The following is a 60,948-nucleotide window of genomic DNA, read 5'->3' as shown; positions in this document are numbered from 1 at the left end:
AAGGGGAGGAAGACCATTCACAGGAAGATGAGAAGAGCATATGTTTGGTAAACAAATGTTTGCTGGGCCATGTAAATAATCTTTCTGATAAAAAGTTATCTCTGCTAATAGCTCTGATCTTGGTATAGGCCCCATTGGATATGAAATGGTATCTCATATTTTAATTTTATGTTTCCCTGAACATTGTTTTAAAAATGCCACTTAGCTGTTTGGGTATTTATTTTGGTGAACTTTCTTTTTATAATTTTTGCTGGTTTTTTTCCTAATTTGATGTTTGTAAGTTCTTTGTACAGTCTGGCTGTTAGTTACTTGTTGTTTATAGGTCTTGCCAAAGTTTTATCCTGCTTTGTGGCTTGTCTTTTTTACTTTTTGAGAGTGTCTTTTGATTTATAGACATTTATTGTTTAATTGGGGCTGTTCTAGATGTTCCATTGCTTTATATGTTTATTTTTACAACAGCTCCACACTGTCTTGAATAATAAAACTTTGTAATATAGTTTGGTATCTGATAAGAGGACCTTTCTCCTCCTTATTTTTCTTAAAAATGATCCTTGCCATTTGTTTTTTTTTTGGTTTTTTAGGGCCTCACTATGGCAAATGGAGGTTCCCAGGCTAGGGGTCAAATTGGAGCTGTAGCCGCTGGCCTTCGCTGCAACCACAGCAACGTCAGATGCAAGCCGTGTCTGTGACCTACACCACAGCTCATGGCAATGCTGGATCCTTAACCCATGAAGCTGGGCCAGGGATCAAACCTGTATCCTCATGGATGCTAGTCAGATTTGTTTCTGCTGAGCCATGATGGGAACTCTAATCCTAGCCATTTTTGATTCTTTGCTCCTTTATATAAATTTTAAAATTAGTATCAGGTTTCATAAAAGCCTTGTGGAGATTTTAAACAAAATCAACTTTAATGTGGTATAATTTACATATGAAATATACCATTTTAAATATGCTATTTTATGAGTTTTGACAAAAAAATATAACAATGTAGAATAAGTCCATCACTCTGGATTTTTCCTTTGGGTGGGTTCCTCTCTCCAGACAATTCATAAGTTCATAAGTTCCATTCCCAGTCCTACATAACCACTATTATGTAGAAATAGACCTTTCTATTTTTTTTGGCGGGGGGGGTCCTTGCCTTTTCTAGGGCCACACACATGGCATATGGAGGTTCCCAGGCTAGGGGTCTAATCAGAGCTGTTGCTGCTGGCCTACACCACAGCCACAGCAACGTGGGATCCAAACTGTGTCTGTGACCTACACCACTGCTCATGACAATGCCAGATCCTTGACCCACTGAGTGAGGCCAGGGATCGAACCCGCAACCTCATGGTTCCTAGTTGGATTCGTTTCCACTATGCCACGACAGGAACTCTGTAATCTTTCTATTTTTTATATTTTTAAATTCATCTTTAATAGTTTCATATAAATGGAATCATATGGTATGTACTTTTTTGTGTCTGACTTTTTTGATCAGTGTAATGTTTTTTTTTATAATTTTTATTTTTTCCATTATAGTTGATTTTCAGTGTTCTGTCAATTTCTACTGTACAGCAAAGTGACCCAGTCATATATATATATATATATGTATATATATACATATATATATATATATGTATATATATATGGTATAATGTTTTTAAGGTTCTTCCACGTCATTTATATGAGCACTTCATTCTTTTCATTAAATAGTGTTTGTTTGGCTATACAATTTGGTAAATTGTGGACATTTTGGTTGCTTTAGACTTGGGGTATTATTATTAAAGCTGCTGTGAACATTTATGTAAAAATCTTCATGTGGACATATGTTTTCATTTCACTTAGGAATACATTTGTTAGGTCATATACACATGTTTATTTAACTTTATAAGAAATTGCCTCACTATTTTTCAGAGTGAATATATCATTTTACTTTCCACCAGTAATACCAACACTTATTGCCCATATTTTTAGTTTTGGCCATTCTAATGTGTGTATTGTAGTATCTCATTATGTTTTAATTTGCATTTCTTTGATGACAAATGACATTGAGCATCTTTTCAAGTGCTTACTGGCCATTTGTACATCTTGTTTGGTAAGTGACCAATTAGATCTGCTCATTCGTTTGTCTTAATTATGAGTTTAAAAAATTCCTTATATATTCTGGATTGTTTGTGAAGGACAGGGCCTTGGAAAATAACTATTTGAGTTAGTTTCTCGTCTGACCACCTGAGTGTGAGAGTGAAATGAAGCAGAGATGAGACAAACCTCAGTATTTGGTCACCATTGTTTATTGTCATTTTTAATACAGTCCAGTTATTTGAATCCAAAAACTTGAAACAAATATGCTCTACTTAAACTAAGAAACTGTTCATCAGTGGCAGTGGACAGCTTTTTGTTCCATCTCTGTATAAATAGATTTTTTTCTATGAGGAAAGACCAGTGACTACAGAAGTAGTTTGGAGCCATTGTATTTTCCTACTATTGATCTTCTAAAAATTTTTTTTTAACCTGGAGAAAATTCTTAGTAGTAGGCTTCAAGATCATTCTTGTTCAAACTAAGCCAGAGCTCTCTAAACCTGAACTGATTCATCTCTGCCCTTTAAGATAAAATTCTCGCACACAGGTTTGGAAGAAGCACCTGGTGCTACTTTTTTATGCCTTTCATTAGTTTAACAGTTAAACATATACCTAAGAATAGGGGCTTGGTTGTTTTGATAAGTAAAGAGGCTACCAATGCTGCATCTTTGTTTTTAGGGTCTTCGCCTTTCTGCCAGCACACATTGTGGGGCACACAAAAATTGTAGTCATGTTACTGTAAGAGAAACTTTGACTCCAGAACTGGTAGCGCATTTTTAATTTTTTGTTCCTTATAGATGAAAGCTTAGCTTTGGCATCATATAATGAGCAAAGGGCTCTCAAAAAGATATTTCGACCAAACCCAAGCATCTTAACTGCTTTTCATTGTTCTTCCAAATTTATTCCCACACATTTTTTATTCACCAGTATTTCCCAACAAAGTAGCCCTCATATCCTATATTCTTTGGAAGGAACCCAATAACCACGAATTGAGTACAGTTAAATGTTTAAAAATGGAAAAGACAGAAATAGATACCTCCACTTTTAAAGAGAAGGTTTGTAATGAATTGCTCATATATAATAGTTTCATATTTCTTAAACTGCTACTTGAGTTAATTTCACTTATTTATTGTTCATTCCTCGAATTAGCACCTCTGCTCTTGGACATATTCATAGAGTGGAGTGCTGCTGTGGAAACTGTGGGAGCTTGAGATGGTATTTCCTCCTGCACAGTCACCAACTTCTCTCTGGTGAAAATAGCCACCTTGTCTGTTATCCTCCTTGCAAATTAACAGTGTATTGGTAGTGTTGGATCTAGACTGTCCACAGGAGGGTATAAATTGTCCAGAGCCACAACTTGAGGAACTTTCTAGTTGTCTATAACTACTTCTTGGTTGCCCTTCATTACAATTTGAATAGCTACAGCTGGATTCCCACTGATCCTGGCTGCATCCTTGGCTTTGTTGCCTACATGTTCTTGATTGTCCATGAATACTCTCATATCCATCAGACTCGCCGCTTGTTGGACTGCAGCTCCTACTTCTTTCTTTTTGGCAGTACCCTGACCATTCCTGACTATTTCTTCTTGACTGATTAGGACTTGAACCTGTTTGGGGTCTACTGTACCCTTCATGAGTTCCACTTGAACTTGACCTACATCTCCCTTGTAATTCATGTTGCTCATAGCTAGAACACTGACCAGGTCCAGAACCACTTTGTTCAGAGCAAGATGAACAATATGAGCCAGGCCCATGTTGTTCAGAGCTAGAATACTGACCCAAGCCAGATTGTTGATTCTGGGTAGTACACTGACCTGAGGCAGATCTGTGTTGGCCATATCTGGAAGACTGACTCCATTCAGATCCACATTGGCCTTGGCTAGAGCATTGACTTGAACCAGAGCCACTTTGGACATGGCCAGAAGACTGTCCTGACCCTGACATCTGTTGACTGCAGCTAGAAGATTGACCTAATCCAGACCCATGTTGGCCATAGCTAGAAGACTGGCCTGGTCCAGATGTGTGTTGGCCACAGATTGATGATTGTCCTGAGGTAGAACCATGCTGTCTATAGGCAGGGGATTGACCGTATTTAGATTCATTCTGTCCAGAGCTTAATGATTGACCTAAACTAGATCCATGCTCAAAGGAAGAAGATTCTCCTGAGCTAGATCTGTGTTGTCCAAAGCTGGAAGACTGACCTGATCCAGACCCATGATGGCCATATCTAGAGGACTGACCAGAACCAAATCTGTATTGACTGTGGCTAGAAAATTGGCTTGATCCAGATCGATGTCGGCCATAGCTAGAAGACAGACCTGAGCCAGACCCATGTTGACCACAGCCAAAAGACTCTCCTGAGCTAGATCCATGCTGGCCACAACTAGAAGACTGACCTGAGCCAGACCAGTGTTGGTCATAGCTAGACTGACCTGATCTAGACCTTTGTTGTCCAAAGCCAGAGGACTGACCTGAAGCAGAACCATGTTGTCCATGCCTAGAACATTGACCATATCCAGATTGGTGTTGACCATAGCTTGATGACTGACCTAAGCCAGATCCATGCTGACCAAAGCCAGAAGACTGACTTGAGCCAGACCTACGTCGGCTGTGGCTAAAAGACTGACTTGAGCCAGCTCTGTGTTGGCTGTGGCTAGAAGACTGACTTGAGCCATGTTGACCATAGCCGGAAGACTGACCTAAGTTAGATCTGTGTTGGCCACAGCTTGATGAATGTCCTGAAGTAGAACCATGTTGTCCATAGCTAGAGGATTGACCTAAGTGAGATCCCTGGCTAAAGCCATAAGCCTCTCCTGAGAAAGACCCATGTTGTCTGAATCCAGAAGACTGGCCTGATCCAGCCCTGTGTTGACCATAGCTAGAAGTCTGACTTGATCCAGACCTACACTGGCCATTATTAAGAGATTGGTTTGATCCAGAACTAAATTGGCCATAGCTAGACGTCTGACTTGAGCCAGATGCATGTTGACCACAGCTAGTAGAGTGACCTAAGCTAGATCCATGTTGGCTACAGCTTGGTGACTGTCCTGAGGTAGAATTATATTGTTCATAGCTCGAGGATTGACCTGAGCCTGATCCATGCTGACTAAAGCCAGAAGACTCTCCTGAGCCAGACCCATGTTGCCCAAAGTCAAAAGGCTGACCTGAGCCAGACCCATGTTGGCTATGGCCAAAAGACTGACCTGAGCCATGTTGACCATAGCCAGAAGACTGACCTAAGTTACAGCCATGTTGGCCACAGCTTGATGAATTTCCTGAAGTAGAACCATGTTGTCCATAGCTAGAGGATTGACCTAAACCAGATCCATGCTGACTAAAGCCAAAAGACTCTCTTGAGCCAGACCCATGTTGCCTAAAGCCAAAAGAGTCTTCTGAGCCAGACACATGTTGCCTAAAGCCAGAAGAATGACCTGATCCAGTCCTATATTGGCCATAGCTAGAAGTCTGACTTGATCCCGACCTATGTTGGCCATGATTAAGAGATTGATTTGATCCAGAGCTATATCGTCTATAGCTAGATGATTGACTTGAGCCAGATCCATGTTGACCACAGCTAGTAGAGTGACCTAAGCTAGATCCATGTTGGCTACAGCTTGGTGACTGTCCTGAGGTAGAATTATGTTGTTCATAGCTTGAGGATTGACCCAAGCCAGATCCATGCTGACTAAAGCCAGAAAACTCTCCTGAGCCAGACCCATGTTGCCCAAAGCCAGAAGCCTGACCTGTGCCATATCTATGTTGTCCATAGCCAGAGGATTGACCTGATTGAGACCTATGTTGGACACAGCTAGAAAACTGTCCTGAGCATGACCTGAGTTGGCCATAACTGGATCCCTCAGTTGAACTAGAACAGTATCCTTGTTCTTCACAGTTTCCTGATTGATATCCCTCATTTGGTTCATGCCATCTCTGTTGAGAGTGCTGGCCTGAGCCAGAGCCATGACTACAACCAGTGGGCTCGTTTGAATTTGACCCGTGGTCTTGTCTTCTGAAACTCTTTGAGCTGAATACATGATCCTGCTTTCTAAGTGACTGGCTTGATTTCTTCTTATGTTGTCTGTTCCCTGAAGATTCATTTGTGTCAGACCAGTGTTGGTCAGAACTGAAAGACTGACCCTCTAGCTGGCACACATGCCCTTGTTCTCCATAAGCACCTGATGCATTTGCTGAGTCTGATCTCGTTCTACTGTTACTTGAATGAATATAACCAACTTCTTCACTCTTAGACCTTTTGTGCTGACAAGAGCCATGCTTGCTTTTCTTACTGTCCTTGAAGTGTCCTGCACATGACTCTTTCCTTCTTTCCCCAGAGCTTTGCCTGTGCCCAGAACTAGACAAGCCTCTTTGATGCTTCTTTCTTCTGGAGCTGTGGTTAATGCTTCCTCTGGAGCCCCTGGAGGAGGAGGAATCATGCTTTCCTTCACTCCAGCTTGAATGACTAGAAGATGATTCTTGCCCTTCTTCCTCTTCTTCGGTTTCACTCTGTTCCTCTTGGTGCTGGTGAATGTAATCTCTTTTCTTTGACCCTGAAGCTTTGCAATAATCTTTGCTGACAATTTTGTTACAAGCGCGAGCCAGCTTGAATATCATCAGAAGGTACTCAGTAAATTCGACCTTCTTGTTATGGTCTTGATCCAGATTTTGCATGATGATATCTACAGTGTCTGGATCATCTGGATTCTGTAGAGGAACAAGATACAAGCTCTGTCAGTATGCAGCACACAGCGAGCTAATGAATTGAAGGAAGGCTGTAGAAATGTGAATGCTTCTCTTACTTACATGGAGCTCAATCTCATAGTCCATTAATCTGGACTTCCCTATGCTGAGCAGAATGAGAGAAAGGAAAATGTAATGAATAATTCAGTCAGAAATAGGTAGAAGAGGGTTTAACTGGAGGATGACAGGGAATAAGGGAACTGATTTTTTTTTTTTAAGTAATGGGTCTGATGCATTTGCTGAGAATGTGAATGATTAGCTAATTTATGAATAATGCTTTTGGATACCTGCATTAATTCTGTATGGCCTTTCTTTATTTGTCCAGCTTTTAATTAATTAACTAATGAATTAACTCATTCAACAAAGATTTATTGTGCACATAATATCTGCCTAGAATTGTGTCAGGTTAGGGACGAAGCAGTGAAAATGGAACTTAAAGTTTACTGGGCCAGGCACACGAACTTAAAAGTACTATGTACTGTGATAATGTTTCTATGAGAAACATTATACCAGAGGACACTCACTGGGGGTTCAAGGATGGTTAATGAGAGATAGCGATGTCTTTTAAATGGTGGGTTGGAATTAGCCAAATAAAGAGGCAGGTAAAGAGGGAGAGGGAGCAAAAGGTCATTGTAGGCAGAGGGAACAATATGAACGGAGAGCAGGAGGTGAGAGGAAGCATGGCTCATACAATGAACTGAAACATTAAGGATTGCCAATTGTAGTCTCAACACTCAAGAGTTACACCTAGAGAGATAAATAGGGACCAGGTCATGCTTTTAAGGTTGGGTTGAGGAACCTTGGAGTTTTAAGAGTTGAGAACTGTTGAGGATTTTGAGTTGAGTTGTGAAATGATTAAGATTGTATGTAATGCTGAGATTGGAGGTAGAAGATGACTTGACCAAAGGACTAAAATAGTGATAGAAATGGGCTGTTTTGAGAGACTGTTGGTGAATTCCGTGGAGGTTTGGGGGTCTAGGAACCTGATGAGAAAGGAAGTTAAGAATGGCACCAGGTTATGCCTGGGTCAAATAGGAGGTGAGAGCTTAGAGGGGAAAATAATGTTTCATGTTTGACACACTGAATTTAAGACATATGTAGAAATCCAAATAAAACTATTCAGTAGGCAGCTTGATTTAATGAGTTGAAGACCAAGAGCTATATTTAAGGTTATAAAATATTTAGTTCCTGAGCTAACATTTTAGGGTGTTTATCACCCTATTTTATGATTTAGGAGCAAGATGCTAATTTCCTGCACTGAGAGGCCTTTTAATGCCAGAATCTCAGAAATGGGCAGTGCTCAGGATGTGCGGGGGCAGAAGAAAGACAGAAAGGGAGCAAGATGAATTTCACCTACTTTGCAGTTTTTCTGAGGACCAGCTCAATTTCTTTCTAGCAGAAATACCTAGGTCATTATTTAAATTATAGATCCCGCCCCCCATCGCTTCCATTGCTTAGTAGTGTCACTCTCCTTGGTCATGTTTTGGAAACATTATGGGTCAACTTTGACCTTATTTCAAGCCTTTACTAAATCCTATTTTCTATCACCAAGTAGGGAAGGTTCTCTAGGAGTTTTTTCATATGTGACAAAAAGGTAGGCAAGAATAATGAAAAGAATTGCAGGTATCTTCAGTTCTGACTTGTAGTTCTTACCTTCAGAATTTGACCAAACTCATTTTCCAATAGTTCTTTCAATTCTGCCTTGTTCAACATGTCACACTCCCCATCCTGCTTAGCATATTGGTAGAAAAGATCGATGACAGTGACAATGCTTTGTAGGAGTTTAGGCATCTTTTGGAAATTCAATTAACCTAAAGGGAAGAAAAGGACAGACACTCACCTGTTATTGTTCTTTTTTCTTGCTTAAATAGATAAATAGTTTAAGTAATTTGTAATAATTGTTTATAATTATTCAGCCGTGATGAATTTTAATCAAGCCTAATCCAGAGTTGAATGACTTGTTCAAGCCATGTAGCAAGAAAGTGATGCAATTAGGAACAGAATCTGTATCTCTTCCTTCAATTCCAGAATGAGTGTAGCAGCAGTGGCTTTCTGTGTTGGGCTCCCTGCCTCTACCAGGGATAATTTTTTTTTTTTTTTTTTTTTTTTGCTATTTCTTGGGCCGCCCCCATGGCATATGGAGGTTCCCAGGCTAGGGGTCAAATCGGAGCTGTTGCCACTGGCCTACGCCAGAGCCACAGCAGCGTGGGATCTGAGACGCGTCTGCAACCTACACCACAGCTCACGGCAATGCCAGATTCTTAACCCACTGAGCAAGGGCAGGGATCGAACCCGCAACCTCATGGTTCCTAGTTGGATTCGTTAACCACTGAGCCACGACAGGAACTCCGACCAGGGATGATTTTAAGAACTTTGTTTTGGAGCTGTAGGAATCCTGGGTGTGCCAGTCCATCCAGTTCCTCAATTTCTCTCTAGGTCACACTTGGGAGAGAGAGGTCTATCATCCACATGGATGCCTGATTCCAGGTGAGGGGTACCAGACCTCAACTGGATGCTCAGGACTCTAGGCCAGAGAGAGTAGACAAAGTGGGCAATGCCAACCACAGGCTCAGACTATAAGGAGATGGGGACAGCTGCTATGAGACTCAGCTTTTGTTTTCATTCTTTAAGCAGGGACTGACCCTCTGACTTTAATGATTACACATCAGAGAGAGAAAGCTCAGATTAGTGGGTAATTAGAGCTTCGTGACCCCAAAGAAAAGAGGTAGTATCAGTCCCAGTTATCTCTTCATTTTCCTTTTCAATAAAGTAAACTTATACCAAAGTTCCCCCAAAGTATGTATGTAAAAAAGAGCCTGATAACCCAGAGCCTCTTTGCATTAGAGCCCATTGTGGGTTCTCCTGCTCACTTACCTGGTTCACCAGAGGAACAAGTAGGATGGAGCCTGAAGCAGCTTGCAGGGTGCTGCTAGTTGGGGATTGTGGCCTTTTTATAGAGGGAATAATGGTCCATCTCAGGGAGGAGCTGTTCTCTTACAGATGTCCTAATTCACTCCCAAACAAGCCCAGCTCCACCTCCATCTCCACCTCCCAGGTGTTTACCTTCTCACTTCTTTATCTGTTCACCTGAGATTGCGTTAGCAGTTCCCAAATCTGGGCTAATGAATCATGGGGACTTTAATTGAAGTGGAATGGCATGTGTGCAGCAAATGTCAAAGAATCATGGAATCTGAGTGTTTAAAGAAGCCCTGAAGATCATCTAGTCAAACCCTCTTTTTTAAACTAAATTTTCTTGTACAGGGTTTCAGCCAAGGTATCACCCATGATATTATTATCTCCAGGAATGGATGATGGCTGCAGAGGGCCTCTTGTCTCTTTACCTGTTTATCAGACCTTGGTGACCATTCATCGTGCAGCTTTACCTCAACCGCTATCTTAGGAAGAAATCCATGCTCTTTAGCATGGGATCCAGCACTCATGATCTGGGCTGTAGCCTCTCTTCAGCCACATCTCGCTTCCTATCCCTCTTTGTTCTCCACCAGTAATTTACTTCATAAATCTTCCTAAATGGACTGTACTATTTTATATTTTGGGGGGGATTTTTTTTCTTCATAATCTAGGTAGCAAACTCCTATGTATTCTTCAAAACCGACCTTTGACATCCTATAGGAAATCTTTCTTGAATTACTAAAGAAGGAATTATAATTGTGCCCAGTAATTTTATTATAATATCAGTCATTCTATAGTATACTCTTAAAATTGTGTTGTTGTATAATTAATATTTAATATGAAATCTAGAAAATACAGACAAGCAAAGAAAAGAAAATGAAAGTATCTATAATCCTACTATCCCAAAATAGCTACCTTTAATTATTGTATATATCCTTTCACATGCAAACACACACACACACACACACATTTGTCCATATGCATTTATCACTTCCAGTCTATGAGCTCCTTAAAATAGAGAACAGACCTTATTAATCCCTATGTCACTTGGAGGCACAGCACATTGCTTGGCACATAAAAGTCCCTAATAAATGTTTGCCAAGTTGAATTGAAATGAAAGAGGAGTGAGGGTCATGGCTGCAAGTGCTCTGCATAGACCACTTCTGTTTTTTCACAGGCCTAGGGTCTGCCCTCTCTCTTGCCATGTTCAACTCAGAGGCCCTGATTTCACCTGTATATCGACTGCATTTTATGTTGGGTATTATCCCTGAGGACCTTGCTCTACACTCCATTGGTTGTGAGGTATAGCACAAACCTCACTCAAGCTGGGTGAATTTATACAGACTTCACACTTGTGCAACATCATCATCAGTGGATGGGAAGGAGTGGCGGCACTCTTGGGAAATGATAAATTATATGACTCCAAATTCAACCATGAATTCAGACAGGCTGTATGTTTTCTTCTAAGTGTCACCCCGAGGGTTTCAGAGTTCGTGTCCATTGTGTGGCCATGTTTCCTCTGGATGTCTGATTTGGGCCCCATTGTCACGCTTCATCAGAGGTGTGACTGTGACTGTGGGAGCACAGAGGAGGTGGAATTTGCTGAGCAAGGGCTCATTTCCTGGAGGAGCTGACTGTCACTGCAGAGGGAAGAAGGGGTTGTTGGTGAAGACTCTTCCAGGTGAAACATGCTCTTGAGGGCACCCTCTCCTACAGGAGGGGTTGGCAGATTCTTTCTGTAAAGGGCCCGGTAGTAAATATCAGGCCAGAGGACTTTGTTACAACTACTCAACTCTGCTCTTTTAGCATGAAAGCATCCACAGGTGATATGTAAACAAATGAACATGGCTGTCTTTCAGTAAAACCTATTGATGGACCTGGCCCTTAAATTCCATAATGCCACATGTCATAAGGTTTTTTCCAACTCCTTAACTATGTAGAAAACATTCCTAGCTTATGGGCCATACAGAAATAGGTGATGCCCTAGCTATGGCCTGTGGATCATAGTTTGCCACCTGCTGGTGTTTTTCTGCATTTGTTTGTCAGGAATATTCACTAGGAGAGGAGAATCTAGGGGCATGAGACAGGCTGTGACATGGGGGACATCAGAACCACAAATTGCTGTGAGAGAGCAAAGCATGCATGTCTGTGATGGTTGAGGTATGTGAGGTGGTGGGAAAGGGAACAGAACAAGGGCCCTTCCTCATCAGAGGAAGGTATAGTTTTGATTTGATGTGAGGAAGAAACCTTTACCATCTGTGTTGCCTGAAAGTGCAATTAGGTCTTTGTGAAGTTGACTGAAAATGTCATGAGGTCTTTGGAAAGTAATTGAATTTATTGCCAGGGGTATTAAAGGAACTTTCATATATCATGTAAGCAGTTTTAATCCTTTCAGTGCCTTATTTTCTGATTATCCTCCAAAATCACCAACCAGAGTTTGGTTGAGATTTATCTCTTGATTCTTGTCATGAAAGCAATAGGCATGTTCAGTGTGCATTTGACCTCTTGTCTCCCTTTTGAGAGAGACTAATTTAAGAGTCAGTCAAGATGATCACAGAAGTCCTTTCCAAAACAGATTCATGATTTTACCAGAGTATGTAACAGGGTGGGCATGAAGGTCCCCCTAACACCCACCTGCCATCAGTTTGGTTGGTGTTTTTCCCCTTAGAGATGACAGGGTTCAGAAGAGATTTCTTAAGGTGTGTGCCATGCTCTATGTTTTTCAGTGCCTTATGTGTTGGCAGAAGAAAGGAAATTACATTCCTCTTCATGCCAAGCCCAGCGCTCTGTGCCCTTGTACATCATTTTTTAAAATCCTTGTAACAACCACATGATGTGGGTATTATTACGCCCATTTTGCAGATGAGAAAACAGTCTCAGAGAAAAGACGTAACTTGTTTTGAGTAACTTTGTTATTAAGTGCTGAAGATAAGATTTAACTCAAATCTTTTTCCTAAGAATAGCCAGGGCCTGGGGGGACTATTAAAAAGGGAAAGTTTGGGGGACAGTTCTTGAAGAATGGACTTTTATTTAAAAACAACCGACCAACAAACAAAGCTAGAGAAGATCAACACTGACTCCGTCTTCCCAGTCCTGGTCACTCACATTTTCGTCCTTGCCTGTTCCTATAGCACCATCTGCTGGGTCTTAGGGAAATGCTAGGGAAGTCATTTCTTCCTTGTCCTTTCTCTCCTTTCCCCTCTTCTCCCCATGCAATTTCTGAGAGGTCTTTGTAGCTTAGTCTCTGTAAATGAGGAGACTATGTAAAAAACAAGGGCATAATGAGCAGAGAGTGTTGAGTGTCATGACTTGGGGGTAATGTGAGTCAAAAGAAGTCAACTATAATATGAAAGTGGCCAAGAAGCATTTCCCTCCATATCCTTCTCTCCAGGTACCAGGCCATTTTTTCTATTATCTCAAAAAAAAAAAAAATGGATCTGATATAATTTTATAGCTTAGCACATATTTTCTGGGAGGTGGGCAGGTATAGTGATAGGTCCTTTATCTCGAGATGTGGGCCCTGGACTAAGTCAGCTTGAGTGTTGGCCTTTCCATTCAGTTGCTTCTCTGTCTCCTCTTAGTATTCTCCCTTCTCCTTCACATTCTTGGAAATGCCCCAGATGTCTGGAATGCAGAGCTCGTTCTTACTTGCTTCCTTTTATTTATTCTGTCAATATCTTTCTCTGTTGTATTTCCACCTCCTTAACTTGCTGTTTGATTCTCTTACTGTCATGGCCATTCATAGCCTGCATCCCCCAGTTCCTACCTTCAGGAGGCTTTCTACATGCAGACCTGGTCCATCAGAGTGGGCAGTTGGAGGAGAGTGATTGGGAGTGCACCTCAGGGATCCTCCAGGTGTTACAGACGTGGCCTGAAAGACCTGCTAGTATGGGAGACACCAGAGGAGATGTCCGAGCTTCAGGTATGGGAGGGAGAAAGTGGAGACGTAGAGACCTTGGTTGTTGGAAGTCAGCCTTTGTCAGTGTGTGTGTGTGTGTGTGTGTGTGTGTGTGTGTGAGAGAGAGAGAGAGAGAGAGAGAGAGAGAGAGAGAGAGAGAGAGAGAGAGAGAGAGAGAGAAGTAGGGGGTAAGGAAGTGGGGTAGCCAAGAGGAAGGGAGGAGAGGAGATGGAACATGTAACAAATGCAATGAGTGTGAGACTGATGGGGCCTTGGTTTCCTCTTTGACCTTCTCTCCTACTTGCCCTCTCCTCATAGACTCTGCTGAAGCCACCTGCTTCCTTATCTTCCAAACCTTTGGGCACACACCTTCCTTAGGAATTCCATCCCATGGATGTTTTCCCCTTAGACATCCATTTGGCTTAATCTTTTATTTCCTTCACGTCTTTGCTGAAATATCACCATATCATAGGCCTGCCCTGCCTGTTCTCTTTGATATGCACATCTAACCTTCTCTAGTATGGTTGGCTTGTTTATTATGTAGGGTTTTGAGCAGAGAAGAGAGATGATCTGACTCACTGCTATATTGATGCTAGACCACAGTGAGATGAGGTAGAATAAGGAAGATCAGTCAGGTGAGAGATGAGGGGCTGGAAGTAATAACCAAGGCATCTTGCTTGGATGACTCTGTGTGTTTTATCATACACACTAAACATTCAATAAACAAGAAAGAGCAGGCTTGACACGGGGGATGATGATGAATTGTCATCTGATTTATCTCCATCAAGAATTCTTTCCACCTCTTCATAATACAACATTTTAAAAGAGCAGTGAGCACACCTTTCTTATTCTCCATTTACTCTTCAATCCTTTACAGTCTGAGTTTGAAGCTTTTTTGAAGGCTTCTCTTTTGTGGCCGATGTTTATGTTCTGCAAAGTTCCTTCTTTAGTTCTTTCCCTGTTTGATTTGTTTTTACTATTTATAAAGTAAGATAACGGAGAGGGAAAGAGGCAAGACAATGTTTACACTTTTTTATTGGCATTTTTTATGCAATTAGATAGTCTGAAACCAAAGATTTGAAAGTTCTGTCTATAGGTTCCTGGGTAATGCATTCAGTGGTCTGGTGGTGCTCTAAGACCTAATATGTCACCTTTAAGAGTCACATATAATATCAAACTTGGCATAAACTTAAAAACTTTAGTGCTCCTATTTAACTCATTGAACACTACATAACTATTATGTTATTTTGTATAATAGTTCATTTAAACTTCTGTCACTAACATTGTAGCTTAAGAGGACAACGATACACTATCTTTTAAAAGGAAGGTTAACACTACCTTTAAGGATTAAAGTAAAGTTGCTTTAAAAAAAAATGAAAACGATAGAAACACGACTGTCTTTAAAAAACGGTTTTCACTACAGATTCCTGTTCTTTATTTTTTAGCAAGTCTTTGCTATTTTGAGTTCTTTTTCTGTTGGTGTTTCACTTATGATAATGGTCCCTTTGTTTGTGTATGTATTTATAGCATGGACTGTTGCTCTAAAAAATTGTAAAAACTTGTTTTTTGCTTGCTTTCATTGTTACTTGTTTTTTTCAGAGCTTCCCTTTTGATAATCTTCCTCATCCTGGTTCCACCTTCCATTGTCCCATAGCTAAAACTTCCTTTGTATGCCTTTCATTGAGCCCTTTGGTCTTGGTACTGAATGAATAGCAATAGTTATAATCTCCTGGTTTCTTTTGCCGGGGGGGTGGGGAGTTGGGGCTTTACTGTCATCAGATTGGTAAGAATTGGATACATGAGTTCCATTTTGGAGAACTTGATTGTCCTTGTTCATAGCATGATTGCCTGGATGTATCACTAAATTAGACATGCTTATCCTGTTTTCTATTTGTGCTAGACTGGAGACGATTGTAGATATAACTTATGTGGGTAGGTATTAATGTATTCCCATCTTCCAGTATTGTTGAGATCCCTGTCTTCCAGTATTGTTGGTCTGATCTTTCATATGGCCAGAAATCATCTGTCCACTGTGATTTTCTATTTGAAAAAGTTTGAAGTTCCTAAAATTCCTGACTGAACTCCAGAGTTACTAGAATGACTATTACTGGATACCTGTTTTCTAGTTGAAGGGACAGGAAGGGAAGTAGATAGAAAATGACTAGATAGTAATTGTCCAGGTCATTCAGGGGATATGCTATAAGTAGTTGATGGTCTTACACCTCTGATAGATTCAGACTGACCGTTGGTATCAAATTAAGTTTGCAGCTTATTCTCGAGTATCCGAAATTAATTCCATGCCTTTATGGCTTACCTGTTGATCTAGATCCTGAATGACCAGAAACTGATCCTGACTGATAAATCATAGGCTTGTTTGTATAACTTTTCCCAGATTTCAGTGGACTGGAATCAAGGCTAGGAGTTCTTTTGTTTTTGGTTCATCCTTAGTCATATTCAGCACTTCCGTAGCTATAACCCAGTCCTTTTAATGTCTATCTGCATATAATTGGACTCAAATTGACCTTGGGTTTGACTTGTCTGACTTCCTGCCTGATTATGACTATGACTAACTTATTTCTGGAAAGAAAAAGTATAGATTATTCTTTTGGTACTGGATCTGATTGCTCATGGGTAAATATTATATGATTAGACCCTGAATTTCTAGCATCGTCTTCAGAATGTTCATGTTGGATCTTTTGGCGGGGGCGGGGGGCAGCTTATTTTTTAGTTCAGATTGTCCGTGGCTCTACTCACATTCTCCATGGGTTTTTCTTGACTCTCTGTTTGAGTCTCTTTTATTTTACCACCACTAAACTGACCATAATTGCATCTGCATTATCTAATTTTACTAGGATCAGATTGTGTGGATGAAGTTTGTAGGCTGTCCCTGAGTATCTAGAGCTTGATTTTGATTATTGATAGCTAGATACAAGTCAGATTGTCCATTAGTAGATATCTGGCCATGATGAGATCCTGAGTATCTAGTCCAGTCTCCTGTGTCCTAGTTAGAGGTTTATCTGCTTGTTGGGTAAGCAGATCCTGCTTGTCCATGAGTGACTTTCTGGACCTTTGGAGATTCTGATTGTGTGGACCTATCTCCTTGTCTTCCTGTATGCTAGAATCATATTTCACATGTCTTCATTCAGACTGTCCATGAGTTGATGCTGATGCTTTCTCTGAATCTTCTGATTGCCCAGCTGACTATAACTGGATCTTCCACCGTCTGCTTCTTGAGTACCCACGCTGAGTCTCTAGAGCTGCGTCCTGTATGTTCACAAAAGATATATATATTTTTTTTCCTCTCTCATGCTGGATCTTGATGGTTTATGGGAAGAATCAGACTGTCTATGAATGGTCGTCCACCCTTCAAGAGGTCGTAAGTGTCAGAGTTGTGTCTTGACTGCTTGTGGCAGGATCCTTGATTTTCTCCTCTGCTGGATTCTGAATGTCCATGGGAAGGCTCTCTGGCCTTGATGAGACCCTGAATATCTAGACCTGTGCAGTGCCTGACCATGAAGGCATTCATGCTGGTTTTTTGAACTGAACTTAGAATACCCACGGATTTATTCTGACTGGCTCTCTGAATCTTCTGATTGCCATTCACTGTCAGTGACCTCATTGTAACTGGATCCTCCCCCCACCCTTTTTTTTTGCCATACTGGGCCAGGGATCGAACCCATGCCACAGCAGCAACCCAAACTGCTGCAGTGACAATGCCACATCCCTAACTCACTGTACCACAAGGGAACTGTAACTGGATCCTTGATGTCTTCTTATTCTGGATCCAATCTGTGTAGATGAAAATTGTTTAAGAGATGACCCGGGTTGTTCATAAATAGACCCAAATCTTTCTCTTGTGTTAGACTCTAATTCTTCATGGGTAGACCTAGCTTGCCTATGAATAAATGTTCATCCTTTTTTTTTTTTTTTTTTTTTTTTTTGCTTTTTTTGTTTTTTTAGGGCCACACCTGAGGCATACGAAAATTCCCAGGCTAGGGGCCAAATCAGAGCTACAGCTGCCAGCCTACAACACAGCTGATCTGAGCTTTGTCTGCGACCTACACCACAGCTCATGGCTACGCCAAATCTTTTAACCCACTGAGCAGGGTCAGGAGTTGAATGCGCGTCCTCATGGATACTAGTTGGGTTTGGTTCCTCTGAGCCACAATAGGAACTCCCTACATGTCCATTCTTGATAGAATCCTGGCTAGAGTAATTTTTTCTTCTAGAAGAAAGATCCAGACTCCCTTTGGCCATATGCAGACTCATCATGGGAAGGGGAAGACTGTCTTCTAATTGTCCTGTAATATACTGGACTGACTATAACTGGATCCCCCTTGTCTATTGATACTAGACCCAGAGTTAGTAAATGATTATATATGAGGAGATCCTGAGTGTTTGCAGCTGTCTCTTGATCATAGCTATATTGTATGCTTTTGGTGCTGGATCTGGGCTGCTCATGAGTAGATCCAGACTGTTTTCCAATGTGTGTTTGTCCTTGGTGAGACTCTTAGTGTATAAACCTGTCTTCTGACTTCCTATTTCTTAACTGTCTATAATTGTACTCAGACCATACATGGACTAATGTTGGCTTTCTATATGAGTAACTTGAATGTGTGTTATCAACTATAACTGGATCCTCAATGTCTGCTTATATTTGATCCAGACCTCAAATGTGCAGATTGTCTAGAAGCAGATGTGGAGTATTTAGAGCTATCTTCTGATTGTCCATAGCCAATCTCTTCCTTTTATACTGGACTCAGTTCTCCTTGGGTTCTCCAGAATGTCCATGAATTGCTGTTTGGCCATGTTGACATTCTAAATGTCTAGAGTTTTCTAATTCTTCATGTCTAGAACCTTGTCTTCTTCTTTTGCTGAACCAGGATTATATATGACTGTACTTAGACTGACCTTATATGGAAGCTGTCTATCCTAATCTCCTCATTGACTTTTACTATCACTAGATTAATTATAACTGGATACCTGTTTCCTGATTATAGTGGTAGAGACTGTGTGGATGTAGACCCTGAATATGCATTGCCATTTCCTATTTATGACTAGATCCTTGTCTCTTTTTTTTCTGTCAGAACTAGACTTCTGGATTAATCCTGATTCTCCATTGGAACTTCTACATGACTAGACACAAATTGTTCATGAATTTGTAGGAGGCCATGATGGGACACTGATTTTCCAGAGCACTCATGTGTTCGTGGTTGGCTGTTTGCCACTTTCTAGAGTTGGATCCTAAGATTTCATTTGTAGATTTGGACTGACCAGTAGCGGATACCTGGGTTTGATAAGTACCTAAATTTATAGGATTTATAGAGCTATCTCTTGAGTTTCTGTGATTGGGTTTTTACTTTGCTCTTGAGCTTTTCTGTCGTCTGAGAGTTTTTCCCCACACTCACACTGCTCATGAGTTGATTCTGACTCTTCTGTGTGTCTCCAGATTATATTTCATCATTATTGGCCAGAGTATAACTACATCCATGTCTCCAGATTATATTTCATCATTATTGTTCAGAGTATAACTACATCCTTCTGCTTATAGAAGGTCCAGAATATGTTAATGGGGCTTTTTTGTGAGTTGATTCTTAGGGTCCAGTGCTGCCTTTTTTCCACCTTTGGGTTGAACACAGACTCTTCATTGAAAGACACAGATTATGAGTGGATGAGTTCTGGCCTTTTAACTGTCCATGGCTGGAGCCATCTCTTGGTCTTGTGCTAGATCCAGGCTGTCCTGCCTGTAATCAGGTGGACCATGGGAAGACAGTGACTGTCTACCCAAGCTCCTGACTGTCCTTCATTATTACTGGACTAAGTAAAATTAGATCTCTGAGGTTTGTTTGTACTGAATTTAGACTGCAGAGGTGATAATTGTCTGTGAGAAATGTCTAGAGCTCTCAAATGACTGGGACTAGATCCATATCTTCTTGTGTTGGTCCCAGATTCTCCCTTGTGTAGGATCAGACTGTCCATGGATAGATGTTGGTCCTGAGGATCTAGCACAAGACTAGAGCATTGTTTTCCTATTTTGTCAGATTTTGATTGTTTATGGCCACACACTATTCATGGCTTGATGCTATCTAAGTTTTCTGATTGTCTTTTAATATAACTAGATTGACTGTACTTGGCATCATTGTCTACTTGTACTGACTTCAGACTCTGTAGATAATAATTGGCTATGAGATGATCCTGAATGCCTGGAATTCTTTCTGTACTGACCATGTCCTCTTACTCTTTTTTTTTTTTTAATTTTTTTATTTTCCCACTGTACAGCAAGGGGGTCAGGTTATCCTTACATGTATACATTGCAATTACAGTTTTTTCCCCCACCCTTTCTTCTGTTGCAACATGAGTATCTAGACATAGTTCTCAATGCTATTCAGCAGGATCTCCTTGTAAATCTATTCTAGGTTGTGTCTGATAAGCCCAAGCTCCCCATCCCTCCCACTCCCTCCCCCTCCCATCAGGCAGCCACAAGTCTCTTCTCCAAGTCCATGATTTTCTTTTCTGAGGAGATGTTCATTTGTGCTGGATATTAGATTCCAGTTATAAGTGATATCATATGGTATTTGTCTTTTTCTGGCTCATTTCACTCAGTATGAGATTCTCTAGTTCCATCCATGTTGCTGCAAATGGCATTATGTCATCCTTTTTTATGGCTGAGTAGTATTCCATTGTGTATATATACCACCTCTTCAGAATCCAATCATCTGTCGATGGACATTTGGGTTGTTTCCATGTCCTGGCTATTGTGAATAGTGCTGCAATGAACATGCGGGTGCAAGTGTCTCTTTTAAGTAGAGCTTTGTCCGGATAGATGCCCAAGAGTGGGCTTGCGGGGTCATATGGAAGTTCTATGTATAGATTTCTAAGGTATCTCCAAACTGTTCTCCATTGTGGCTGAACCAGTTTACATTTCCACCAACAGTGCAGGAGGGTTCCCTTTTCTCCACAGCCCCTCCAGCACTTGTTATTTGTAGATTTATTAATGATGGCCATTCTGACTGGTGTGAGGTGATATCTCATGGTAGTTTTGATTTGCATTTCTCTTATAATCAGCGTTGTTGAGCATTTTTTCATGTGTTTGTTGGCCATCTGTATATCTTCTTTGGAGAAATGTCTATTCAGGTCTTTTGCCCATTTTTCCATTGATTGATTGGTTTTTTTGCTGTTGAATTGTATAAGTTGCTTATATATTCTAGAGATTAAGCCCTTGTCAGTTGCATCATTTGAAACTGTTTTCTCCCATTCTGTAAGTTGTCTTTTTGTTTTCTTTTGGGTAAAGAGGTCATATTTAATAGTGATAAGTATTACAGCCCGAGCTTGGGAATAAAGTAGCAGCAGCAGTATATGCAAGATAGAAAACGTACTTGGTAGCAATATGTGTAAGAGAATTTGTGTGTGTGTGTGTGTGTGTGAGAGAGAGAGAAGAGCTTAAAATGAGCCATCCATGTTGTGTGGTGTCAAAAAAAAAAAAAAATCCATATACTTTTTACCACGCTTATGAAAGTATAGGATCTAGAGAAAGTAGGTGGTATTCTTTTTGCACACTGTGTTAGTAAAACCTTACCTGGAGTGTTGTTCAATAATAGTTGGGTTTTTAAAAAGAAGCCTATAAAAAACAAAACAAAACAAAGAAGCCTGTAGACAATTTGGAGCATGCTCATTGTGAATGTTAAACAAGGGTGAGAATAAACACCACAGATGAGAGAGCAGGAACTGAGAAGAAATCTGGTCAGGAATGGAAGATGCACATGGCCCCCAGACTTGCCACTCTTGAAGAGATGTGACTTGCTCAGGCACAGTTGGAGGCCACGGGTTGTACTTTAGGAGGGGAGCTCAATTCCTGGCTGCCCTACCATGTATTTACAGAGGGGTTAGGAGTGGACAAAGGCCGGTAGACAAAGTAGGAAACTCTGAAGTTACAATCAGAGTCACAGCCCTACTGGTGTCAGAAATATCCTCTTTACTGTTATAAATCACCTAGGAGGTCTGAAGATCAGCTAGGTTCTAGTCAGAGGGCTTAAAGCCCTTTGTGCTGAACTATGCCATTGTTAGACTGCTTGAGGAAAGAGCCACTGGGTTGTCAAGCAAACAAACGGGTTGGTTGGTCTTTCATAGTAGAACAAGCAGGATGATGGGAGAAAGGAAACATGATTTAAGAAACTGGTTGTGTTTTTAGCTTATAGATAAGGAAAATCACGGAAGACATAAGGTGTCTTCAATTTATTTGAAACACTAAAACAAAATAGGGCTTGAAGTCAGGTGGGTCGAGGGGAACTTGGGTAAGATTTGCAAACTATGAGAAATATCTTGGTGAATTATAAGGAGCAGCTTTCTAACAGTCAGAACTATCCAAATAAGAAAATAGCTGTATTTGACCAGAGTAAGCTCTCGGTCACTGAAGAGAGATTTGGAACTGGATGGGATCTTGAGTATTACCCAGTTAAACGTCCTCAGATTGTAGTTATTCTAGCTAGAGAATGTGAATTCAAAGTCAATAGCTAGTTTCAAAAAAGATATTCACAAATTGCTGTGGAATGACATATGAAGGAGTAACTCATTCTTCCTTAGAAAGATCAAGGATTGTCTCCTGTGAGTGCAGCACATGAATAGGGCCTTGCATTTGCTAGATGCTTTCATTTACTACTATATTTTCAGCACCTTGCACAATACTGGTTGTATAGTAGAAAGTCAATAAATATTTGTTGATCATACATTCCAGGTAGAATATCCTGAAAAAAGCAGTAATTCTTTTTTTGTCTTTTTTTTTTTCCTCTTTCTTGGGCCGCTCCCGCGGCATATGGAGGTTCCCAGGCTAGGGGTCTAATCGGAGCTGTAGCCACCGGCCTACGCCAGAGCCACAGCAACACGGTATCCGAGCCGTGTCTGCAACCTACACCACAGCTCACGGCAACGCCGGATCATTAACCCACTGAGCAAGGGCAGGGACCGAACCGCAACCTCATGGTTCCTAGTCGGATTCGTTAACCACTGCACCACGACAGGAACTCCAAAAGCAGTAATTCTAATGGGTGTTGGTAACTTTGGTAGTCCAGTGAAGCCAAAATGTTGAGACATGTAAGCAAGGCCATATGAAAAAGGCCTCAAATGCCATGCTAAGGAATTTGGAGATTATCTAGTATCTTATGGAGAAGAATGGAAGGACTGGAAATGTTTTATATTTTAGTAGAGTATAGTTGATTTACAATGTGATATTAGTTTCAGGTGTACAGCAGAGTAAACCAGTTATGCATATACATATATCCATTCTTTTTTATTTTATTTATTTATTTATTTATTTTGAAGGACAAACGAGTTTATTACTGGGAATCTTCTAATAGCATTATAAAAATTAAATTTGAAGGAAAAAAAAAGTTTTAACTACTTAAATGTATTTCCCTGGGCTTTGTGTTGTGGTTGTTTTATTTTTTTAATTAAAGTATAGTTGATTTACAATGTTTCTGCAATTTCTGTTGTAACAGCAAAGTGACCCAGTCATACACAGTTCCCTGTGCTGTACAATAGGACTCCATTGCCCATCCATTCCAAATGTAACAGTTTGCATCCACCAACCCCTTTTATTGATGTTGATGCCAGTGCTTTCCAAAGTCCATATCTGAAGCCTGGATGTGTACCTCAAGAGTCTTTCAAAAGTCGCCATTTATCCAAGGGCTTTATTAGAGCAAACTGTACGAATCTCATTGTATTCTAAGTCTCTGAATATTTTAAGTTCCTCTTGTTCTATCAGCTAAGATATAAGTAGTTTAGCAGATAATTACTCTGACCAACCAGTTTGGTATCTCTGTGCAATAAGAACAATTAGTAATATTTGAAATATTTTTAAGGGAAAAGTTATTGAATCCAATACAAGTCTTTTCAAACTTCATTTGTTCTTAAATGTTGAAATGCATGGTTTGGTTTCAAATAGAGCAGTGAGGCATTAAATAAAGAATATGGAATCACTAAATTAAAAACGGTTGCTAATGCTTAAGTCCTCTCAAAAGTCATGACTAAGGGGGAGAATGTCTTTTAGTGGATATTTACAGTCAGTTTTACAAAGCTCTATATCAACTGAAGAGAATTCTATAAAATTAACATTTTGTCTTTGGACATAAACACATTTTGAAAATTTTAAGTATCTTACATGAAGGACAAACAAATTGATTTGGATTTGTGTAAGGATTATGTTTGCAGCAAGACTAAACAGTACACTGAAGGATGAAGGTAATTCATAAAGAAACACTTTAGAATACAAATACTATATCTAGTTTTAAAACATGCATAATGCACTATACTTGTGATTCTGTGATAATCATATTCACTTGCAGCTCTGATTCTTTCTTCACCTCTCATTCTCCTAATCACAGTACCATAGAATGAGAAGAACATAGCCTAACCCCTTCACTTTACAGACGAGAAAATAGAGCTAAAAGAAAATTTAAAATACAATAGGGCAATCCAGTGGGAAAATTTTCTAAGCAGTTAAGAATAATATGCTTAACATGAAGACCTTGATTTCTGTCATTCTCCTTTGTGATAAAAGTAACGCTGCTGTGCTGGAGATAAATCTTTCTGTTTTTTTGAAGTTCTCTGCTTTCTTATTTATACATTATTTTTTGAATTGCATCTCAGCCTTGCAATCTGGCACTGCGCTGCTCTGGGCTTTTCAGACAAAACAATAATGTATGAAAGAGTAAAGGCCACATGTTCTACATGGAAAGGCGTGGAGTCTGATTTTAAGAAGTTAACACTGGAGTCCAGCAGGGAACTCATCTCCCCCAATTTTCTTGACTCTCAGCCCAAAGTTTTCCTCCTCTCTTGCCTCTTGTCCAGAGTTAGCATGTTTCAAAGAAGAATGGCAGGCAGCACGGGAGGATTGTTGAGGGTCAAATACCATAAGCCCATTGCCTTGGTAAGTGAGTCAGGATCAGTATTCCTGGAACACATTTCCTTCCAATCTGCCATCTGCAAACTGGAGAACCAGGAAAGCCGGTGGTATAATTCAGTCCAAGTCCAAAAACCTCTTGATGTGGCCTCCACTTTGTCTTCTGGAGTAGGATACCTTTTTGGAAGTTTCCAGTCCATTTGTTTGAAGGTTGCTCAGCATTTGGTTGTAATTTCATTGTTTTTGAGAGAGAAGTTGAGCTCCACTCCTTCTACTCCACCATCTCAATCCCGTCTCCTACAAGGATCCCGTCCATCTATCCATTCTTTTTTAGATTCTTTTCCCATATAGGTTATTACAGACTATTGAGTAAAGTTCCTGTACTATATAGTAGATCCATATTGGTTATTTATTTTATATATCATAATGTATATATGTTAATACCATACTCCTAATTTTATCCCTCCCCGCCTCTACATTTTTGGTTACTTACGGTAACCATAAGTTTGCTTTTGAAATCTGTAAGTCTATTCCTGGTTGTAGATAAGTTCATTTGTATTATTTTTTATTAGATTCCATGTTTATATGTGATATCATATGATAGCTGTCTTCATCTGACTTGCTTCACTTAGTATGACAATCTCGAGTTCTATCCATGTTGCTACAAATGGCATTATTTCATTCTTTTTTTATGAGTAATATTCCGTTGTTTATATGTACCACATATTCTTTATTCATTCTTCTGTCAGTGGACATTTAAGTTGCTTCCATGTCTTGGCTGTTGTAAATAGTACTGCAGTGAACATTGGGGGACATGTATCTTTTCAAATTATGGTTTTCTGCAGGTATATGCTGAGGAGTGGATTGATGGATGCTATGGTAGTTCTAGTTTTATTTTTTAAAGGAACCTCCATACTTTTTGATTTCTTCTGTATTTTCAGACCCTGTAAATGAAGACATTACTGGAAAAACATAACACAAGATCCAGGAACATGATAAGAAGAAAATATTGTTAGGCGAATGGGATGGAGATGGGGGATGACCAGGCTTCTAAATGGTTAAAACCCAAAACACTGCACTCATCTTTTCCTTTTTGCCCTAACTTCAGGTATCACATGTTATGTGTTCTGTCTTCTCCAAATGAAAGGTGATATGCTGTCTGAAGTCATGTTATAAATATTTAGTGAGAATTTATTCAGGGGGCATAGTTAGGTACTTGGTAGGGGTTTTGGAGGCCTATTTATATAGGACCTTTTTATCAGAGGTTTTGTGTGTCTCTGGGCCCCAGCTTCTCCTAACCCCCCTGTAGGCCAGGACCAGCAGCTTGCCCTGCTCCTTGAGTGCTAATTTTCCTTTCTTTCTAGTAATAATCTCTGGTTATTCTCTCTTCCTGCTTTATCAAGACTCAGATGTCAGAGTTCCCAAGCCCAATTCCCAAGTGGGTTTTTGTTTGTTTGTTTGTCTTAAGTTTTTCAACCATCCTGGAGTATTCCTTTTACTAATATTATTTGATGATCTTGGTGGCTTAACTTTATTTTGTGACATAAACTTTCTGGCATCCTGAGATCTTTAGCATTCTGGGCACTGCAGTCTAATCTTGACATGCGAGACTGAAGATGGAATTAGGAAGTAATCTTTAAGGAGTCCACAAATGGCTAGAGGATGACTAAGAGAGGGAAGCATGGGGAGGAATACGAGCTAGCCTGTGGTGGGGATTAATAGTAGGGTAGGGAGAGTAGGGAGAGGTACAAGGTAGTCTACTTTCTGCCCTCCTGTCTGCATCTGAAACTCCTTTAAAAAACAATCTACGAGCTTTTTAAACGAAGCATAATTATATATATAGAAAAGTACACTAATCATATATACAAACTAATGTATTTTCTCAAATTGAACTATCTGTGTAACTAACACCCAGATTAAGAAACAGAACCTTTCCAGCACCCCAAACCTCCAAATATATCCTCTTCCAAGCACTCGACTCCTCCAAATAGTAACTGTTGTGTTAACTTCTAATACCGCTAGTCATTTATTTATGCACTTTAAAGGAATCATAATAGCACTTTCATGTTTGGCTTCTTTCAGTTAACACCCACAGTTTATGTGCTATTGTGTTGCATTATATAAATGTTTACAAATTTATATTCTTTCTATTGTTGATGGATATTTGGGTAGCTTCCAGTTTTTGACTATTACATATAGTGATGCTTTATACATTTTTGTATATGTCTTTTGGTGAACATACGTATGCATGTTTATTCTCTTCCTACTTTGCTGAGAGTTTCAGTCACAGTTGGGTGTTGAATTTTGTCATGACAATAAATATTCATTTGGTCTTTGGCAAATAACCTAGTAAGTTTCCAAAAGAATATGTGGAAAGTGTGATGCTAAGGCAGAGAAGCAGTAAGTCACATCATTACGATTGATTGTTTATTCAGTCAATATTGTGAATATTCATATAATTAAGTCATTTGAATTTATGGCCCCAGAGATCAGTTCAGTAAAGTCAAGAATTTCTGAATCCTGAAGGACAAACAATGAAGGTAAGCAGTCTACATTCTTAATTGGAGTCAACCACTTCCCCATTTCTGTGTTATACAGGGCATTGATATTGCATAATGGACAGAAGTAAAAGCCTTGGAGTTTTACTGACTAGGATTAAAACCTAGTCCCACCCTTACTTCCTCTGTGACCTTGGGCAAGTCAATTAATTACCTTATTATGCTTCCAATTTTCTCATCCCTAAAATATGGATAATAATAGTACATACCTCAAGATTATTATTAGGATTAAATGAGTTAATCCATGTACAATCCCTAGAAGAATGCTTGGTATATAGTAAGCAATCAGGTATCACACAGCACTGTAGTGGAATATGCTTAAGGTGTAACACTTGCAGCTTTGGACTCCAAAATTGGTAATCTGGAAAATCTTGGCCTGTTGCTTTAACTGTGGGGGAGTTGTGACCAGTTTTTACAAGTTTAATTTACAGCACCTGAAAACGTCAGAAATTTTAGCTTGAAGATCAGAAAAACTTTTGGGCTGAATCTCAAATAAGCTGAGTTTCTTAACTGTCCAGTGCTTGGCAAATGGTAGGTAGGTAAATGTTAGTTTTACCACAATTTTTCTCTTATTTTTACCACTGTTTTTACCTGGAGGCTTATAAAATACCTAACACCAAAGAATAAAGTTATATTTTAGAAAGATCAACTAAAATTCTCCTTGTAAGTAATTATAGTTTATGCAAGTAAAATACATTTGGGAGTTTTGTTGTGGCTTAGCAGTAATGAACCTGACTAGTATCCATGAGAATGTGGGTTCCATCACCGGCCCAGCTCAGTGGGTTAAGGATCCGATGTTGCTGTGAGCTGTGGTGTAGGTCACAGACGCAGCTTGGATCCTGCATTGCTGTGGCTGTGGTGTAGGCCAGCAGCTGCAGCTCCAGTTGGACCCCTAGCCTGGAAACTTCCATATGCCACAGGGGTGGCCCTACCTAAGAAGGAAAAAAAAAATTAAAAAAAATACACTTGACCCTTGAACAACACAGTGGTTAGGAGTGCAAACCCTCCCCCTACTTCATGCAGTCTAAAATCTATATATAACTTTTGACTTGCCCCAAACTTAACTACTAATAGCCTATTGTTGATCAGAAGCCCTACTGATAACAAAGTTGACTAACACATATTTTCAGTGTTATATGTATAATACACTGTATTCCTACAATAAAGTAAGCTATATAAAATGTTAAGAAAATCATAAGAAGAAATACATTTATAGTACTGTATTTATGGATATCGTAAGTTTACATTATCTGTTCATAAGATGAATCCTGTCAATACCAACATCGATATTGTCTTTTTTTTTTTTTTTTTTTTTGTCTTTTGTCTTTTTGTCTTTTGTTGTTGTTGTTGTTGTTGTTGTTGTTGCTATTTCTTGGGCCGCTCCCGCGGCATATGGAGGTTCCCAGGCTAGGGGTCTAATCGGAGCTGTAGCCACCGGCCTACACCAGAGCCACAGCAACGCAGGATCCGAGCCGCGTCTGCAACCTACACCACAGCTCACGGCAACGCCGGATTGTTAACCCACTGAGCAAGGGCAGGGACCGAACCCGCAACCTCATGGTTCCTAGTCGGATTCGTTAACCACTGCGCCACGACGGGAACTCCGATATTGTCTTATATGATACAAAACAATGTAGATGTTGTATATATTACTAACATTAGATATCAAAAATGAAAAGATAGTATAAAAAGGAATACATATTTACTTATAAGTCTAACAATTCATGCATTGATAATGAAGAAGCAGCAATGTGATTGCTTCATGGTAGCCTAGCTTATATATTAGTGAATGAATCATAAAACTTTTATGGTGTACAGTATTACAGCCATATTTATAATAAATTATTGGAAACATTGGTACAATTTTTAAAATGTAATTTTCCTGTGATAAGCTGACACACAGTTTCTCCAGTTTCAATTACAGGCATCATACTGTAATTCTTTGAAAGCTAAGTTATAGAATTGTAATAAAACTAACACATTAATTTTATATTAAATATCACTCACCTTATGCCTGTGTAAGGATAGGCTAGCCACTTCCATAGAAGTCTTGCATGTAATGTTCTAAATGATGAATACTTAGGTAATGATGACACAAAAATTTCTCATACTGTTCTTGCCATATAGGTATTAGATTTTCACAGAAAGATACACACACAACATATCAGTTTATTAACTGTGGGGCGTGATGATTATTTGCTACTTATTGAATGGCAGTGGATCAGCATAAAACTCTTCATCCTCCATATCTTCATGTTGAGTAAGCTGAGGAAGAGATGGCAGAGAAGGGCTTGGTCTTGTCTCAGGGGTGGCAGAGGAGAAAGAGGTAGAGGAGGAGAAGGGGAAGCAGGAGAGGCAGGCACTCTCAGTGTAACTTTATGGAAATAGGTCATAATTTCTGTCTAACTCTTTGCTTTTTCATCTTTCTAAACAATGTTTCCTCCTCCCACCATGTGCTTTAGTTTCAGTGTCTGTCCATGTAAAAGTCAAAAGCAGTCTTGAATAACCAGACCCCTTGTGCCAGATTGTCTACTGTCAGTTTGTTTTCTGGCTCACCTTCTTCAGTGTCTTCTTCCTCATCATTTGGCACGGGTTTGGAACCACTCATCTCCATCAAGTCATCTTCCGTTAATTCCTCTGGTGTGGTGTCTGTTAGCTCTTGACTTTCTTCAAGAGCCATATATTTAAAAAAATGTTTTTTTATTATAGTTGATTTACAGTATTGTGCCAGTTTCTTCTGTACCACATAGTGACCCAGTCATACATATATATGCATTCTTTTTCTCATATTATATTCCATCATGTTCTATCCCAAGAGACTAGATACAGTTCCCTGTGCTATACAGTAGGACCTCACTGCTGATCCAACCTAAATGTAATAGTTTGCATCTACCACCTGCAATTCCCAGCCCATCCCACTTCCTCTCCCCTCTGCCTTGGCAACCACAAGTCTGTTCTCTATGTCTGTGAGTCTGTTTCCGTTTTGTAGATAGGCTTATTTGTGCCATATTTAAGATCCCACATGTAAGTGATATCATATACTACAAAGCTGTAATCATCAAAACAGTAATGGTACTGGAGTTCCTGTTGTGGCTCAGCAGTTAGCGAACCCAACTAGTATCCATGAGAACACAGGTTCGATTCCTGGCCTTGCTTAGTAGATTAAGGATCCTGCATTGCTGTGAGCTGTGGTGTAGACCAGCGGCTGCAGCTCCAATTTGACCCCTAGCCTGGGAACATCCATATGCCACAGGTACAGCCCTAAAAAGCAAGAAAAAACCAAAAAAATGTATGATGTTGACATAAAAACAGAAATATAGATCAATGGAATAGAATAGAAAGCTCAGAAATAAACCCAAGCAGCTATGGTCAGCTAAAATATGACAAAGGAGGCAAGAACATAGAGTGGAGGAAAGGCAGTCTCATCAGTAAGTGGTGCTGGGAAAACTGAACAGCTCCATGTAAAAGAATGAAATTAGAACATTCTCTAACACCACACACAAAAATAAACTCAAAATTGATTAAAGACACAATTGATTAAATGTAAGGCCAGATACTATAAAACTCCTAGAGGAAAACATAGAACACTCTGACATAAATCTTGTTTGATCCACCTCCTAGAATAATGACAGTAAAAACAAAAATAAACGAGTGGGACCTAATTAAACTCAAAAGCTTTTGCACAGAAAAGGAAACTGTTAAAAAAAAAAGGCAACCCAGTGAATGGGAGAAAATCTTTGCAAACAATGCAACTGACAAGTGCCTAATCTCCAAAATATGCAAGCAACTCATACAACTCAACAACAAAAGAACAGACCACCTAATTGAAAAATGGGCGGAAGACCTAAATAGACATTTCTCCAAAGATATGCAGATGGCCAACAGGCACATGAAAAAAATGCTCAAATCACTAATTATTAGAGAAATGCAAATAAAATTACAATGAGGTATCACCTCACACTGGTCAGAATGGCTGTCATTATCAAATCTACAAGTAACAAATGCTGGAGAAGGTGTGGAGAAGAGGGATTTACCAGACCCTGCTATGTTCCCTTGAGTGACCCTGCATTTTTGTTGTTTATCTGAAGCATGTACCTCTTCTGCACTCTTCTGACTGAGAGGGAGCTGATTTCTACTCTTGTTTTTTCTTTTCCTTTAATTTCACTCTTTATTACTAATGAACAGTACTTTGCTTTGACTCTGGTACTTAGAGTACAGCTTAGTCCTGAATTTCTGCATTCTACTCTAAAATCATAAAATTTTATTGCTCCATTTTGTATGGACTCACAGCAAAAGTAATTGAAATAAATACTGTTGTTTTCAAAGAGCGTTCAGGGGACCTCAGTGTTTAACCTTAGCCACATCTCTAGAAAAACTTTTTTTCCTATTTCACGTTTTCCCCCATATCCTACACTGGGACTGGAGCTGTTCTATACTTTATAAACATGTATAAATACACTGTTTTTATTTATTTTTAGAGAAGAATAATGACTTGATTATGTACTTATGAAGAAGGATACGCTTTGTTAACGAAATATTCAGGTTGTGAAGAAAACAATAAAGAAGAAATTAATACATTGTTTGAAATCCCACTGTGTAGAAATAAATAGTGTTATCATTTTACACACCTTTCTTTCCTTATGTAGAAATGAATATATTACTGGTAGACAAATAGACATATCTATATAGTGAAAAAGTGGGATCTTACAATTCACATTATTTAAAATAAAAAATGTTAATTTTACATAAACTTCAGAAGAACAAATGAAGTAAAAATGGAATCATTTCTGGCCTTCAGATATTTCTTTATCACAAAGGATATTAGTTTTTGAAATAGTCATAACAGTTAAGAAAAATAATTACAACAAACATTAAGTTTATGATTTTTAAAACTATGTTTCAAATTTTAACTGTATTAATTGACTTTATTGAGAGTTAAGGAAATCAGCAGTTTTCTACTTTCACCTTCCTCTTTACCTTCCCTTTTTTTTGTAACAAAGAAATGAAATAATGTTGTATATAGATACAAATAAAACATATATAATATATATTATGTATATACACAGACACAGACATACACACACACATTTAGCCATTATTTGTTTGTATCTTCAGTCTCTTAGGACCAATCTGCCAGTCTTCTTAAAGATTGGCTCTGGAAATGACATTGGTCACTTCCATTTTAACTCTGTTGGCTCAAGCAGTCATAGGACAGCCAGATTGAAGGGGAGTGGAAATAGATTCCACCTCTTGAGGCTAGGAGTGTTGAAGAATTTGTAATCATTTAAAATCTGCCACAGGGAGCATGCAGTTTCCTGCCACAAAGATAAGTTCTTTTCTTATCTGTACTTGCCTTTCTTTTGAGAATTCGTTGTAAAGAATTTAATGTGAAAATTTACCTCCCATAGCTGACAGCTATGGACTTTGATCCAGGAAGATAGATACCCAAGGGTACACACAAGAGAAATGCACACTTCCCAAGGTTCAACCTCAAACCTCTTACCTGCTCTCTCACCCAGATGAACTTTGTGACCAAGGAGAACTTCATGAATTTCTTGTAGCCCTTGGTTTAAGACTTGGAAGAATGGCTAGTCCTGGCAGCTTGTTTTAGGTCTTGCTCTCCTAATCCCACTCTGGTTCCCTCTTGGTATCTAATACCACCAAGTATCTTAGAACAAAGGAGCATAGAAATCTGGTAAGAGGAAGAGAGTTTTAAGCCTCTTTGCAGCATTATTGAAAGGCCTCCCTCCTGTTCCAGTGGCCCCATTGTGTCATTGTTGTATCAGTTCACCCTTGACTGATTGCAAGTTCCTCTTGTGACTGTGGGGTGAAATGGGGGTTGATAGTGGTAAGTGGAGCTTTATTATGCTTTAGGCATCAGAGGAGGGGCCACATATCTATATCCCGAAAGGGATTGGACAGGTAGATGATCTAGATAAATGAGGTAGCTTTCAGTGGTGGTGGTTGTTGGTGGGGGAGTGGGGACAGTGGGCGTAATGGGTCTGAATGAACAGGCTGGTTTATGTCCAGCCAATAGGTGGCAGTCTGTCTTCTTAAGTATTGCTGATTGTCATCAGAAAAAGATGCTAATGAACCCATGCCTTATTTTACAATTTTGAAAAAAGACAGCTATCCATGTTTTATGTGGAATCATCCACCTGAGTCAGATTCATAATATATGAGCTAAAATGGTGCAGGTCAGCTAAAACATATATGTAAGCTAGATTTGGCCTATAAGAACTAGTTTATAACCACTGGTTGGTATGTGAGTCAACTTTAAAACTGTTAGAAAGTTCCCAGTGAAGTACATTTATCTATTAAGGTATTGTTTTTTGTTTGTTTGTGTTCTCTGTTTAAAACCCTTTGTTGGCTCTTCCTATCAGACCATAGAGACCAAACACTCTAGGATGGCTTACAAGGAGGCTTTTTTTTTTTTCTTTCTTTCTTTTTTTGTCTTTTTAGGGCCATACCTGCGGCACATGGAGGTTCCCAAGCTAGGGGTCAAATTGGAGCTACAGCTGCCAGCCTATGCCACAGCCACAGCAACGTGGGATCCAAGTCATGTCTGCGACCTACACCACAGCTCACGGCAACGCCAGATCCTTAACCTACTGAGCAAAGCCAGGAATTGAAACTTCATCCTCCTGGATACTAGTCAGATTTGTTTCTGCTGAGCCATGACGGGAACTCCACGAGGAGCTTTTTGATCTGGTTTCTAGGTTTCTAGAATCACCTTATGCCATGTCCCAAAGTTCATCCTATATCGTAGCTATGTGAGCGACAATCAGTTCCTTTATTTTTTTCATCTTCGGGATTTTGCACAGGATGGTTAACCCCCTGGAATACTCTCCTTCCTGAGTCATCCTGGCACATTTCCAGCCATCTATAGAGATTCAGTGCACATTTTTCTCCTAAATTCAAAAGGTTCATCTGAACCAGCTCTTTATTACCTCTAAATACAGCTTGCTAGTATCCAATACTTTCAGCTACTGCTACACATTAACAATACCTTTCTAAATCTACTTGTCCTGCTATTATGTCTTTCCTCCATGGTTAGTGATCTCTCACAGGAACAGATTTTTGTCATCTTTGTAACTCTGACATCTAGTATAGAGACTGACAATTAAATGATTAGTAATTTCCTTGAATCCTTCTGCTGAAAGAGTGAAGTAATGTTCATCACGGGTCAGACAACAGCTAGTACTATCTAGATTCTGATCAGTCTAATTCCTATTCTCAGCTTTCTATTTGAAGATGTCTGGAAGTTATTTGGCACATGGCTAGAGCCCAGACATCCATTGATATGTCTTGCCCAGCCTTCCCTCAAGTGACACGTTGGGAGAGTTGCTTGGAAGAGTAGAGCAAGGGAAGGGAAGAGCAAGAAAAACTGATGGCAGTATGACCCCACAAAGAGCAAGGGACTATTTTGTTCATTTTCATATGAAGCTATATGGATACATCATTTGTTAAATTAAAACCACAGTCTTATTTCCAAAAGCTGAGTCACTTTGGTATAGCACAAGACATGATTGTAATTTACTCATTTTCTACTCATGTCCCCTAGTTCCCTAAATGTTAACATTTTAGTGATCACCTTGGTGGTGTGATTTCTGAAATTGCATCATTAGGCAATGATTGATGTTTTGTACATTTTAATGGTGTATCTTCTGGAACCGAGGAGAGTCTCTGCTTAGATTTTTAAAAAAAATTTTATTGGAGTATAGTTGACTTACAAAGTTGTGTTAGTTTTAGGTGTACAGCAAAGTAAATGAGTTATGCATATACATATATTTATTCATTTTCAGATTCTTCTCCCATATAGGTTATTACACAGTATTGAGTAGATTTTCCTGTGATATGCAGTAGGTCCTTGTTACCTATTTTATACATAGTAGTGTGTTTATGTTCATTCCCAACCTCTAATTCATCCCTCCCCACACTTGCATGTCCCTTTTGGTAACTGTAATTTTGGTTGCAAAATCTTTTGATAACCTTTCATTTTGAGAATTGTAAGTTCAACTGAACTTCTGTTAAAGCCTTACTGCCAAGGAAGGAAAGAGATCTTGCTGAGAGAATATGAAGATTTACCTTCCCTTTTTAGGTTCTAAAAGTGGAACCGTGAGCTGCTTTTTAAAGGAAGATAGGAAAGGGAACCATTGCTTAATCTGGATCCATTCTCTTTTTTTATGGTAGGAAAAATAACATCATTACTAAGTATTATGAATAAGGTCTACTTAGAGCGAGTCACTGCTAGTAAGGTAGAACACTGCTAGCTGTGGGTGAATTTCTTTCTTTTTTTTTGCCTTTTCTAGGGCTGCTCCTGCAGCATATGGAGGTTCCCAGTTTAGGGGTCTAATCGGAGCTGTAGCCACCGGCCTACGCCAGAGCCACAGCAACACAGGATCCGAGTCGTGTCTGCGATCCGTGCTACAGCTCATGGCAACACTGGATCCGTAACCCACTGAGCAAGGCCAGGGATCGAACCTGCAACCTCATGGTTCCTAGTCAGATTCGTTAACCACTGTGCCACGACGGGAACTCCAGGGTGAATTTCTTTTTAATTGAGGTATAATTGACATATGACATTGTATTAGTTTCAGATGTACAACATAATGATTTAATATTTGTATCCACTGCAAAATGATCATCACAGTAAGTCTAGTTAACATCTGTCACCATGTATAATTACAAAAGTTTTTTTCTTGTGATGAGAACTTTTAAGATTTATTCTCCTAGCACTTTCAAATATGTAGTATGATATTATTAATTATAGCCTCCATACTGTACATTATATCCCCATGACTTATTTATTTTACAACTGAAAGTTTATAAGTTTTGGCCCCCTACACTTATTTTGACTACTTCTCAACCTTCACCTTTGGCAACAACTGATCTGTTCTCTATCTGTGAGCTTGTTTTTTCTTTTTATTGTTGTTTGTTTTAGGTTCCATCTGTAAGTGGGATCATATGGTATTTGTCTTCTGCTATCTGACTTACTTCATGTATCATAATGTCCTCAAGGTCCATCCATGTTGTTGCAAACGGCAAGATTTCATTCTTTTTATGACTCATATCCAGTGTGCGTGTATATGTGGCATGTGTACACCACATTTTCTTAATCCATTCATTTGAATATGGACACTTAGGTTGTTTCCGTATCATAGTTACTATAAATAATGCTTCGGTGAGCATAAGGTTCACATATCTTTTTGAGTTAGAGTTTTCATTTTCTTTGGATAAATACCCAGAAGTGGAATTGCTGGATCATACGGCAGGTCTATTTTAAATTTTTTAAGGAGTTCCCTTTGTGGCTCAGTGGTAACAAGTCCAACTACTATCCATGAAGATGTAGGTTCCATCCCTGGCTCCCCTCAGTGGGTTAAGGATCCAGTGTTGCTGTGAAGTATGGTGTAGGTCACAGATGTGGCTCTGATCTGGTGTTGCTGTGGCTGTGGTGTAGGGTGGCAGCTGCATCTCCAATTTGACCTCTGGCCTGGGAACTTCCATATGCTGTCGATGTGGACCTAATTTTTTTTTTTTTTTTTGGAATCTCCATTCTGTTTTCCATAGTGGCTACACCAATTTACTTTCCCACCAATGGTGCAGAAGGGTTCTCTTTTCTCCTCATTCTCATCAAACTTGTTATCTCTTGTCTTTTTGATAATAGCCATTTTAATAGGTATGAGGTGATATCTTACTGTGGTTTGACTTGCATTTTCCTGATAATTAGTTATGCTGAAGGCCTGTTCATGTACCTGTTGGCCATGTATATGTCTTTGGAGAAATTTCTATTTAGATCTGCCTGCTTTTTTATGAATTGCTTTTTTTTGTGGGGTTTTTGTTTGTTTGCTGTTGAGTTGTATGAGTTCTTCATATATTTTGGATATTAACCTCATGACTTGCAGATGTTTTCTCCCTTTCAGTGTGTTGCCTTGGATGAATCTTGACTTCAAGTTGATGGTATTCAAACTTGACTTCTATCCTTGAGCTCCTTAGATTTTCTGTTTGAGCCTATACAGATTATCCGATTGTATACATGTCTCTACATATTCCTTTACCTCTAGGAAGCTGGCCTCTTTTCTGTCTCTCATATCTATGCTCTCTAATTGAGGGGTTCACTTACATGTTTGGCATTTCTCTCTTTGAAAGATTCTGTTTGAATTTGAGTCAACTTTTGTGACTTGCTTACAACCAATAGAATATAGAAGATGTGATTCTATGTCATTTCTGAGACTGGCTCAGAAAAGACCATGCAGATTCCCCTTGGTTTTCTTGGCATGCTTTCTCTGGGGGAAGGCTAGGTGTCATGTAAAATAGCTGGCTACTTTGGGATTGCCAGGCTGGAGAGGCCACATAGAAGTGCTCCAGTCAGTGACAGCCAGCACCAGCTTCCAGTCAAGTGGATGTTTGATCTAGTTGAGCCTTGTAGATGATTGAAACCCCAGATGACATCTAATTATTACTTATAACTGCATGAGAGACCCCAAGTAAGAACTGCTTAGCCATGTCCTTACACTTCCAAAGATCCGAGAGTCACCCTTGAATCTATACTCTCTCATATACTCCAAAACCAATCCATCAGAAATTTCTGTTATTTCTATCTTTAGAATACATACCAATTATAACCACTTCTTACTCTGTTACCTCTGCCATCTTCCCAGTTACTATAATTTATTGAATTGACTTCTTCTTTTTTTGCTTTTTAGGGCCGTACCAGTGACATATGGAGGTTCCCAGGCTGGTGTCTAATCGGAGCTATGACTGCCGGCCTCCGCCACAGCCACAGCAAGGGCAGATCCGAGCCGCGTCTGTGACCTACACCACAGCTCACGGCAATGCCAGATCCTTAACCCACTGAGTGAGGCCAGAGATCGAACCCACAACCTCATGGTTCCTAGTCGGATTTGTTTCCATTGCTCTACGATGGAAACTCCCTTAACAGACTTTCTATCAAATTAGAATAAAATCCAGCCTCCTGCACAGGCACCAAAATCAAAAATAGGCAAATGGGACTGCAAACTTGAAAACATCTGTATATCAAAAGATACAACAAAATTAAAAGGCATTTATGTTATAGGAGAATATATTTGCAAGTAACATATCTCATAAGGGGCTGGTGTCCAAAATATGTGAAGAAGTCTTAAAACCTATCAACAACAATAACAAAAACACCTGATTAAAAATAGGCAAATGACCCGAGTAGACATTTACCCAAAGATGATATATGAAAGATCAGATTTATAAAATCACAGATTAGTATAGAAATGCAAATCTGAACTATAATGAGATACCAATTCATACTCATTAGGATAGTCACTACCAAAAGAACAAAAAATAACAAGTGTTGGTGAGGACCTGGAGAAATTGAAACCCTTGTGCACTGTTGGTGGAAATATAAAATGCTACAGCTCCTATGGGAAAAAAGTATGCTAGTTCCTCAAGAAATTATATGTGAAATTACTATGTGATCCAGAAATCCTCTTTCAATCCAATAGACCCGAAAACAGGGTCTGGAAGATAAATTTACACAATCATGTTCATAACAACATTTTTCAAAATAGCCAAAGGGTGGAGGAAACCTAAATGTCCATCCAGCAGATGAATGGATAAACAAAACGGTAGAACAGTGGTTACTAGGGGTGAGAGGGGGGAAATAGGGAGTTGTTATTTAATGGGTACAGAATTTCAGTTTTGCAAGTTGAGAAAGTTCTAGAGATTGATTGCACCATGATGTGAATATATTTAATACTACCTGTGTACTTAAAAATGGATAAAATGATAAAAAAATATTTATGCAGGCTTTTTTTTTTTTTTACTGCAGATTAAAAAAGCAATCTAATTTCTTTACTGTGGCTTCCAAGATACTACATGATATGATCCCTACTTAATTCTCAAAAATTATCTCCTATAGACTTTTCTCAACCCTCAACCCTAAAATCGCTATATCCCAGGACACTTAGAATGGGAAAAATCTAAGGGGTTTGGTTGGAAATTAATTTTTAGTTTTCTTATAGGAGAAATGAGATTAGATATTTACTATGAACTTCCTTTATTTTTTCCAATTCCTTAAAAACCCTTCACTCCTCAGCTTTCCAACAAAGTTTTTACATCATCACCTCTCCACCGAAATAGCTATTTACAACTCCTGAATGTCAAGTTACCAAATCAGTGAATATATTTCAGTCTTCATTTTTTTAAAAGGAAATTTATTTTTTTATGATTGTGCCCACAGCATATGCAGGTTCCCAGGCCAGGGATTGGATCTGAGCCACAGCTGTGAACTATGCTGCCGTGGCAGTGCCAGATCCTTTAACTCATGGCAGCAGACCAGGGATTGAACCCATGCCTCAGTAGCAATCTGAGCTACAGCCATAGCAGGAACTCCATTTCATTTTTCATTTTACCTGAAGTTTGAACTGTTGAAACTTTAATAACACTGTCTCCTTTTCATTAAAAAGAGTATATAGTTGGAAGGCAGAATCAGGTTTCAGATCCTGTTTCCACAGCTTACTTGTCATGTGACTTGGGAAGAATTTGTTAATGGTGGGTTTTCTCAAATTTCTGTGCCTGGTTCTCACTCTCTGTCCGCTCCGTCCATAATGGCAAACATTTACTGGGTGCTGATTGTGCGTTTGTACTGTCTGGATTTTGAAGCTTTTAGGGGTATTGAGGAAAGCATTTAAGCAGGGAAGCATGATATTTATAGAGGGTAGTGTTCCCTTCATGTGGCTTATGAAATGCAAATATAGACATAATATTGTTTGAGGTTGATTAGAAAAATGAGCTTGCTTGTTGCTTTTTATTCAGTCTCTGTCCACATTACAAGTTATTTAAACTTGGAGAGATAATTTCAGTTTAGCTTGATTTAAGTAAAAGTCAAGGCAGGTTTTTAAGTACTTTTATAAACTTAAGAGTTAGGGGACTTTTTTGTTGGGGGGAATCACTCCTGCAGCATATGAACGTTGCCAGGCTAGGAACTGAATCAGAGCTGCAGCTCCGGGCCTATACCACAGCCATGGCAACATGGGATCCAAGCCGCATCTGTGACCTATACCACGGCTTATGGCAATTCCAGATCCTTCACCCACTGAGCGGGGCCAGGGATTGAACCTGCATCCTCATGGATACTAGTTGGGTTCCTTATTGTTGAGCCAAAAGAACGTCAGAGTTAGGGGACTTGAGATATAATTGCTATTTGGTATAGATTATTTCTGTGACTGACTCATCTGCAAAATGTGAACATTGGACTAGATATTCTCTAATATCCCCTATAGTCTGATATTATGGCGAAGGAAAACGGGCACAATCCACACGGAGGGATGTTCCTTCTAATGGTAGAAACCTATTCACATATTTACTAGATTTATTAGATCTCCTGCCTAAATCACAAAATGTGACAGGAGGGTTTTTTTTTTTTTAATGGCTTTTTCTTTCTTCTTTTTTTTTGTCTATTTGCCTTTTCTTGGGCCGCTCCTGCGGCATATGGAGGTTCCCAGGCTAGGGGTCGAATCAGAGCTGTAGCTGCCAGCCTACGCTAGAACCACAGCAACGCGGGATCCGAGCCGCGTCTGCAACCTATACCACGGCTCACAACAGTGCTGGATCCTTAACCCACTGAGCAAGGCCAGGCATCAAACCTGCAACCTCATGGTTCCTAGTCGGATTCATTAACCACTGAGCCATGACGGGAACTCCAAAATGGCTTTTTCTTTGTCAAGAAATTTCAGAACCATTTCTTTGCTCTCATTACTTTTCATTGGAGAGCATCTCTTTGGAAGAAGGACCTGTGGTCAGTATTCTATATTCTGATCTTTGACTTGGTTAAGAGCCAGTTGGGTTGATGTTTTGGTAATAATTTTGATGCTATCTATGATTGAGATAGATACTAGATATCAATCCTATCTATCGTTTCATCCTGATGGGGAGTCTATGTGGAACAATGACTATGTTAAAGAAAAATAAAGGATATGATTATGTTCTTTCAGGTTTGGACACCCTTTTTTTCTTTTGCATAGTATTCATTTGTCATTTACTCATATTCTTTTCAGTTATAGAGGAAAAAGGTGTCATTCTTACCAAGGGGAGGTAAGTCTTAAAGGGCTTTTGAAAAATAAACATGGAGGAGACAGACTGTGATATATGATCAATTGTTTATTTTCAATTTTCATACAGTTTACTTTTTGGGATTCTGTTTGCCCAAACTGATTAATGAATACGGAATAATAGAGTTTCAATAGAAGGATAATAGAAGCAGGTGTACTGAGCACTGATGTTAATACAGCAGCTTCGGTCTACAGAACTACGATTTTATACTACTTGTTGCTTTGATAGTTTTGACAAATATTAACATACAAATCTAGAGAGGTTCTACAATCTATTTTCTCAACAGAAAAATCCTGATATGAACGTCAATCACTGGAAATACGCATGGTTTTCTAAATTTAGCCTGCCATGATATTGATTTTGTCCATTAACCAGTTTGCATCTGTAGAGTTCAAAGCCTACTATAGAATAAAAACAAACTATCACCAATGTAAGCATGAGTGAAATTTTTCTTTGAAAATTAGGAGAAAACATGACCACCGTGAAAAAATACTGAATATATACTTGTCTAAAAGCTATGCTTTGGGCACAGAATTATTCATTTGGTCAAAAATTTTTTTAAATACACTTTTTCACCAATGGTAATTGTATGTTTGTAATAGTCCAAGTTCGGAAGTTTTGAAATATCTATAGAATGGTCATATTTGCCAGGTTGAAAGTTACAAACTATTATATTAGATCCAAAAGAGCTTTACCTCAATGGAACATAGCCCCTAAATCCCACATACATGGAATCATTACTGACATTTCCATTCTAAAAGTGACCATACCCAGACTGTCCATAGTCATAATCTGCACTTCCATAGCTGCCATGTCTCAAACCTTGAGTTAATCCATGATTGTGGTTATCAAACAGTGAATAAGAACGTTCAGGGATGGGAACCAATTGTTTCCTTGCACCTAGAAAAACACCATGGCTGTCCCTGACGTGGCCGAGGCTGGGTTCCCTGTGTCTCCCGCTGCCGGACTCGGTGGAGCTGTGTCCCTGTGCAGCCCGGGAGTGCCTTGAGCTGTCTCTGGCCTGCTCGTGGCCGCGGCCCTGGCGCTGGGGGGTGCCGGATCCTGACTCTGCGTGGCTAGAGCCCGCCGGCCGGTGGGCTTCGGCCCGGGACGGGCGGGCCTCGGCGTGCCTAGCGCTGTCCCCGGACTGGCCGTGGAGAGACCCATGTGGGCCCCTCGCGCCGGACCCTGCGGTTGCCTGGGCGGTGGGCGCGTGTCTCCCTGAGTGGTCGGAGAGGCCCTCGCTGTCGCTGGCCTGGCCGAGGCTGGGTTCCCTGTGTCTCCCGCTGCCGGACTCAGTGGAGATGTGTCCCTGTGCAGCCCGGGAGTGCCTTGAGCTGTCTCTGGCCTGCTCGTGGCCGCGGCCCTGGCGCTGGGGGGTGCCGGATCCTGACTCTGCGTGGCTAGAGCCCGCCGGCCGGTGGGCTTCGGCCCGGGACGGGCGGGCCTCGGCGTGCCTAGCGCTGTCCCCGGACTGGCCGTGGAGAGACCCATGTTGGCCCCTCACGCCGGACCCTGCGGTTGCCTGGGCGGTGGGCGCGTGTCTCCCTGAGTGGTCGGAGAGGCCCTCGCTGTCGCTGGCCTGGCCGAGGCTGGGTTCCCTGTGTCTCCCGCTGCCGGACTCAGTGGAGCTGTGTCCCTGTGCAGCCCGGGAGTGCCTTGAGCTGTCTCTGGCCTGCTCGTGGCCGCGGCCCTGGCGCTGGGGGGTGCCGGATCCTGACTCTGCGTGGCTAGAGCCCGCCGGCCGGTGGGCTTCGGCCCGGGACGGGCGGGTCTCGGCGTGCCTAGCGCTGTCCCCGGACTGGCCGTGGAGAGACCCATGTTGGCCCCTCACGCCGGACCCTGCGGTTGCCTGGGCGGTGGGCGCGTGTCTCCCTGAGTGGTCGGAGAGGCCCTCGCTGTCGCTGGCCTGGCCGAGGCTGGGTTCCCTGTGTCTCCCGCTGCCGGACTCGGTGGAACTGTGTCCCTGTGCAGCCCGGGAGTGCCTTGAGCTGTCTCTGGCCTGCTCGTGGCCGCGGCCCTGGCGCTGGGGGGTGCCGGATCCTGACTCTGCGTGGCTAGAGCCCGCCGGCCGGTGGGCTTCGGCCCGGGACGGGCGGGCCTCGGCGTGCCTAGCGCTGTCCCCGGACTGGCCGTGGAGAGACCCATGTGGGCCCCTCGCACCGGACCCTGCGGTTGCCTGGGCGGTGGGCGCGTGTCTCCCTGAGTGGTCGGAGAGGCCCTCGCTGTCGCTGGCCTGGCCGAGGCTGGGTTCCCTGTGTCTCCCGCTGCCGGACTCGGTGGAGCTGTGTCCCTGTGCAGCCCGGGAGTGCCTTGAGCTGTCTCTGGCCTGCTCGTGGCCGCGGCCCTGGCGCTGGGGGGTGCCGGATCCTGACTCTGCGTGGCTAGAGCCCGCCGGCCGGTGGGCTTCGGCCCGGGACGGGCGGGCCTCGGCGTGCCTAGCGCTGTCCCCGGACTGGCCGTGGCGAGACCCATGTGGGCCCCTCGCACCGGACCCTGCGGTTGCCTGGGCGGTGGGCGCGTGTCTCCCTGAGTGGTCGGAGAGGCCCTCGCTGTCGCTGGCCTGGCCGAGGCTGGGTTCCCTGTGTCTCCCGCTGCCGGACTCGGTGGAGCTGTGTCCCTGTGCAGCCCGGGAGTGCCTTGAGCTGTCTCTGGCCTGCTCGTGGCCGCGGCCCTGGCGCTGGCGGGTGCCGGATCCTGACTCTGCGTGGCTAGAGCCCGCCGGCCGGTGGGCTTCGGCCCGGGACGGGCGGGCCTCGGCGTGCCTAGCGCTGTCCCCGGACTGGCCGTGGAGAGACCCATGTTGGCCCCTCGCGCCGGACCCTGCGGTTGCCTGGGCGGTGGGCGCGTGTCTCCCTGAGTGGTCGGAGAGGCCCTCGCTGTCGCTGGCCTGGCCGAGGCTGGGTTCCCTGTGTCTCCCGCTGCCGGACTCGGTGGAGCTGTGTCCCTGTGCAGCCCGGGAGTGCCTTGAGCTGTCTCTGGCCTGCTCGTGGCCACGGCCCTGGCGCTGGGGGGTGCCGGATCCTGACTCTGCGTGGCTAGAGCCCGCCGGCCGGTGGGCTTCGGCCCGGGACGGGCGGGCCTCGGCGTGCCTAGCGCTGTCCCCGGACTGGCCGTGGAGAGACCCATGTGGGCCCCTCGCACCGGACCCTGCGGTTGCCTGGGCGGTGGGCGCGTGTCTCCCTGAGTGGTCGGAGAGGCCCTCGCTGTCGCTGGCCTGGCCGAGGCTGGGTTCCCTGTGTCTCCCGCTGCCGGACTCGGTGGAGCTGTGTCCCTGTGCAGCCCGGGAGTGCCTTGAGCTGTCTCTGGCCTGCTCGTGGCCGCGGCCCTGGCGCTGGGGGGTGCCGGATCCTGACTCTGCGTGGCTAGAGCCCGCCGGCCGGTGGGCTTCGGCCTGGGACGGGCGGGCCTCGGCGTGCCTAGCGCTGTCCCCGGACTGGCCGTGGCGAGACCCATGTTGGCCCTCACGCCGGACCCTGCGGTTGCCTGGGCGGTGGGCGCGTGTCTCCCTGAGTGGTCGGAGAGGCCCTCGCTGTCGCTGGCCTGGCCGAGGCTGGGTTCCCTGTGTCTCCCGCTGCCGGACTCGGTGGAGCTGTGTCCCTGTGCAGCCCGGGAGTGCCTTGAGCTGTCTCTGGCCTGCTCGTGGCCGCGGCCCTGGCGCTGGGGGGTGCCGGATCCTGACTCTGCGTGGCTAGAGCCCGCCGGCCGGTGGGCTTCGGCCCGGGACGGGCGGGCCTCGGCGTGCCTAGCGCTGTCCCCGGACTGGCCGTGGCGAGACCCATGTTGGCCCCTCACGCCGGACCCTGCGGTTGCCTGGGCGGTGGGCGCGTGTCTCCCTGAGTGGTCGGAGAGGCCCTCGCTGTCGCTGGCCTGGCCGAGGCTGGGTTCCCTGTGTCTCCCGCTGCCGGACTCGGTGGAGCTGTGTCCCTGTGCAGCCCGGGAGTGCCTTGAGCTGTCTCTGGCCTGCTCGTGGCCGCGGCCCTGGCGCTGGGGGGTGCCGGATCCTGACTCTGCGTGGCTAGAGCCCGCCGGCCGGTGGGCTTCGGCCTGGGACGGGCGGGCCTCGGCGTGCCTAGCGCTGTCCCCGGACTGGCCGTGGAGAGACCCATGTGGGCCCCTCGCGCCGGACCCTGCGGTTGCCTGGGCGGTGGGCGCGTGTCTCCCTGAGTGGTCGGAGAGGCCCTCGCTGTCGCTGGCCTGGCCGAGGCTGGGTTCCCTGTGTCTCCCGCTGCCGGACTCGGTGGAGCTGTGTCCCTGTGCAGCCCGGGAGTGCCTTGAGCTGTCTCTGGCCTGCTCGTGGCCGCGGCCCTGGCGCTGGGGGGTGCCGGATCCTGACTCTGCGTGGCTAGAGCCCGCCGGCCGGTGGGCTTCGGCCCGGGACGGGCGGGCCTCGGCGTGCCTAGCGCTGTCCCCGGACTGGCCGTGGCGAGACCCATGTTGGCCCCTCACGCCGGACCCTGCGGTTGCCTGGGCGGTGGGCGCGTGTCTCCCTGAGTGGTCGGAGAGGCCCTCGCTGTCGCTGGCCTGGCCAAGGCTGGGTTCCCTGTGTCTCCCGCTGCCGGACTCGGTGGAGCTGTGTCCCTGTGCAGCCCGGGAGTGCCTTGAGCTGTCTCTGGCCTGCTCGTGGCCGCGGCCCTGGCGCTGGGGGGTGCCGGATCCTGACTCTGCGTGGCTAGAGCCCGCCGGCCGGTGGGCTTCGGCCCGGGACGGGCGGGCCTCGGCGTGCCTAGCGCTGTCCCCGGACTGGCCGTGGAGAGACCCATGTGGGCCCCTCGCACCGGACCCTGCGGTTGCCTGGGCGGTGGGCGCGTGTCTCCCTGAGTGGTCGGAGAGGCCCTCGCTGTCGCTGGCCTGGCCGAGGCTGGGTTCCCTGTGTCTCCCGCTGCCGGACTCGGTGGAGCTGTGTCCCTGTGCAGCCCGGGAGTGCCTTGAGCTGTCTCTGGCCTGCTCGTGGCCGCGGCCCTGGCGCTGGGGGTGCCGGATCCTGACTCTGCGTGGCTAGAGCCCGCCGGCCGGTGGGCTTCGGCCCGGGACGGGCGTGCCTCGGCGTGCCTAGCGCTGTCCCCGGACTGGCCGTGGCGAGACCCATGTGGGCCCCTCACGCCGGACCCTGCGGTTGCCTGGGCGGTGGGCGCGTGTCTCCCTGAGTGGTCGGAGAGGCCCTCGCTGTCGCTGGCCTGGCCGAGGCTGGGTTCCCTGTGTCTCCCGCTGCCGGACTCGGTGGAGATGTGTCCCTGTGCAGCCCGGGAGTGCCTTGAGCTGTCTCTGGCCTGCTCGTGGCCGCGGCCCTGGCGCTGGGGGGTGCCGGATCCTGACTCTGCGTGGCTAGAGCCCGCCGGCCGGTGGGCTTCGGCCCGGGACGGGCGGGCCTCGGCGTGCCTAGCGCTGTCCCCGGTCTGGCCGTGGCGAGACCCATGTGGGCCCCTCGCACCGGACCCTGCGGTTGCCTGGGCGGTGGGCGCGTGTCTCCCTGAGTGGTCGGAGAGGCCCTCGCTGTCGCTGGCCTGGCCGAGGCTGGGTTCCCTGTGTCTCCCGCTGCCGGACTCGGTGGAGCTGTGTCCCTGTGCAGCCCGGGAGTGCCTTGAGCTGTCTCTGGCCTGCTCGTGGCCGCGGCCCTGGCGCTGGGGGGTGCCGGATCCTGACTCTGCGTGGCTAGAGCCCGCCGGCCGGTGGGCTTCGGCCCGGGACGGGCGGGCCTCGGCGTGCCTAGCGCTGTCCCCGGACTGGCCGTGGCGAGACCCATGTTGGCCCCTCACGCCGGACCCTGCGGTTGCCTGGGCGGTGGGCGCGTGTCTCCCTGAGTGGTCGGAGAGGCCCTCGCTGTCGCTGGCCTGGCCGAGGCTGGGTTCCCTGTGTCTCCCGCTGCCGGACTCGGTGGAGCTGTGTCCCTGTGCAGCCCGGGAGTGCCTTGAGCTGTCTCTGGCCTGCTCGTGGCCGCGGCCCTGGCGCTGGGGGGTGCCGGATCCTGACTCTGCGTGGCTAGAGCCCGCCGGCCGGTGGGCTTCGGCCCGGGACGGGCGGGCCTCGGCGTGCCTAGCGCTGTCCCCGGACTGGCCGTGGCGAGACCCATGTTGGCCCCTCACGCCGGACCCTGCGGTTGCCTGGGCGGTGGGCGCGTGTCTCCCTGAGTGGTCGGAGAGGCCCTCGCTGTCGCTGGCCTGGCCGAGGCTGGGTTCCCTGTGTCTCCCGCTGCCGGACTCGGTGGAGCTGTGTCCCTGTGCAGCCCGGGAGTGCCTTGAGCTGTCTCTGGCCTGCTCGTGGCCGCGGCCCTGGCGCTGGGGGGTGCCGGATCCTGACTCTGCGTGGCTAGAGCCCGCCGGCCGGTGGGCTTCGGCCCGGGACGGGCGGGCCTCGGCGTGCCTAGCGCTGTCCCCGGACTGGCCGTGGCGAGACCCATGTTGGCCCCTCACGCCGGACCCTGCGGTTGCCTGGGCGGTGGGCGCGTGTCTTCCTGAGTGGTCGGAGAGGCCCTCGCTGTCGCTGGCCTGGCCGAGGCTGGGTTCCCTGTGTCTCCCGCTGCCGGACTCGGTGGAGCTGTGTCCCTGTGCAGCCCGGGAGTGCCTTGAGCTGTCTCTGGCCTGCTCGTGGCCGCGGCCCTGGCGCTGGGGGGTGCCGGATCCTGACTCTGCGTGGCTAGAGCCCGCCGGCCGGTGGGCTTCGGCCCGGGACGGGCGGGCCTCGGCGTGCCTAGCGCTGTCCCCGGACTGGCCGTGGAGAGACCCATGTGGGCCCCTCGCGCCGGACCCTGCGGTTGCCTGGGCGGTGGGCGCGTGTCTCCCTGAGTGGTCGGAGAGGCCCTCGCTGTCGCTGGCCTGGCCGAGGCTGGGTTCCCTGTGTCTCCCGCTGCCGGACTCGGTGGAGCTGTGTCCCTGTGCAGCCCGGGAGTGCCTTGAGCTGTCTCTGGCCTGCTCGTGGCCGCGGCCCTGGCGCTGGGGGGTGCCGGATCCTGACTCTGCGTGGCTAGAGCCCGCCGGCCGGTGGGCTTCGGCCCGGGACGGGCGGGCCTCGGCGTGCCTAGCGCTGTCCCCGGACTGGCCGTGGCGAGACCCATGTTGGCCCCTCACGCCGGACCCTGCGGTTGCCTGGGCGGTGGGCGCGTGTCTCCCTGAGTGGTCGGAGAGGCCCTCGCTGTCGCTGGCCTGGCCGAGGCTGGGTTCCCTGTGTCTCCCGCTGCCGGACTCGGTGGAGCTGTGTCCCTGTGCAGCCCGGGAGTGCCTTGAGCTGTCTCTGGCCTGCTCGTGGCCGCGGCCCTGGCGCTGGGGGGTGCCGGATCCTGACTCTGCGTGGCTAGAGCCCGCCGGCCGGTGGGCTTCGGCCCGGGACGGGCGGGCCTCGGCGTGCCTAGCGCTGTCCCCGGACTGGCCGTGGAGAGACCCATGTGGGCCCCTCGCACCGGACCCTGCGGTTGCCTGGGCGGTGGGCGCGTGTCTCCCTGAGTGGTCGGAGAGGCCCTCGCTGTCGCTGGCCTGGCCGAGGCTGGGTTCCCTGTGTCTCCCGCTGCCGGACTCGGTGGAGCTGTGTCCCTGTGCAGCCCGGGAGTGCCTTGAGCTGTCTCTGGCCTGCTCGTGCCCGCGGCCCTGGCGCTGGGGGGTGCCGGATCCTGACTCTGCGTGGCTAGAGCCCGCCGGCCGGTGGGCTTCGGCCCGGGACGGGCGGGCCTCGGCGTGCCTAGCGCTGTCCCCGGACTGGCCGTGGAGAGACCCATGTTGGCCCCTCACGCCGGACCCTGCGGTTGCCTGGGCGGTGGGCGCGTGTCTCCCTGAGTGGTCGGAGAGGCCCTCGCTGTCGCTGGCCTGGCCGAGGCTGGGTTCCCTGTGTCTCCCGCTGCCGGACTCGGTGGAGCTGTGTCCCTGTGCAGCCCGGGAGTGCCTTGAGCTGTCTCTGGCCTGCTCGTGGCCGCGGCCCTGGCGCTGGGGGGTGCCGGATCCTGACTCTGCGTGGCTAGAGCCCGCCGGCCGGTGGGCTTCGGCCCGGGACGGGCGGGCCTCGGCGTGCCTAGCGCTGTCCCCGGACTGGCCGTGGCGAGACCCATGTTGGCCCCTCACTCTGGACCCTGCCGTTGCCTGGGCGGTGGGCCCATGTTTCCCCTTTTTTTCGTACCATCCTTCACCTCTCTTTGTTTCACTGGCTGTGTCTCTCTGCTGTCGCCTTATTTTCGAATCAGAATCTCTGCCCACATTTACGTTTTCGTCAGTTACTTGATAAGCTTTTTCGTATTCTGATTCCATCGTTTTTGCTTGTCCTCTGATTTTTTTTTCATAACAGTGTTCATATTCTTTTCCTTCGTATTCCCTGCTCCTGCTCCTACTTGAATTCTTCTCTTCTTTTTTTATTTCAGGAGAGCTTGACCTCCTCCTTTTTTCCTCCCTCAACTTATGGTGTGCTTTCTTATTTTCATGTCTTTGTCTCACATCAGATCCAGTATTTGTTTCTTGACTCTCAGAATTAACGTTGTGTTTGCTTTTCTCTTTTAGTTTTTCACTCTTTGATCCTTCCTGTTCCTTTTCTTCCTTCCTTCTTGAATGTCTGGACTTTCTATTTTTTTCCTCTCTATCCTCTTCTTCTGTATCACCTTCTTCATCTCCATTATAGTGTCTATACTTCTGCTTTCTCCCTGATTTCTGGAAATTCTGTCTTCGTGTGTAAGCATAATATGCTTGAGCCAACTTGAATACCATCAGAAAAAACTCTGTAAAATCTATCTTCTTGTTGTGGTCTACATCAAGTATGTGCATGAAGACATCAGCTGTATCTGGGTCATCCGGATTCTGTGTAGTTTGAAAACAGTGTCAGTTTACATCAGTTTGACTCAAGAGGTCATTTAAATAATACGAGTTAATTTAGCAAATGTGAGTTCTAGGTCTAGAGAAGTAGAACCCCGTTTTTTCTTATTATTTATCTCATCCTGACTTAGCAGGGAAGTCTTGAGTAGTGTACTTAAGGAACTTAAACTTATGCATTAATATTATGGCGGAAAGAATTTGATGGGAAAGTTCTTCTTTTTACTCTTTTTTTAAAACGTCAATATTTTATATATTGCACAACTGAATCATCTTTTATGCATACCCTCTTTACCGTCTTAAAATTATGGGGAATGTTATGATTAATTACTTATTTTTAATTTCATATATATATATATATATATATATACACACACATATACACTGTTTTTAGAAGCAGGGTCTGTCATGTGGTTGTGTATAGTATAGGTATAAAGAAGGCAAACAGGTTATATCTGTTTTGAAATAAGATTATTTATCCTCTTTAAAAAGTAAACACTGGAGTTCCCGTCGTGGCGCAGTGGTTAACGAATCCGACTAGGAACCATGAGGTTGCGGGTTCGGTCCCTGCCCTTTCTCAGTGGGTTAACGATCCGGCGTTGCCGTGAGCTGTGGTGTAGCAGACGCGGCTCGGATCCCGCGTTGCTGTGGCTCTGGCGTAGGCCAGTGGCTACAGCTCCGATTCGACCCCTAGCCTGGGAACCTCCATATGCCGCGGGAGCGGCCCAAAGAAATAGCAAAAAGACAAAAAAAAAAAAAAAAAAAAAAACACTCAGAAAGATTTCATAGCAGTATTTTGACCAATTTTTTATACAGACAAAATGATATACTCTTTAATTTTGGAAGATATCTTTTACCTTCAGGACGGGCCGAAACTCCACTTCCAGAAGTTCCTTCAGTTCTTTTTTGCTCAATGTGTCAGTCTCCTTATCAGTTTTTGAGTACTTGTGGAATAGTTCAATGATGGCAATGATGTTTTCCAGAAGACTAGACATCTTTTGAAGGTATTGGTCAATCTAGAAAGAAATTAAAAAGTATTTTCCTTATATTTTTAAAAATTTTATAGGTCATATAAATTATTGTAGTGAATTTTCACATTTTCAAATGTACATCCTTCACTTTATAGTCCAACTTTAAACAAGGGAGATGGCCACGAAAAACTCTATTCATTTTCTAAATAGTGAAGATCGATACAGAGTTCGACTGAATTACTAAAAGTGCCAACATTTTGGCTTTGAACTTATTCACAGCAGGATTTTTTTTTTTTTTTTTTTTTGTCTTTTCTAGGGCCAGTGTGGCATATGGAGATTCCCAGGCTAGGGGTCTCATCAGAGCTGTAGCCGCTGGCCTGTGCCACAGCCACAGCAACATGGGATCCTTAACCCACTGAGCAAGGCCAGGGATCAAACCTGCAACCCCATTGTTCCTAGTCAGATTCGTTAACCACTGAGCCACAGCAGGAACTCCTCACAGCCGGATTTACTCTCACAGAACCTAATGTGCTGTGAATAAGACAGCCTTTTGTCGATCTGACCATAGTTAATAGCAGGTTTTAGAAAAGGTACTGGTGAGAAGCAGGAAAATTTGTTTGTAACAATTTGCTAAAAATCAATGCTCTAAAAGTTAATTTGCTAAATGATCTGTGTGTCAAAAAATTATTTCCTTAAAGCCAGTTTGCCAGATGGCTGAGACAGTCAGGAAACATCCTCTCAGTTTACTTGCTTTTGTTTTGTTTTGATTGGAGAGAATGACTTTGTACCTTTTACATTTTATTTTAAAAGTTTCAATTGGATCAAATAGCTTTCATAAATTTTCTATATTATTAAAATTTCTTTTTGATTAGCTCTCATTTTGCTCTTTAAAGAATAATATTTAAGGAATGTTGAGTTTATTTCATTGGTTAACAAAGGATTTCTTAAGCATGTCAGCAAATCTAAACAAGCATTTATTGTTTAAAAGCATTACAATGAATACTTTAGGACTTATAAAACAAGGCAGAAGTTGTCCTTGATTTTTATTTCACTGAGGACTTGGAAGGCATAGGAAATAACAGTGTGAAAAACTTTACTTAGTAGTCAGATCTATAGCATTTATGGACCTTAGATTTTTTTTACAAGAGGAAATAGTCATTGATTAATTTTTGGCATGGTTAAATATATATTTTGGTAAGTTTATGAGTAAGCACTAAAACAATAGAATTTATAACTTCTGGAGACATTTAGATAAGAAAAAAGGGAATTAAAAAACTTGATCAATTCTTTGGAAGGCAGAAAAGAAGGAAATAAGAAAGAAAATATAAAATGAAGAAATAGTATTAAATATAATTTTATCATTGATTACAGTAGATGTAAAATAAGCCAGACTTGGTCTGATTAAAGGACAAATTATAAAGATTGAATTTTAAAATAGTTATATGCTTTTTTTGGAAAAAACGCTTTTTTTGTTTTTGTTTTTGTTTTTGCTTTATAGGGCTACACTTGTGACATATGGAAGTTCTCAGGCTAGGGGTCAAATCGGAGCTGCAGCAGCCTGCCTATGCCATAGACTGAGCAACAGTAGATTGGAGCCTCATCTTAGACCACAACTTGAACCAATGCGGGATCCTTAACCCGTTGAGTGAGGCCAGGGATTGAACCTGTATCCTTATGGATACTAGTCGGGTTCTTAACCTGCTAAGCCACAAAGGGAACTCCTATATGCCTTTTGTGAAAACACACCTAAGATTTTAAGATTTTTTTCAGGTGCTGTTTTTTGTGGTGATATTTCAGACCTGAAGTTAATTATAATTGCACTGTCTCCAGAATCTCAGTCTCAAGGATTTACTCTCTGACTTCTTCTTGTACCCAGACTTTAATAATTCTTTGACCTCGCTATTGTATTGTATTGCTTTATGTATTCAGTTCCATTTTTACCTTGATTAGACATTATAGTTAATCTCCATCATTTCTCCTTGTATACACCTCTGTGTCTTGTCCCATTCTTTCTTGTACTCACTGGCAACAACTCCCAACAGCTTCTTCCTTTCCTTTATCTCAGAAGATGACCATGATTTTTATTTCATTGAAATCTTAGAAGCCATTAGAAAAGAATTTCATTTTCCCAAATATCTACTCACCCAACTTATTGCATTTGTATCCACATACCTTAACCTTCACTGCTGTTTTGGTGGATAAACTGTCTGTGCTTCTCTCCTCTATTTTAGCATTGGATCCCACTCTCTCGCCTATTTAAATACTTTCCTTTTGCAGTTGTCCTCTTTTTCTCCTATGTCATCAATTTCTTTTTCTCTCTTAGATCATGCCCTTCCTCGTGTATTCATGCTGAAGTGTCTCTTATTAATATCACCACCCCCATCCTACATTTTCTGTTAGATATCACTTCATTTATCTTTTCTTTTGTATAGCAAACTCCTCAAAAATACACTTTTTTCACTTCCTATTTTCTTTTATTCAAATAATCTTTCTATCTCAAAAATCCACTAAAATTCTTATGAAGATAAAGAATGTTTTTTACCATATCCAACTATCTATTTTCATTTCACATATTGCTTAATAGCATTTGATTCAGGTGGCTACATCCTCCTTCTGAGACCCACACTCTCTTGTTTCTCTTCCAACCTCACTGCCTATTTTCTCCTGTCTCCTCTTCCAGCCCCTAATGTTCATTGCTGAGAGTCACTCCTTATTTTCTTTTCTCTACTCCTTGGGAGGAGTGTCTCTTCTAGCCCTATAACTTTAAATCCTATGTATAGGTTGACAACTCCCAAGTTTATATATCCAGCCATAGATTCTCTTCTATACTTGACATGTTCATGTCTAAACACCTGTTAAATATTTCTCCTTGGGCCTAGTAGAGATCTTAAACCTACCGTGCTCAAGAGAGAAATCTTGATTTCCACCTACTTTACCTGGCACCCTCTCCTCCCCAGTTATCCCTATCTCGCTGATTGCTCAAGCCATAGACCTGGGAATTAGTCTTGGTTCTCCTTTTTCTCACATCCCATATGTAATTCATCAACATGTTTTATTGAGTGTGCTTTATTTATTTATGTATCTATTTATATTATAGTTGATTTATAATGTTCTTCCAATTTCTGCTATACAGCAGAGTGACCCAGATATATATATATTTCTTTTTTTTCTTTTTCTCACATTATCCTCCATCCTGATCCATCACAAGTGATGGGATATAGAGTGTATTTTAAAAATATCCCCAAATTGGTCACTTTTCCTACGTCCACACTGTTGCCTTTTCTAGTAATTAATTTTGATCCATAAGAGAAACATACTGGAGTTTGTCCCATCTTGAAGACCTTCCCTTGAACCAATAGTTCCCCCTCCACCAGGATGTTGCACTCCATTCAACTGTCCTAATGAATAGTTTCTTTCTTTCAAATGGTTTATTTTCTTAGCAAAGATTCTTCATTTTTTGTGCTTCATTTCTCTTAAAAAAAAAATGTTAACCCAGTCCTCTCAATTTCTGTCCTCAAAGCACTTGAAACTGATTTGTGTCAAATAACTTATGTTTTCCAAGTTGCTAAAAACAATGGTTGGTTCCTCTTTCTCCTCATCTTACTCAGCCTCTTGGTGTGGTGTAGAGTTAACTATTCCCTTCTTCGTGGCATTTTTGTTTATTTATTTCTTGAATCTCAAGATGACATTCTCCTGATATTCCTCTTATCTATTGGCTGCTCCTTTTTAGTATTCTTTGTTAACCTCTCATCTTCTGCTCAATCTTAAAATGTTGGAAATCCCCATGGCCTATGTTCTTGACCTCTTTTAATATATCTATTCACTTTTCAGTCTCATTGGGTCCTTTGACTTCAGATTCTGTCTCTCTGATGACTAACAAATTGATACCTCTAGGCATAATCTTTATTTTGATTCTTAATTTGTTCACACATTAATTTATTTGACAAGATATAGAAAGCCTAATTATTCCTATATTTATTAAAGAAATTAAATTTTAAATGAATATATATTCCTTACTGGAGGGAGGGGATGATTGCAAATCAAATTTATGACAGAAAAAAAATAGTTTCTTTCATAAATATAGATGCAAAAATCTGAAAGAAAATAATTGTAAATTATTTTCCAGTGAAAATAACACTGAATCCACTGTTGTACAAAAATAATATACATCATACTAACTAAGTTTTAATCCAAAAATTCAAGTTTGCTTCAACATTTGAGAACTGATCAATTAAGTACTTTGATAGAATAATGGGAGAATATTTTATGGATCTCTCAAAAGATGCAAAAAACCAACATTAATTAATTTTATCAAAAGATAAAATCCAACATTAATTTTGAGTTATAGGTAAAATGTATCAATTATATCTACAAAAATGTTATAGAAACTTCATTTTATTTTTTCCACTTTTGGCCACCCTGAGGCATATGGAGTTCCCAGGCAGGGGATCAGACCCGACCTGCAGTTGCAACCTAAGCTGCAGCTGTGACAATACTGAATCCTCAACACACTGTGCTGGACTGGGGACCAAACCCATATCCCAGCACTTCCGAGACTGCCAATACTGTTGTGCCACAGCAGGAACTCCAAGAACTTCTTATATAATGGTGAAATGTTGAAAGATTTCCTTTCTGAGTTTGGGAATGAAATAAATATCCCCACTAATACCCTATTCAGCATTGTATTAAAGGTCCTAGCCAGAGCAACATTTGCAACAAAGAATAAAAAGAATAATTGGAAAGGAAGTAATAAAACTATCATTACTCAGAGAATGATGTGACTTTTGTGTGTGGAAGAATTTTTTAAATGTATAGCTAAAGTATTAGAATAAATAAAATTAACAATGTTGCTGGGGACAAGGTAAATATACAAAACTAAATCGTGTTTCTAAACAAAATCGGGAAACAATTGGAAGTTGCAATAAGAAATGATGCTATTTACAAAAGTATAAAAAGTCAGGAGATTCTTAGGAATATATCTAATGAAAGAGATGAAAGATCTGTACTGAGAAAGCTGTACATATTATATTGAAGAATTAAAGAAGATTTCGATGAGTAGAAGATTATATACCTTGTTAATGGTCGAAAGTGTCAACATTGTTAAGATGTCAGATTTCCCCAAACATCTTTATATGCAATAAAATTTCATTCAGAATCTGTGAAGTTTTTTGAAAATAAATATTGATAAGGCAGTGCCTGAATTTTATATGAGAATGTAGAGGCCAAGATTAGCCAGGACAGTGTTGAAGAAGATGAAGTTTGTGAACATACCAGATGTCAAAAGATGAAAGCATGACATTGATGCAAAGATAAATATGTAGATAAATGAAATCTAAGATCTAAAATAAGACCTATATCATTATGCACATCTGATAGATGAAAAAGACTGTGGGAGTTCCCTTCATGGCTCAGTGGTTAACAAACCCGACTAGGATCCATGAGGATGTGGGTTTGATCCCTGGCCTCACTTGGTGGGTTAAAGATCTGGCGTTGCCATGGGCTGTGGTGTAGGTCAAAGACACGGGCTGAGACATGGCATTGCTGTGGCTGTGACACAGGTAGGCAGCTGTAGCTCTGATTCTACTCCTAGCCTGGGAACTTCCTTATGCTGCAGGTGCGACCCTAAAAAGTCTTTTCAATAAATGTTTCTGGATTAATTGACTTCTCATATGGAGAAATGAATTTGTTCCCAGATGGATTTTTAAATGTAAAAGATAAAAGATGACCGCATAGAATATGTTCAAGAATTGGGATAGAAAAATACTTCTTAAATATAACTTAAAGGTATTAATCATAAAGAAAAAGACTGATAATTGGACTGCATTAAAAATAGGAATCTCTGTTCATCCAAAAACTCTATTAAAGGGGAGAAGGAAAGCCACTGAATAGGAGGATGTATGTAACACATTTAACCAATAAAAGGCCCTGTCCTGAATATAAAAGTAACTCCCATAAGTCAATACAAAAATACAGAAAACATAATAGAAAAATGGATAGAGAGCAGAGAAACATTACAAAATAGGATATCCAGATGGCTAATAAATGTAAAAAGTTCTCAACCTTATTAATCACCAGGGAATACAAAATAAAGTTACAATATGTAACAGTAGGACCCCCACCAAAATGACTAAAACACAAAAAGGACAAAGAACTTCCTAATAGCAAATATTGGTGAGGATTTGAGAAACTGCATCTTTCATTCACTGCTAGAAGGCAACATAAACTGGCAGAAGTGCTTTCAAAAATTATTAAGTAGTACCTAAGACCTAGCAATTTACTCCTAAAGATATTCCTATTAGAAATATATATACAGTTATTTGTAATCAAAAATCATGCACCAAAATGTTCTGAGTCCCATTATTTCCAATGCTTCCCCAAATGGAAACAACCCAAATATCTTTCAATAGAAATGAATGAATAAATTTTTGTATTTTCATGTAATAGAAGTGGGAGTGAAGGATAGCCTTGATCAGGATAGTGGTGGTGGACAGGGAGACAGGTGGGTTGGCCTGTCTCCTAGGCAGAGTTGACTGCACAGGGTGATGGATCAGTGTGGTGTGAAGGAAAGACTGGAATTCTGCATAACTTCTAGACTTGGGCTTGAGTGCAGAATTACGTCCCACTATTTCCATTACCCAGTCATCTATCATCTAACCTCCATCTCCTTGCTCCCAATAGTGCCTATTATCCTGTTTCCCACATAGCAACTCAGAACAGTCTTTCTGCCTCTGCTGCTTAATTCTCTCCAATGGCTACTCATATACTTAAAATGTACAAATTCTACTATGCCCCTCTTTACATGGTCTATGCCTGGCTAGCTTTGTGATGTCAGCATATACCACTGTTCCTATTTGTTAAATATGCCCAGGCACACTAGCTTCTTTTTGTTCTTCAAAACAAGTTTAAACTCCTGCTTTAGAAGGTTCTACCTTTTCATTTGCCTCAACTATTTTGTTCTGTCATTAAGATTTCTGCTCAAAAGGTAATTTCCCAGAGAGGCCTTGCCTATCCATCCAATCTAAAGAACTTACCTTCTGTTACTTTACTATATTACTCTCATTTTTTTTATTAGAGTATGGTTGACTTACAGTGTTCTGTCTATCTCTGCTGTACAGCATAGTAACAGTATCTTTTATTTTCTCCACTGTTTGAAATGCTTATTCATTTATTGTTTACTGAATGTCTCCCCCTACTATGTGTAAACTCCCAAGAGTAGGGAGTTTATGTTGTTCACTGTTGTCGAATGACCCAAGAGCAGCACTTAGCAAATAGAAAGGTAATTAATATACATATATTTTCAATGAATGAACGAATAGGTAATCCAGCAACATTAAGAGAGTAGCCGCAAGGAAAGCAAATTTATGCCCATATTTTTCTTATATATCAAAATAAAATTTTAGTAACATTGCCACTAACAATAAAGGACCCCAAGCATTCAGAACTTTTTGCCTCAGAGTATCTACGCATTCAGATCTCCTCCTTGCTTAACAAGTAGACAAGGTTAGATGTATTCTCTCTTACTTACTTCCTTCACCAGAAGAGCAAGGAAAATGTAGCCTGAAGGAGCTTGCTGGGTGCTGAAGTCTGGGATAATGGCCTTTTTATAGCAGGTCCATCCAGGGAGGAGCCATCCTCCTCTGTAGGATGGACTGATTCATTCCTAACCAAACCCAGGTCCACCCATATCTCCACCTCTATTTCTGTAGCTATGTGTTTACTTCCCAACTTCCTCACGTACTCATCTGTACTTGTTTTACTAAGTTCCAAATGTAGGTTTACATCATTCCCATATATTGGTGATTTTTATGGAAGTTGCCCTTTGGCTAGCTTAGGCCCTTTGATTGAAAGATCCATATCTTCTGCCTTTTGTAACCCCACTTTAAATGGTAGGTGCTTGGTAAATATCTATTGATAAATATACTCCTTATCTTGTCTCTAGAGAAGTGGAATACACATTTATGAAAAACTTAATTCAATTTATATTCAAGCACACATCCTAAGCATCTACATACATGTCCCTTTTAATCTATGGTTTCTATCTCTGAACCTGAAAGAACTTGCCATGATGAAAGTCGATCTTGTAGAAATTATAATGAATTCAGAGAAGATAGTCAAGGTTAATTTGATTTTTAGAAAGAGAGCAATAAAGTAGGCTCTTGAGTTAGAAGCAGTGACCACTAAGAGCTGACATGAACTTATTAGGCAAGAATCATTAGGCTTGTTTTCAAGGTTATTACATTGGGGTCTCAGAGACATTTTCTACTTACTCTTCTAGTGGGTTAAACTGTGGGTTTTCTCATTGACTCTCATAAATACACAGGAAACGCCTATCCTTGTTCTTTTTCTCTCTTGATTTCCTGACTGTGTGTCAAACAGATTACATTTCCATTTGGATGTCCCTTAGGTACCTCAGTTTATGCTGTTCAAAACTGAGCTCATTAGCATACCTTATACCGAAATGTACTGTCTCCAGAGGTCCATGTATTGGTTAGGGACACCTCCATCCAGGTTGTGTCTAAAATTGCACAAAGTCACCTTTTGTTTCTCCCTCTCTTTAGCCCTCACGTTCATGTCATGACATGTGACTAATGCATAGACTTGTGTTCTTAATATGCAGGCCTATTCTCTATCTCTAGAGTAGCAGTTTTAGTTCAGGACCTCACCACCTTTCAATTGAATATTAGTAGAAAGTATCGTAACTGGCCCCTCCACTGTTAGCCTGCCTGATTCATGTTTTACTCCCATCATATCATTCCTTCTAGTGGGTCCTGCTTGCCTGGGGAATTCCAAATTTCCTTGCTTGACCTATAAGCCCCTCACACTAAGAAGGGATCTGTATCTTTTGAGGTTCTTCTCTTACCGTCTGTGTTATGAGCAGTGATCCACATTCCTTGTGTGATCTTTTAATGGTCCACCTCTGTTCACTGTCTCTACATGCTGCCCTTACTCTGTGGGGAATCCTTCAATCTTAGCTTCTCTTCTTCCTTTAAGACCTTCTAGAATCATCACTTCCTTCATAAAGCCCTCCCTTCCACCTCCAGATAAATTGTTGTTCCCTCACATACTCTGTATTTCTCTCTCTTGTAGCACTGAAGATATTTTGTTTTAATTATGTATTTATGTGTCTGCTGCAGCCTCCAACTTCCCAATTTTTTTGCTTCTTCTCACTCTGGTATTGACTGAGTCTTGAATCCTGTTCTGTGTTCTTGGGCCTTATAGCAGTTACTGAGACATGATCAAATAAATACAAGGTGGCTGGGGTGAGGGGGGGGAGGCAATCTTTTTAGTTGGTGAGGTAGAACTATGCCTGAGTTTTTAAAACTTTATTCAATGCACTCATTTCTAACCTAGGGGGCCACCAGTTTTTTCCTTTTGTGGCACATTAGTAAACATCCACAGAACACAGGTGTTCATTTTCTCTTTTTTTCCTCAGGTTTAATTGCCTTTTTGTGCCAGGAGCTATTGTTATTGTCTCGCTCTTAGCAGGTTGTGATAATAGTAGTAATCAATATTACATGCTCATTATGTGCCAAGAATGTGCTAAGATTGTGCATGTATGTCTTGTAACTCTGAGAACAACCCTGTGAGGTCATCATTATTATTATTCCTAATTTTGAGATGAGGGAACTGATAGTGATAGGGTGCCCAGGATTATGCAGCAAGTAAGTTGCAGAACTAGGAATCCATCTCAGATCCTTCTGACTTCAACTCCCAAATTATTTCCACTCTACCATGTTGCTGTGGGTATGAACTTTTCTCCTTTTTAAAGCCACACACATATATATATATATATATATATATATATATATATATAATTTTTTTTTTTTTTTTTTTTTTTTAGTGTTTTATACAGTGGTTTTTCTCAAAGTGCCTTATGTCCTGGATGAACTTAACTGGAAATCATTGCAGAGCAGCAGAAAGACTAGACCATGCTGTGTGAGTGAGCTGAGAAAAGTGGAGTCCAAAAGGTGGCAAGGATGGGGCAGTCTGGGGTCTGATGTTTAATGCCCAGAAGACTCAGATCTTGCAGGTTCCTCTCC

The 60,948-nt window shown here is 42.8% G+C and overlaps 1 protein-coding gene across 1 annotated transcript; it reads right to left on the bottom strand.

The window, feature by feature from the left end:
• Positions 1,607 to 51,195, bottom strand: LOC100513083 (filaggrin). Its single transcript, XM_021090821.1, has 7 exons — positions 50,795 to 51,195; positions 46,200 to 49,925; positions 44,626 to 46,125; positions 41,913 to 44,551; positions 9,669 to 9,723; positions 8,448 to 8,585; positions 1,607 to 6,782 (listed from the first exon to the last, which is right to left on the bottom strand). Exons 1-7 carry the CDS (start codon positions 50,930 to 50,932, stop codon positions 3,204 to 3,206), a joined length of 11,775 nt encoding a protein of 3,924 aa, XP_020946480.1. The 5' UTR covers positions 50,933 to 51,195; the 3' UTR covers positions 1,607 to 3,203.

The sequence above is a fragment of the Sus scrofa genome, chromosome 4 (assembly GCF_000003025.6).
Source record: "Sus scrofa isolate TJ Tabasco breed Duroc chromosome 4, Sscrofa11.1, whole genome shotgun sequence".
Taxonomy (NCBI): Eukaryota; Metazoa; Chordata; class Mammalia; order Artiodactyla; family Suidae; genus Sus; species Sus scrofa.
Note: the sequence above shows the minus strand (reverse complement) of the source record. Positions and strands in the feature narration are given on the sequence as shown.

What these genes read in the sequence shown, in the direction of transcription:
- LOC100513083 (XM_021090821.1), bottom strand. Translation starts at nt 50,932, where the DNA reads ATGTCTAGTCTTCTGGAAAACATCATTGCCATCATTGAACTATTCCAC. An exon ending in AGTTTCGGCCCGTCCTGAAG is followed by an intron (nt 49,926 to 50,794) that starts GTAAAAGATATC and finishes CAAACTACACAG; the next exon opens with AATCCGGATGACCCAGATAC. An exon ending in TTGTTCCTCTGGTGAACCAG is followed by an intron (nt 8,586 to 9,668) that starts GTAAGTGAGCAG and finishes AATTTCCAAAAG; the next exon opens with ATGCCTAAACTCCTACAAAG.